Source organism: Nicotiana sylvestris, chromosome 3 (assembly GCF_000393655.2).
Source record: "Nicotiana sylvestris chromosome 3, ASM39365v2, whole genome shotgun sequence".
Taxonomy (NCBI): Eukaryota; Viridiplantae; Streptophyta; class Magnoliopsida; order Solanales; family Solanaceae; genus Nicotiana; species Nicotiana sylvestris.
This window is the reverse complement of record NC_091059.1, coordinates 187312651-187384739: the sequence shown is the minus strand read 5'-3', so window position 1 is coordinate 187384739 and position 72089 is coordinate 187312651. Positions and strand designations below refer to the sequence as shown.

Sequence of the window (72089 nt, the reverse complement as noted above, 5' to 3'; positions counted from 1 at the left end):
AACTACGATTTTCTACCAATCAAATCATCCGAGGTTAAACAAAAAAAACAACGATTCTAACAGGTAATAATGTCCAGGGTAAAAATGAAAAAATAGAATAACCTCGTTCATATGCTAACATTTACTTTAAGCATGCAGTAACTAAACATAGAATAAACATTTTTAACACAACAACAAAAATTGCATTGTTGACATTCATATATATCGAATATTCTCATTTATTGTCTTGAACCATAATATGCAAAAATGAATGAAATGAAACAAAGGACGAAGAACACCAACCTTCGAACCTCGACAATCCTAGAACGACAAATAGTGCTTCCTACGGAACCCGAACCGGACTTCACTGAACAAGGCACAACAACGAAAACCCCAGAACAAACTCGACGAACCGGACCTCGACTCAGCTTTTGGACTTTGGACTGGAACTCGACTTCAACTCGACCTCACTGACGGACTGTTTGGTCGACAACTGTGGGGTCAACGGGCAGTGTTTGACGAAGGGGGTGGTTGGACGACGCAGCAGCGATGGCTGCTGCTTGACGGGTGGTCGATGGGCGTTGCTGGGTTTTTGGTTGAGGTCGACGGGACTGGGGCTGCGACGAGGGGTGGGACTGACTTGTTGGTTACGACAGTGGGTGATGGGGAAGGTGACGGTGATGGTGAACGAACTGGGTCGTTACTTGTGGTCGACGGGCAGTGGACGATAGACCATAACGACGAAGGCTAAGACGCGCAGCGGCAAACTGCTCGGAAACGCAGCCACAGCTGCTTGGCATGCAGCAACAGTTGCTTCGTTGGACTGAAAATGGTGAATCAACTAAGGTCGGGGTTGTCCGGTGGTGTTCGCCGGTGAATGACAGTAGGGTTTTGCTTAGGTTTTTTCGGTCTTGAGGAAGGGAGGAAGACGATGGTGATCTTTTGTTTTCTGTTTCGGACGTGAGGGAGTGAAGGTTCTTGGCGACGAGGGTGGTTTCAGACGTTGGTGAAGGTCGTTGGGACAGTAGGGTTTTCTTGCTTCTTCTTTCAAAGAGAAAGAAGAAGATGAACAGTAACCTCCTCTCCAAAAAATTCCCAAAAAAGTCTCCCCTTCCTTTGGCCTTTTGTCCGTGTTTTGTAACACAATGCCCATAAAAATGAGCCCCACGCGTGGTGGGGTTCAAGGCATATGTCCCCCACGCGTGGTGGGGTTCCCCACGTGTCCTGGACACGGTTTATTATGGGCTAGGTCCGAAATTAGGCCTAAAACCGGGTAGTTTGAACCCGAATAGTATTCTTTTGCCCGGACCCGAGAAATAGGAAAACGTTGCTTAACTAGTCCTATGTAAGCAAAATAACTACCAAAAATAAGACTAGTATTCAAACAAAACTATATATATTTTTTAAATATTTTTTCAAGATTTAAAATAGCTACAAAATATTGATAAAACTATTTTTGTAATTTTCGTTTTTTTAAATATTAAGATAAAATATGAAGTAATGTTTTTTTTTGTATTTTTCAAAGTTAAAAATGACTATAAAACCTTAATAGAACTATATTTTTTTTAATTTTCGAAATTATATAAAGTACAAAAATAAAGTGTAATTTTTGTATTTTTCAAGTTTATGAGAGATACATAAACTAAAATTTATATATATATTTTTTTGAAATTTTTCTTTTTGTAACGAAATAAAGTAAAAATAGTTAAAATAGCTATACTAGACCCAGTTTCACATATTCACGCTAAAAATGTGAAAATTCTCGGGGAGGGTCAAAAATCACGTGCTTACACTTGCCATAGGTGCTCTCTCCGTGCTGCTGTAACTTTGGCCCACCTGACCCGCATTCTTGTTATACAAGCCTTGTATCTCTCCAAGTCTTCGCGGCTTTTGTTGACCTGACTCCTCAACTCTGCTATCAACCTTTCACTGGACCGAATTTTCTGTTGGTCGCCGGCATTTCTTCTGTTTTGGCGGATTCGGGCTCTCAAGGCCTTGTTCTCTTGAATCAACTTGATTTTCTCTCCTGTATCAGCATCAATTTGCAAGCTGCTTTGGTATTTTAGCCCCTCAATTTGCTGTTTTAACTTGCCAATCTCCACCCGATATTCCTTCTCTTTTGCTAGCCAACCCCATTGTGCTTGCGATGATTCTGCAAAGTCTTGAACGTGAGCTCTCTTAGTTGGTCTCTGGTGCTCAAGCTCTCTTCTGTACCATGTGAGGTATTTTGGCGATACTTCGCCTTTTGCCCGGTCTTGTACACGAGTATCTACTTTCAGAGTTTGACATTCATTCTAGATTCTCCGAACGAGTGCTTCAGGGAACTGCCCACCAGGCCCGATTTCGATTACCTGGCCACTGAGGTCCTCTTCCTTTGGGACTATTTGGTATCGCCCCAATTGTCTCAACACTCTGTATGGTGCGTAAGGCTGGATACTTTGGAGGTCCATCAACAACAAATGAGATTTGGTGGCTGACATGTGTACGACTTCATCTATGGGTAGCCACCCAAATGCCCATTCTATCTGGTTTGCTGAGACTGAACGCAACAAAGTGACCCATTCGGCGACCCCTTCTGGCAGGCTAAACCCATTGACCCTTGTGGAAAACTCTTCTATACAAGTCTTTTGTGACGACTCATATTTTAGGAACTGAGGGCGATGCCATATGTGTTCTATCATCCACATTTGCAGTAATACATTGCAACCCTCAAAGAAACCTCCTCCGATTTTGCAAATAGTGAGAGCGCGGAAGATGTCTGCTATAATCATTGTCGCCAGAGTGCTGTTGTCCTGCTTGAGCAAAGTGCTGACGACCCCAGCGACTTGTATGTTGATTTTCGCATCTTTTCTAGGGAATACCAGAAGGCCCAGAAAGGCTACCATGAAAGCAATACACTTATGTTCTTCCCATTTCAACTGATTTTCCCCGCTGCAGATCTTTCCCTCAGGATTGTTGAACCCTCCAAAATGACTGCATCTGTCGTACAAGAATGCAAAACTACAAAAACCTTCAGATAATTCTGGGATGTGTATAACTCTGCGGATCTTTACGGTGTCTAAAAATTTGTGTATGGTCACGGTCCTTGGTGCAATAAGATATTGCTCTCTCATAGGGACTTTGGGACTCCCGATGTACCCTGCCAGTTCTTCCAGTGTTGGTGTGAGCTCAAAGTCTGAGAAATGAAATACATTGTGTGCTGGGTCCCAGAATGAGATTAATGCCCTTATAATGTCCCCTCTCGGAACAATGTCCAGTAGCCCAACTAAGTTTCCTAAGTACATCTTGACTGTATCTCGCCCTGATTCTTCTAAGTCGTTCCACCACATGCGTAAGCCTACAGGGATCCCATTTACCATGGCCTCAGATGAATTCCTACTCGTGCTCATTCTGCACATTTATTAAGGGATTTAGACAAAGCAAAATCTTTATTTGACTCATAACTAATTTTCCTATTTTTCCTAATTTTGAGGAAAAGAAAAATTGATTCTTTAAATACGACCTTTTTATTTATTTTTGGCATTTTTGTAGATAAATAAACAAATAAAAAAATCATTTTAAAAACAAAACTTTTTTTCATGGTAATACAAACTATTGTTTTTTTTTTTCTAAAATAGGCAATTAATTCTCTACACTGTTACTTCGTCCAGGTAATACCAACTATTTTTTTTCTAAAATAGGCAATTAATTCTCTATACTGTTACTTCGTCCAGGTAATACAAACTATTTTTTTTTTCTTTCTAAAATAGGTAATTAATTTTCTACACTGTTACTTCGTCCCTTTTTTTTCAATTTTCAATATCTCTGATTTTCCAAAGCCGGTCAGCATGCAAGTCTAAAGCAAATAAATGCATAAAGCAAACAGGATGCAGCAGGATGGTCTTTACATTTCAGGTTGCTAGTCCTAGACGGACCCAACCCCTGTGTTGAGTCCCCTAAGTCAGATGCAACGTGATGCAAATAAGCGTTTTCCTACTAGGGATCCGGCATGAAGTCATGTTTTACTAAGTTTCAAACTGGGCTTTGTTCTAGACCTGGCTTACCCGAGCGGACAACTCGAGTCGAGGAGGGGGCTATGTACCGGGGACCCGTGGGGTCATCCGGCTTTGTAACTTATCCGATCCTCTTTCTTATTTCGGGTATTGACACTAACAGAATAGGGAGTCTCGACCAGCGAGCTTCTCCCCGGAGGTAAGAAGAGAAGGGTTTCGGCACAGTTTATATACAGTTCACATAATATCAAAGCGGTAAAGGCAATTAATTAGCACATTTAATCCAAAACATGTAATAAAATCAGATAATAAATAAAGCCAAATAATAACAATTATTCTAAGCTCGAACTTCTAAACCTGAACCAGTGGTTCTGGATTTTGAATCCCCAGCAGAGTCGCCAGAGCTGTCACACCTCCTTTTTCCGCCCCCGCGAGGGTACAAGGAGTTTTTTCCAATTAAAGGACAATCGAAACGGGATTTGTTTATTTATTTCAGAGTCGCCACTTGGGAGATTTTAGGGTGTCCCAAGTCACCAATTTAATCCCGAATCGAGGAAAAGAATGACTCCATATTACAGTCTGCGTACCAGAAATCCGGATAAGGAATTCTGTTAACCCGGGAGAAGGTGTTAGGCATTCCCGAGTTCCGTGGTTCTAGCACGGTCGCTCAACTGTCATATTCGGCTTGATTATCTTATTTTATACAAATATGAACTTATGCGCAAAATTTTAACTCTTTATCGCTTTATTATTATATTTTTAAAAAGAATGTGAACATCGTTTAAAAACATGTCTTGGAATTGCGTCACATGAAATGCATCCGCAATCCGAAACACAATTTTATTCAATATTTTGGGATTTGGATTTGGATCGCATGAAATGCGCACCCGAGTTTAAGAAGGTAAGATTATTAAAATGCGCGCCTAAAGCAATTAGCGTATTTATTATTTTGGATAAGGCCGTGGAGTTTGCTAAGCGGCCGATCCCGAATTCTAAGTAATTAACTCATGCATTTGTGAGGGCCCCGCAATCTGTGTGTTTTATTTGGCGATGCTCGTCTCATTTATTTTAAATGGAAAAATTTTAAAGCGACTACATTTTTCCTATTAAACTTAGTCTCTAAAATAAAGAAAGAAAATCCTAATTAATTACGAGTTTTTATTTTATTTATTTAAGAAAGCATGACATAGTAATTGCTAGATTAATACAAATATTGATGAAAAGGAATTTTACTAAAAAATTTCGAAATTATAAATAAAATAAAAATTCGACATCTAATATTCAAAAGAATCAAATACAGCTAGATTAAAACCCAGCATTGTTAAAAAAACTATTGAGATTAATTGTTCACAACCATTTGAAACTAGATTTAACCATAATTACTAAATCTTATTAGAAAGTTTATTAGACTTAAACGTTCTTCTAATCTTGCATGAACTCAAATCATGCCTTAATGCCTAATTTACAAAATTTAATTTAAATTCATACCTTAGCTAAATTTAGCTACTTGTTCATGATTAACCTACTGTTGATAATCTTGAAACTTTCATAACTAGTGAATTAACCTGTTTTGCCAAACCGATTCATTAAAGACTAACTTATGTTATTTTTTCTTGTTCAAATTATTATTCAGTAATACATGAAATAGCTTAAATACAATCAATAAAAAGAACACACAAAAAAAACGAAATTAAAACTTAAAATTTCATTCTTTATATGTATTCATGCTTCCACATTATTAGCTTGCAATAGCTAGTATTACAGTCGTGTACCTGGTATTGGAAACAAAAGAAGATGAAGATGAGAATCAGCAACAGTAATAACAATACAACACAGCAACAACAGCCCAGCAACAGTAACAACCCAGGAATAGAGCTTGCAAACCGGTGGAGTAGTAATCCCAAAAAAGAAACTTCAAGCTTCGATGAAACAACAATAATTAATGATGATTTCAAACAATGAAGGAAAGTAAAAGATTCTTTTTTTTCAGTTTTTGTTCTCTCCTTTAGTTTTAAAATTTCTCCAATTTTTATCTTTTTTCCCTTCTGTTCTGTTTTCTCTGTTCTCTCTTTTCTTTTTCTGTTTTCCCAGATAATCTCCTCTTTCTTTTTCCCCCACTCTATGTATATATAATAACCAAACAGATCCGCCCTCCTTTGAAAAAACTTCACTTACCTGACCAAAATCCCAAAAAATCTGCCAATTTTCAACAAAATCCCACTAAGGAATACTTTTCCTTATTTTATTCCGTAAATTAAGGCATGATATAAGGGTCTGTCCTCCACTAACATTAAACTAATATATAAGCTTTTGTCTCATTAGTGCTTGACTAACGGACCATTAATTTAGTCAATTCTGCCCATTTTCCATTCCCAAAATACTCCTTTTAATCTCACTACCTAATGTTTTGTCCTCCACTACATTAAATAAATATATCAAACCCCAACCCATTACCTCTTGTCCCCCATGCCTAACATAAACAATTATATCACTCACACCCCATTACATTTTGTCCCCCATGCTTAACATAAAATTATTCAAAATGTTCAATTCCCAAACTACCCCTCCGACCTTATTGCAATTACCAATTTACCCCTGAATGTACTGCAAATTACCAAACTACCCCATCAGCTATAACCAATTCACCTAATCAATCTTAACCAAAATATAGCCAATATGATCAATTTCTAACAATGTTCAACAACAAATTCAAACTAAATGATGAACAACAAAGAAACAACTAAAATTATCTTGATTGAACAACATCTTTAACAACAAACAAACCTACTTTCAGATTCAACAACAACAACAACAAACAAATATATTCAGATTTCTAAATTCAATAATCATTTGAACTTAAAATCTAACAACTTTACAACCAACAATTCCTATATTAAAACTAAACAAAATCATGAAGCAAACTGAAGAAATAATCAAAAATGATAATCAACAAACAAGAAGATCAAACTATACTAATTTCGGATTCAAGATCAATCAAACAAAGTATGAACATAAATGAAAAGATTCAACAACAATAACAAACAAGCTTTATTCAAACTTCGAATTAAACTTAAACAAAACAAATAAACATATTCAAATCACTAATCTTCAAATAATCAATTAATCTTTTTAAATTAAATCCAACAAAATTATAACAAAGATACATGATCCAAAAATTAAAACCAAAACATAACTTCACATTAAATCACTTAATTAAAAACGAACTTCAAAAAAAATGAATACGAATTAAATCTATTAACAACAAACAACGGATTCAAACGATTTAAGCTAACACTTTTCTATATTAAAACTAAATCCTCTTAAAATTAATAAAACAAATTGAAAAATAATTTAATTGAATCTTCAACTTAAATCTATCAACAATATAATTAATCAAACTAACAATTTTCTACAAAAGTAAACAAGAAAAATAAAACAAATTAAGAACAAGAATCAAGCATTTAATGATTTCATATCCGAAAAATATCAAACAAATTACGGATGGGAACGAAACTTAAACCAACTAACCGGATCGGAACGATGATGAACTCGAATGCAAACAAATCTGCCCGGAAACAAATATCGCACCAAAACCATTTGACGCCGAAGACGATCACGAGCGGACAAACGAAGAACTTGAAGGAGAAGTAACGGACAGCAGCAGCGAGCTGCAGTGGCGCAGGCAGCAGCGGCAGGCAGCAGCGCAGGCAGCAGCGGAATCCATGGGTGTCGAGCTCAAACTCGACGATGACGAAGCTGGAAGAAGCGGAAGCAGTGGTTGCAGCGAGCAGCTGCAGCTCGTCCATGGTTGGACGTAGCAAAAGCGAGCAGCAGCAATGAACGGAGAAGAAGAAGGAGACGCACAGCAGGGGCAGCCATGGGAGATCGTTTGAGGTGAGGAAGAAGACAAAGTGTGTGTGTGTGTGTGTGTGTATGTTGTTGTGTACGTGTGTGTATGTGTTGATGCGTGTGTGTGTGAAGGGGGGTGGTTGTGAGGGGGTGGTCGTGGGGATGAGGGGGTAGGACAACAGCAAGGTAGGGAAGCCATGGGAGGGGAGCTTGGGGTGTTTTTTGGAGAAGAAGAAGATAAGAAAGGGGGGCGGATGGTTAGTGTTAGGGTTTTTGGGGTTTTTTTGTTTTGTTTTGTGTAAGATAGGGGGGTGTTGGGTATTTGGGTTATGTACTGGGTCGATCTGGTTTAAAATGGACCGGGTCATAGGGAAGGTTGGGTATTTTTTGGGCTTGGGGTTGAAATTTGAAGAAGTGGCTCAATCCGATTTTCCTTTGTATTTTTTGCTCTCTTTTCTTTTACTTCCTAATTAATAAAACTAAAATTCTAAATTAAATTACAAAATAAATTATCTTATAAAAAAAACTAATTGACTCTAAAAATAATTATCGCACATTTAAATAACAATTAACGACAAAAATCGCACAATTTAGACATTTAAATGCTAAACATGCAACGTACATTTATTTTTATGATTTTTCTCATTTTTGTAAACAAACTTAAATAAATACTAAAATGGAAATGCGACATATTTTAATATTTTTTATTAATTTAAGCAAATAAACATGTGCGGATAAATACAAATAATTATACAAAAATACGAAAATTGCACACAAAAGAAAATTGTTTTATTTTAAATTTTTTTGGAAGTAATTCTCATATAGGGCAAAAATCATGTGCTCACACTCACTATGGGCTCAAACCGTCCAGCCCCCTTATGAACACAATATGGGCTGTCTTGAACGAGTTGCTAAAATGATATATTTTTATTTATTTAGTTATTGGGCCTAGCTGATCTGAAATGGATTTATAGGGATTTGGCCCTTTAAAATAGGCTAAATAATTAGGGTTTCTTCTTTTATTATTAGAGACAAATTAAATAGAAAATCGTAGTTTTCTTTAGGTTGGCCTTCAAATAAAAAAAATGATGAGACGAGTCTCGCCAAATAAAAATGCAAATTACGGGGCCCTCAATAATTGGTCATAATAAAATACTTAGAATTCGGAATGGCCGTTTAGAGAATTTCACGGCCTTCCCCAAAATAATAATACGCTAGCCTCTTTAGGCGCGTTCTTAATAATATTACCTCCTTAAAATCGGGTGCACATTTATGTGACCCAAATCCAAATCTCAACGGAGTCGAAATGTGTCAACAACCACGGGTGCATTGATTGCGACGTGGTTCGAGACGCGTTTTCACAACGTTGCAATTCTATTAAAAATAATAATAATAGCGGTTTAAAGTTAATAAAAGCACATAAGTTATAACATGTATTAAAATCAGATATTTAGCCATTACAACAATTTAAGCGACCGTGCTAGAACCACGGGATCCGGGGGTGCCTAACACCTTCCCTCGGGTCAACAGAATTCTTTACTTAGAATTTCTGGTTCGCAGACTTCATTTGGAAAGTTGAATATTTTCCTCGAATTGGGATTCAAGATAAACCGGTAACTTGGGACACCAAAAGCCAAATCTATCCCAAGTGGCGACTCTGAAATAAATAAATAATCTCATTTCGAATAATGTCACTTAAATTGGAAAAAACTCTTTTGTGCATTATCCTTCGGGGTAGGTGCGCAAAAAAGAGGTGTGACAATGCATTTTATCTAAATTATTGCAAAACAAAAAATAGATATTCAATACATTCCCATCCGTAGTATTGAATTAAATGTTTTTTGTTAGCATTAGTATTGATTTGATTTTGGTTTGGGCTTTTGTTAGCATTATTTAATTTAGGAATTTTTACCTCCTCTAGCAAAGGTTAACACTTTATTTATTTTAAATAAATATCATTTAAAAAATTATATTCTATTGGTACATTTTAAGGTTTATAGCAAAATATTTAATTTTGGTTACCTCCTAGACCTAAGCCACTAAATACGCTAATCAGTTACACTATTTTCTTTCTCTCTCTACTTTGATACATCTCATTCTCTTCCCCCATCCCATTAAAATTTCTGATCACCTCCTCCTTCCACCGAATTCCGATTTTGATAAACTCCAAAGCTATGATTTCTGATGTTTCTAGCGACAAGGACTCTAAAGCAGGAACACATGGGGCTAGTGTCATATCAAAAGAAGTGGAGAATAAACAAGATATAGAAGGCACTTTTAGACTCCATAGACCATTTTTCAGAACATCAAAGAAGCGAAAATAGAGTAGACTTTCATCATGATCAAGCCTGATGGTGTCCAACGTGGCCTGGTTGGTGAGATTATAGGAAAATATGAGATGAAAGGATTCTCTTTGAAAGGCTTGAAGTTCATCACTGTGGATCGTGCCTTTGCTGAAAAGCATTACCAGTGTTTGAAGTTTGGGGTTGAGCAATTTGAAGATTCTATTACCTTTTTTAAGAGCATTTCAATGTATCTCATTGTATTTCTATGTATTTCATTGTAATTCAATGTATCTCGTTGTATTTCATTGTATTCAGTGTCCTTTTTTCTCATTGTATTTCAATGTATCCCTCTGTATTCTATCTATTTCATTGTATTCATTGTCTCGCTATATGCCATAAATGTATTCATATGTTTTTTTTAATTAATATAATTTATGTATTCAAGTGTATTATATAGTTTCTCTGAAAATTGCTATGTTTTTGAGGTATTTTGCGGTTGAGAATCTTTTTTATAACTGAAAAATACAAAATTTGTGTGTTATAATTGAGTTTGTTGAGTTATATTAGGAGTCTATTATGTTAATTGACTCACTTTTCATTTTAAAAACAGTGTAATCCCCTATTTCACGCCGTGAATACAGTCGAATAGAATAATCTGTCCAATTGTAATCTCATGTTTCACTCCATGAATACAGTCGAATACACTCGAATACAACAATTGATTAGCTTGACTTCTCTGATTCACGTCTATTTTTGCTACTGTATTCATGAATACAATAGCTTAAATACATCAAATACATCTTATAACCACATAAATGTATCTATATTCCGTAATATGGCAAATCGTATATATAGATGACTAATTACTACTAAAAGATAGTGCTTTATGAAAATTTCTCTTTAATTTACTAGTGTTAATGGCTATAAAACTTATTGGAACATTCAAAAGTTCTAAGTTCAACCTTGAAATAATACCTCAAAAAATAAAATTATGAAATCTTTTAAGAAATATTTATAAATTACATCACAATAAGTATATTTATATAGTAAATATATCTAAAATTTCTATATATGTAATGTTGGTTTAGTTTGGTTTCGGTTTGACTTTCTTTAGTTAAAACCAAACCAAACCAATTATGGTCGGGTTTTTTTTCCAACACCAAACCAAATCAAACCAACCCATAGTCGGGTTATTTTTCTCGGTTTGACTCGGATTATCGGGTTGGTGTACACCCCTAACAAGTAGTATCACTTCGCGCCTATTGCCAAACTGTTATCCTCACTTCGCACCTCCCCAAGTTCTTTTTTTTGGGGGGGGGGGGCACGTTCTAGTAACTAATTTAAGTTAAGGTGTTTAATTGTAAATTGTTAAGAAATTGTAGGATTATTTTAAAATATAAATGTTAGTAGTATCTAGAATTCTTATAGCCCGTAGCTTCTTTTTGGCCAAAATGATTTTTTTTCCAAAGTTAAGGTGTTTGGCCAAGCTTTTAGAAATGAAAAATATGTTTTTGAGTAGAAGCAAAATCAGTTTTTAAGAAACAGAAAAAGTAGTTTCTCCTAAAAGAACTTTTTTGAAAAGCATTTTTGAAATAAATACACTTATAGCCTATTTGGCCAAGCTTCTCCAAGGGCCAAAAATATTTTTTCCCAAAAGTACTTTTTTTCTCAACTTAAGTTGTTTGGCCAAGCTTTTTGAGGGGAAAAAAGTACTTTTGAAAAAAAGCAGAAGCAGTTTCTGAGAAGTAGAAAAAAATAGTTTCTCGCCATAAATATAAGCAGTTTTGACTTTCTTCTTATTAAATATACTCTTAACAAAATATAGTATATACCAAAATAACTCTACTTATTTTAAACCTAATACTTGCATTATTTATGTATAAGTATTTCTTCTAATTATTATGATAACTTTCTAATATATAGTGACTTCAGGGATGAATGTTTCTATATTTGTTCAATAATTTTTTAATATATTTGAATCATCTTAAAGAATTAAAGTATTTTTAAATTTATTTTCATATTTTACTTAAATAAAATAAAATATTTATTTATTGTCTTCAATAAAAAAAATTGAGATTATTTATTTACTTATAATATTAACTAGTATGTAAATCTATTAATGTCCTTATTTGTACTTTGATACTTAAAAGCACTTTTAGAAAAGTTTGGCCAAACACAAATTATTGCTCAAAAGTGCTTTTCAGATTGATTAGCCAAGCACAAACTGCTTAGCTCCAAATGTACTTTTTGGAAAAAACACTTTTCAAAATAAGCTAATTTTTTCTGCTCGGCCAAATAGGCTATTAGAAGCACTTTTAAAAATTTTGATCAGACACTAATTGATGCTCAAAAGTACTTTGCAAATTAATTAGTTACACACAAATTGATTATCACCAAAAATATTTTTCAAAAAGCACATTTCATAAAAATACTTTTCAAAATAAGTTAATTTTCGAAGTTTAGCCAAACATAAGCAAATACTTGTAGGCCCCTAAAGTTCAATAGGAAAACGCGTTTGGAGTGATTTTAAGGATGACCAAGAATTTTTGGGATATTCATGTTTTTAAAAAAAAAAAAAAAAAAAATACTTACATAAATCTCATTATAGAAGTATGGAACAACAAATAAGGTTTGAAATTAGTAAAAGAAAAGGGTTGGGAAGAATTAGAAGTGGAGATGAATTGCCTACTTGCTATCAAGCTTATTAAAGAGTAGAATATACAATTAAAATTTCACCCCCTTAGGACCATTATTGAGATTGTAAAATGAGCAAAGCTACTCCGGTACACGTCTGAAGAGAGGCAAATCAATGTGCAGATTTTCTAGTAAATGAAGGCCCCAAACATGAAGAAGATTTGTTATTGCACAAAATTATTATTTTTTGCAACTTTCTGGATGGAGAAGAACATGAAGCCTGCAATGAGAAACCCCAAGAAATAATCTTTGAAATATTCTCATTGCTTCCTGTCAAATCTTTAATGCGTTTCAAGTGTGTTAATGAGTGTTCAAGAAGCGTGTCCACAAGAAACTGAATTGTTACTTTAGATATTTTTTTTAGCATTAGTACACGATCGGAGTTACCTATATTGTTGACTTTTGTGGGAAGGAATACATTCATATGGAAATTTTAGAATTATCACATTGTGAAATACAACATATATATATATATATATATATATATCACAATGTATTCTTATAATAACCTGACAAAAATGACGGGCAAACTAGCAATCCTGGATTACAGGAATTGTTACTTATATGAAGAGTAGATTTTAGGGAAGATTTTATTCTTTGTGGTGATAAATTCATCTGTTTGTGTTAGGAAAAAGACTTGGAGAGAGATTTTGAAATCCAAGGGCTTCCAGAAACTATTGTGATCCATGGCATTTATAGTTATGCTGAAACCCTCTTCCTAAGTAGAAAAACTTTGCAATATTTGTCACCAAGTTTAAACATTCTTCTTTTTTCTTTTTTCTTTTTTAATTTTTACCCCCATTCATAAGAATTATATGTTGGTTTCTTTCTGAAGTATGATGTTTCCGTATACGGTATAACTTAAAACATTTCAAGACTATACATCTAGAGTAATTTATATGCTTCTCTCATGAAATTTATGTGTTGTATATTACTTGAGGTCTCCTTATTAATGCCTTAATTAGCTAGAGATATATACTTTGTACAGGCATAAAATTCGAAAAACCAAATTCCGAGCCGAATTAATTTGGTATTTCGGTTTCGATTTTTTCGGTATTTCGGTATATTATGATACAAAAATTATATTACAATTTTTAAGTTCAAGCCTAATTATATTTTTATTTTCCAACCCAATAACTAGCCTAAGCCCAACACCCCTTTTATGTGAAGAATACAAGTTTTGTAAGTTATGACGGGATGATAAAGCTTCAGATGGGGTAAGCTTCAGTAAAAGCATGGTTTTGAGTTTTTCTGTTGCACTAGTGAACTTCATGCTCGCTTTATTATGATACTTATTTCAATTTGAGGCTTTTCTAGCGAATTGGCCAAAGAAAGTGGCTCCTAAAATATTTTAACACTGTATGTTCTGATGCCTTCACGATAAATATATGAGAAATTTTCATAAACACTATCTTTTAGTAATAATTAGCCATCTATAGATACCGTTTGTTATATTACGGATTATAGATACATTTTCTGTGGTTATAAGATGTATTTGATGTATTTAAGCTATTGTATTCATGAATACAGTAGCAAAAATAGGCGTGAATCAGGGAAGTCCAACTAATCAGTTGTTGTATTCGACTGTATTCATGAAGTGAAACATGGGATTACAGCTGGACAGATTATTGTATTCGACTGTATTCACAGCGTGAAATAGAGGATTACACTGTTTTTAAAACGGAAAGTGAATCAATTAACATAATAGACTCCTAATATAACTCAACAAACTCAATTATAACACACAAATTTTGTATTTTTCAGTTATAAAAAAGATTCTCAACCGCAAAATACCCAAAAACATAGCAATCTTCAGAGAAATTATATAATACATCTGAATACATAAAATATATTAATTAAAAAAAACATATGAATACATTCATGGCATATAGCGAGACAATGGATACAATGAAATAGATAGAATACGGAGGGATACATTGAAATGCTCTTAAAAAAAGGTAACAGAATCTTCAAATTGCTCAACCCCAAACTTCAGACGACCTGTTTTAGTCAACAATTTTCCGACGACCCATCGGATTCCGACCATGATTCCATAAGCAGCGATGAGAGAAAGAAGAAGAAAACGAGAAATTACAGAAATCAGAGATTCCGATTTTGATATTCGTGGACATGAATAATACGCCAACTCCAGTATGTTTCTTCTTCTTCTTCCTTTCTGATTTTGATTATTTTTGTAAAATTCCGATTTTGATAAACTCCAAGGCTGTGATTTCTCCTTAATTAAATAGCACGCGGTTACGCTAAAATTTAGGCTTTTGTCTTCTTCATCTTCAGTTGCTTTGTTTGTGCATATTTGCAAGCACAAACAAAGCAATAATGTTGTTCGTCTTCTTCGTCTTCAAACTTATTAAGGTTTTGATGGATTTTTGTTTCGTACTAAAATGTTGTTCCAATAATCAATATCAGTATTGCCTTTATTGGAGTTATTTTGGTTAAGAGGAAGAGGTCCACGAAATTTTGGGAGAATGAGATGTATCAAAGTAGAGAGAGAAAGAAAAAGTGTAACTGATTAGCGTATTTAGTGGCTTAGGGCTAGGAGGAAACCAAAATTAAATATTTTGCTATAAACCTTAAAAGGTATCTATAGAATATAATTTTTTTAAATGGTATTTATTTAAAATAAATAAGGTGTTAAACCTTTGCTATAGGAGGTAAAAATTCCTAAATATATTTACCAAAGTAATAAGTGGGATATTATCTATATAACTAGCACATCGAAACCGTTATCCAGTCCACTGTCCACTCTATTTATATTGTCTATTTCGATAACGTACCAAAACCGTACCGAACCAAAATAAGAAATATTGAACCGTCCCGAACTACTTTGTTACGGTATTTGGTATACACAATTGATAAACCGAATACCGAAATACTAAACCAAAGTACCGAATACCCACCCTACTTTGTACTCTACTCTTCTTTGTAAATAGATAGGCCATTTCGTCAAGTTCGATGACATATTTGAGCCTTTACAACAATAATAGATATACTCAGAGGCGGATCTAAGATTTCTAGTACATGGGTGCACTACTAAAAAAAGGAGAGAAATATATGTCTAGTGGGAATTGATCCCTATGCTTGGTAAATAATTAAACCTTCAACCAAGCGCAACATTCAACATTCTTGAAATATGGGTACCAACAATTAATATTATACCCATTTTAAAAAATATGTACATAAAATATTTAATTTTACAAAGAGACAATGAGTTCACTTGCCCCGTACAGCAACTTCCAGTGCTAATGTCATTGCAAGGACAATGGAATTCAGGTTGCTTAGCAGGCCAGGAAAGTAGAACTAATAAATCGATTGAATTGCCCATACATTGGACCTCCCCAAGAGTAGGCCACTACAAACTAAATGCTAATGGAGCTGCTACGGAAAATTTTAGCATCGAAGGAATAAGAGGAGTCATCAGAAATTACAGAGATGACATGCATACTGTTCTTAGTCAGATCCGAAAATAAACCAAATCGGAATATCATAAAAGCTCTATGAAGTCCCCTGTTGATTACACAAACACCTGACAGAATTATTTTGACCCCTGTCGATTACACAATTATTTTGACTACAATAAGCTGCTATTTGAAGTCCCCACAAAAGAAATTAAAACGCCAAGCTCGTTAAACAGGCAGGAGTTTGAGCAAAAAATGATCTTTAATCCAGAATCGCACAGGATGTACAAAGCAAGCAAGCGGACAAACAAAAAGCTCCAACTAGCTTTTCAAACAATCTCAACTCTAACTAAGAGTGTCTAAGGCCCTATGTTTTCCCTACTTTTGAACCAAAAAAAGGGAAGAAAGAAATGATCTATTGGAGTAGCTAAAACACAATTAAAATGCACTACTTCATGCAAATGCTGGCAGCACCCAAATAGAAACTTACTGCCATCGAATGAATCTAAAGCTCGGTTAAGCTAAATCGAAGATACTAATATGACAGCATTCATAACCCCCCATGCCCCCCCCCCCCAAAAGCCCCAAAACCTGCAGCTTTAATAACATACACGGCAACATTCTGAAAATCCTTCAAATGTTAAGCAGCAGCAGGAAAAGAAAAGCAACTCAAAGGCACTGCAAAAAAAATCCCTCAAGGCGCTGTAAAAATAAATACATTTACACAAAAATGCCTTCGGCAGCCTTCACCGTCGTGAGCAGCAAAATTGTGTGATAAATTAACATTTTCATATCAAGAAACTGCTTCCGCAAATTTACACCTACCACATCAGACAATAAACAGATTAAAAATAAAATAGGAATAGGATTCTATTTGCAATGAAAGCATTCTATTTGCCCATACCTCGCTGTCTATGAAGACTTAAACGAATAATATTTACAGAAAAGAACCCTGTAAAATCAAAAATAACAAATATTATAATAAAGTATTGTGCAGAACAAGAATCTGACTCTATATAATATGCTTGGCATGTACATTGGCACACATACCTGTTGACAAAATTATTTAACCAGGACAGCTGGTTATAACAAGAAGCATATAGGCAACAATAAAGTGATTGATCTCATCGTTTACTGAAATGCTATCTAAACACCAAGCTTCCATTTTGTTGACGTCTCAAATTTTCAATAAGCGACTGGTAAAATGATTTCAGCGCTTTGATATCGTTACCCTGGCAATAAAAGCACAGAACAATAGAAAGAAAAGTCAGTAAAAGTGGATTATCCAATTATAATTCTTGCAGTTTGCATGTAGATACTTCAACAGAGATTTTATTGTGAAACTGGAGGAAGGAAATATGTTTTCTACTTCCTCCAGTTCCTTAAACAAAGTTTTTCGAAAAGACAGTCCTATGCAGGAAAAATCAATTCTAAAACTTAATTCAAAATGTCAAACAAAAAGTAGAATACCTGCAATTTCTGACAATACTGCTCAGCCAAATCTTGGGGGCAATGAGCACTTGGGAAGCCTTTTGATACAAAATGAACAAGAAAATCATTGCCAAATTTCTCATACATGACCTTCTGAGCCATTACAATCTCGCCAAAAAGAACAAGCTGCCATGGTAGTCCAAAAGAAAAAGGAGATTAGCTATGCAACAGGAAAATCAGACTCTTGCAATCATATAACAATAGCAAACAGCAAGTAGGATTTTGCAATTTTACATAGTGCGGCAATGCCAAAAGAGCAACTAAATTGCTACAGCAGGAAGAAACAGAAGGATATATTCAATTTGCTACCAAATGCCAGTTCCAGAAGGAAAAAGCTACAAAATGCCGAAATTATATCAGCCCACATGAAAGCAAACTGATTCACAATAAAAGCAGAATATTCATATCAAAGCACCACGCGGTAACATTATTGAGCCACAACTGATAATAGGAAACTTTTTAGACTAGTCAATACACCAACTTACCGTATTTGCATCACGGAATTCAAAGGATTTGTCGAGGACGCTGTACAGACAACAGTTTGTTGCAAAGGCCTCAATCACAAAACTTCGGAAACCAGGCACCTGGAACAGAGAAGACATTTTACATATCAGTCGGCACAAGTTATCTTTATTGTTGCAGTAGAGCTCAAAGACAGTTCACCTTTTCTTCGCCATAAGGTCTTGCGCACCAGTCTTTGATTAGTTTTATAAATATCTGTACACATGCCTGAATAAGAAAATGGTAAAGAATCAAGTTCCAACAAGTGGGATATAACATGTTTTAGTGAAGTTCCTGAACACTACTAAATAGCATAAGTAAATCAATGCTAAACTAACCTTACGAACAACGATATCCTTGTGATTACAGGATGCTCGTAATACCAGCTGCATCATCGGATCCAAGTAGACCCTACTTTTGGAGGAAAGAAAAGCTGATGACAGATCATGTGTAGCAATCACGTGAAGAAAAGTGTAAAACGTCCTCTGGAGCTCCTGTAGCTCTCGGATTTCCTGAGAGGAAGTACAGCTATCATGAAATGACAGTAAACAAGACTACAAAAAGAAGCATCCTCAGTTCGAAAAGCAAATATAAAATCCATGATATACATTTAGATGGTAATAACCCAACCAGGATTATGGTCCGCACAATTTTGAGCTTTCAGATATTTCCTATACAATGGTCTTACCGTTCAAACAAAATGAAGGTGGATGCATACCAATCTAGTCTGAATGAAGGAAAGATAACAATGGCATGAAATCATGGACAAAGAATGCCAACGAATCTGATAGAGCTCATTCGCACGAACAGTCATCAGTGGTAATCCAAATCGAAGCAGGACAGATAAGGAACCTTACAGAGGTTAACCATGAACTTAAGCAAGGGATTAGTAGGACTTGAAGATAGATGAGAACTAAAAACAGGGACATAACAAGGGCAAAACAATTGGTACAATAGGAAATAGGGGCATAACAAGGGAAGAACAATTGGTACCAGTTCTTAAAAGTAAATTGGTACTAGTTCTGAAAAGTGATGGGCGAACACGCTTGAAAATCTGCGTGAAGCATGAAATTTGTAAATAGTAAATGAGCTGGGAACTGACCGGCCATGCATGTTAAAGTTGTCTTTTGACTGCCGATAACTCTGGTCTTGGACATGGTCGTGAAATGTTTGAGAAAATCCGCACTTAAGGTGTGTCTGCTAGAAAGTAACTGCACTTTGGGGTTCTCACGGGGTCGGTAGCAATGGATTAGCCTTTGAGTTTCTTGATAAAAAACTTACTGATGGTCATCTTCCCCACCCCCCTCCACACAAAAAAATATTCCCAGGACGAGAAGTGAATAGCTATGTGCAAGTATAGAAAAGATACAGTCCATGCACAACTGGGCAAGGATGGCATGAGCTATTAACAATTGAGCATTTTAAAGAAATTGGAAACATGAAGCAGCAGCATCTGAATGAATTAAAACAGAAGATTTCAGAAAGAGTTACCACATCTTATTCTCTGGGTATTTATGCTGGTAATTTTCTAAATGCAAAGGATGGGTTCATAACCCCAACCGAAAATAAAGATAGGAAGGAAGAAGGTCTTGACTTGGAGAATGCATGGGCCCTCAACAAAAGGGAAGCTCTCACATGATGATGCAGGAAAGCAAGAAATGTTACACTAAAGAAACTTCACATACTTCTGTATTGCTACCAGGACCTGTAGGGAAAGCATCTCTTGGGAGGACATTAAATACTCTACTAGCAATAGCAGGGTAAACCTCCTCCAAAATGTCTCGAACTCCAGTGTTGAATTTGCAGATAAGCTGATTAAGCAACACCAAAAGGCCTGCCAGTTCTTTTGGCTGCATTGAGACACAAATGAAAGTTATTCTCATGATAATGAGAACATGAACACTTCAAATGCTGCTCAGAACAAAGTTACTTTAGCCATTTTACAGTCTGTTACACTCTTAAATACCTCGATATTAAACATGTTAACATGGTTTAGTTTTACTTCAATATATCAAAATCATTTATATGACATTTGTAGCAATACAATTGTTTGACGTTTTAGCCAACTCAGTTTTTAAGTTTTTCCAAAATACTTCTGTTAATTTTTATCAATTTAACTTTATGCATCTCAATAATATTGTACTCGGTGATTATATGCCATGCTAACCATCTATGAGATTTTGTACTTCCCAACATTTCCTAAGCTTGCCTCTGATTTAGGTTGAGAAATTCCGTAAAGTGTAGTTGACCATAACCAAGCAATTATGCAAGTCTACCAATTTAAACCTTGCACTATCTTAAAATGCTGGAAAAATGTTATCTTGCAAAGAAAATTAATAAAATGTTATCCATAAAAAAAACTGATAAGGTAAAATGTTACCCATAAATTAAAGAAGGATCTACACATGCTACTCATTAAACTAGAAAAACTGTTTATTAAAGTGCCACAAAAAGTCGTCCTCCGTGTGTGCCGGAGAAGAATGGAGACCTTAATAAATATTAAAATGCCATAAACGATAAGTACAAATTAGCCGTCACAATGCGAGGAAAGTGTTAGGAGATACAAAGAGTTCACCATAATAGTGGGTTTACACCGTTTATCTATCTTAGTCATACTTGTTTACCCTAATCATGAATAAGTTTACATGGTGTATGCTGCTATGTGTAGATGTATTGCATACATCAATGAAACTAGCGAGGGAGCCAAAAGCTTGAACTATGGAGATGAACTTTAGAGAATAACGATTTCAGGATACATGGAAGTAAGAACATATGCACTGCAAATTTAGCTAGCATAAGAATGAAGTTCAGCTGAAATTGAATGGGACTGTCATGTCCAAATGAAAAAAATTTAATCTACTCCAGTGTTCCAGGAAGATGGTATAATAGACGAAGACGTAACAAACAGATTTAAAATAAGATAGTTAAAATGGATGCAATGTTAAGAAAGAGTTATGTAATAGAGCGACACCCACTGAAGTGAAAGGTGGACAATAGTTTTAAGACCAGTAATGTTATATGGGAGTGACTATTGAGCCTTATATCCACAAGATGACAATTGTAGAAATCTAAATGTTAAGCTGGATGTGATAATACAAGATTAGACAATATTAGAAATGAAATAGAACGTTTATTTGGTAAGAGTCAATTCATGTTATATTTTAGATGTTACTCCATCTCTTTTCATTTGTCTCTTGTATCCCTAAATTTTTCAGGAAGTAGAATTCAGCTCAATTACGATATAATTAGGATATCCAGCATCCGAAAAAAATTAACTTTGACCTGCATTGGTAACATCCTAATGTTTCAAACTTTTATTGCATTGTTTGTGCACTCAAGCTAGAGTTCATAACATTTTCAAATGAAACAAATTCTGTTACCTATAGTTTTCTTGCTGCAAATTCCATTTTACACAAGTTTAATAGTAATTGGAATTACAAATAATATTTTAATAAGGTTTTGAATAGTTAACTCTGCCTGAGTGAGCTTGCTCACATTGCCGGTTCCGATCCCAGATAAAGAAAGAGGGTTGTGGTAGGCTGGCAAGCAACGTAAATTAGCCAATTTCATGATGAATCTTCACAATAACTTTTCTAGGAGTTGTTTAGCATTTCAGAGATTTATACATCAGTACAAAATATAAAGAACTTCTAGTACTTTTTATGTTAACTATTACTATTAATTTATTTTTTTATATAATATTGGCCAGAGATGATTTTAAATGGACTAACATCGCCGACGAGGATTCATATAGCCGACCCTAACTTGCTTGGAACTGAAGCATAGTTGTTGTCGTTGAAAGTCTTTGCATAGAAAAGGATTTTAGGAAGAGATTATCCTTTTCCTATGTTTAACTAACATATAGGTCAAGGTCAGACAAAGCACAGTGAAATTAGTCAAAGTTTAGTCAAAATGACAAAAAGAATGAGCGGGATAAGATGAAAATACTTCGATAGAGTTCAGAACATTCTAAACTTTAGTCTAAAATATATACATCAGAAGCATAATGCATTTGCATTATTTTTTTTTTGGAAATAATGCATTGTATTCAACCTTACCTTTTCTCAAAGAAAAATGCACAGCATTGGTCAATAGGTTTTTTTTATTGGTAGCATTGGTCAATAGTTTCCTCAATCAATGAGCCAGAAGGACTCAAAATTAATTTGTTTATGGGAGAAATGAAAGGTAACCTTACAACAACACATAGGTCCAATTCGTGACACACAATATATTAAAATAGTAATAAAGTTTTGAAAATATGCTTGGACATTGGTTTAAATTTATAATAATGACTTTACCTCACTTTCGGCTAACAATTGCTCCAGTGCCTTTGGTAGATATGGAAATACAGATGATCCTAGTATGTCCACCATACGGTGAATGAATGAAGTGACCTAGAGGAGTTACCACCATCCAAAAAAAGGAGTTAACATTTACATCACCAAAGGTGCATCGGATTGAGCAAGAATAATAAGAAACTAAATACATACCTTGCACCGCAGAGGTTCTATCTTTGGAAATATGATAAGAATACGTAGGAGGACATCCAATGTCTGGACGAAAAAGAAATAAACATGATAAGTATTGACAGAGAAAGGTAGTACTTGGATTAGGGCTTTATTTGACCACAAAAACAGATATCTGTCTACTACAAAAGGTGCACCAGAAAAATTAACAACGCAAAATCGAAAGGGGAACCAAAAATCCGATATTAGTCAAACTTATTTCTGAGAACCAAGTCAACAACCAAAATCCATTAAGACAGACACCTGAACCAGATATCAGCCTCCTTAAATAGTGACACTAAAAAGGAGAATATTCAGGATTACAAAATGCACAATAGTTGACATGCCTATAGTCAAGTGCGCCACAATGTATTGTCGCCAGTAGTAAGCTCAAATAGACTAAAACAGAAAATGGAGTTTGGAATCAATGTAGAAGAGTAAGACAAAAACTCAAGCACCAATCAACCAACCTGTTTGAACATGAGACCGATTGCAGGGCGACTGGCAGTTACAAGACGCTCGCTAAACCCCTGGCATGCAGAAACATTGTGGTGAGGGTAGGTAAAACAGGCTACAAATGCTGAATCACCAGTGCTAGAAACATAACATGGCAGTAAGCTGAGAAAGAAGGTAGAAATCCCAAGGGAAAAATTGTTCAAAGTCAGGTATTGTATTGTTGAAAATATATTGAGATCTTCTAGAACTTTTTATTCTTATTCTGTACAATGTTGAGGATTCATATTAAACCTCAACTTGTTAGAGACAGAGGCGTAGTAGTAGTTGTTGTTCTGCATAATGTTGGCTAAGATGAATTTAAATGGAGAAATATGGTTAGTGGGATTCATATAGCGAACCCCAACTTGTTTGGGACTGAGGCGTAGTTATTGTTGTCCGGTGAAGCACTTTCAAATAGCATGTCATATAAGATTAGCGTAGAAAGGAACACAGCTTGAAGCGCACCAATATGTCATCTGTGGCTTATTTGGAACAAAAGAAATTACGTAACCAGTAATTAGAAGATCTTTTTTTTTTGTTTCCTTCATACTTTTGGTGCAAAAAGAGAATCCCAAACAACTTTGTACATACTTTTGACACCACCTTGTTGTACTATTAATGAAATAATTTGATTTACCAGAAAGGAAATTATAAGAAGCCGTAGTGATTTCGATAGTACAAGTAAAAACCTTGCTCAGAGCATTAATGGCCATAATTATCTGCTGGATATTTGCGATCTTTGCCGGAGACTCTTCAGGATTCTGAGCTTTGGCATTTAAGAGCAAAGCCTCAACCTGCTAAAAGTATTTACTGTCAATTCATCTAATTAATGTAAGCATGTGTCAAGAAATACTCGCATTCCGCATTATACATGCAACCATACAATATGAACACCAAACCCTCCATTTGAGTGCATACACATCCAGCTAATCAAACATCAAAAGAATATTCAATTTAGAGTTTTCTAGCTAATGAAATGACCTGCTGACAAAGAGGAGTAAGCAAGGCGGAGAGGAACTCGGATTGTTTTTCAAGTGGTACATCTTCCATTCCAATTAATAAGCCAATCGCCTACAAAACATTCCCATTAAGGTGAGTTAAAGAAGTCAGGCAGCAAGTTGGAAAAAAAAATCTGAAGCACATATGCTCAAACCATGTATGCACCTCAAAAATGTGACTACCATCTTCACAACCAGAAAGCTCCTTGGAGGAAGCATATATTGTTGTGAATTGAGCAACTGTATCTTGCAGACTCTGAATGAACATATAAAGTGAGGGTTTCAGAAACAGAATCCAAAGAAAAGAAAATGAAATATTCCCCATTCAGTGGAACTTGGGAGATGAAGCAGAGGAAGGGGATGGGAAATCAATACCTGTAGAATAGTCTCTAAGTAGGGTACAAGTTTTGCTTTGAGCAGTTTCACAACCCTCATGAAAAGATAACTTGCTCTTCGACTCACATTGCTATTCGGGTGATGTATGCCTCTTTCATCAAGAAAGGCGCTCAAAACCAAGGGAATGTATTGTGTATTCTCCTGGAAAAATTTCATATACCTCGTTACTGTTTCCAAGTAGATAAGTGCAACAAGCCTGTTGTTGTGGCAAGGAAATTTTGTTGACAAAAGCATTGGTATTAGTTCTCCCAAGAGACCATTTCCTGTTTTCATGGTTTCATCAGTAAGTGATTCCCCAAAGGCATATAGAAGAGAGAGTGCAGCTTCTATCTCCTCAACATCCACATCCCCATTAGATGCAACAGCACTAGCTAAGGAGTTCCTGATGAAAATCTGAGTTGCATCAGGTGCTACACGGCCCACACTCCGAAGTAGAACAAATAAATCTTTCCTAAACTCAGCCATCCGATCTTCCTCTTCCCTCCCAATTTTGTCCAACACATCGAGGTTATTACGATAAGCAGGATCAAATCGGATCTGAGAACGGATCACTTCCAGTATCTGACCGACATGATGTGATTGTGTCTCAGTCAATGGAACCAGACTCTTCAATGTGCCAACATACCCAGAGAGGAACTGCACAATACTGAAGGTTTCATCAATTTCACAATTTTGCATTACATAGAAAACAGAGGGCAAAACCTCATTCAATAGTTCAGTCGAGAGAGCTTTCCCATCCTCAGAGTTCAAACGCTTCAAACACTCCAAAACCTCAGTTGAATATCCAGTAAGCAAAGAAGCAACACTTGATACCAACTCGGAGTCATTATCCTCAGCTACCAAACTGAAAACCCTTCTTATCTGAAGGCTCTGCAAAAGAGTGAGTTTTGCTTTCGGATCCATACGCTTAGCAGCAACAGCATGGATGCAACCAGCAGCTGCACCACTGAGTTGATCATGAAAACCACTCGCCAATGTCAACTCGAATAACAACCCAACAAACGTATCATTTGCTATCAAACCTATGTCGATCCACGAAACATACCTCCTCATAGAATCTAAAACACTACAACACAAATCCGGATCAGAATTCCTGTACATCAACAGGATGTCATACCAAGCCCTAACAACCTGAGAAATACACTGCTGCCTCATTGCGTCCTTAATTCGCCCCGAGACAGATACCTCCTCTTGGCTTCTCGGATAGTCCATGCTAATTACTTCATCATCCAAGGCATTAAGAACTCGACAAAACATATCAATAACCACAACACCTTTACTAAGATTCGACAAAAAATCAACAAACACCGAGGGCCATATCATGGGATACTCGAAATAAATTAATGTAACTATAACCTGAGCAAGCTTATTTTTAATAAAAGCCGGACCATCCAAAACCCTAACCAAGTTCTTATCATCAATACTCTCATAACAACCCAGCGAAAAAACAGATTTTCGAATAAAGGATTTCTCCTCTGGACCCATTGACGAATACCGGACCCGAAGGACCTCGTGTAAGCATTGTAAACACCAGAACTGAACTTGAACCAATTTAGAAAAACACAAACGCTCAATACATATACTACAAATTGATGGAGTTTCTTTAAATTGTTGGCAATAAGCAACAGCTTGTACTTTAAGAGCAGAATCAACTGCTCCAGATTCATCAAAACTTATAAGTATTGCCTTTTCGAGATCATCCATTATTGTTTTTAAACCCTATAAACCCTAAATAAAATCTCAACGTTGATCAAGGATTATGAATGAAAATATCCAACTCTTCCTTTGAATCTGAGTAATAACTTAATAATGAATTTGATTAGATTCTATTAGAGCTTATAAAACGATAATTTATTGAGGAAAAAAAAGAAGATATTTCAGGCCTTACCTCATATGATATGATTAGAATGAGAATGTAGAGCTAGGGTTTTAGAATGAGCAATGGAGGAAAAAAATTCAGCCCAAAACTAGGGTTTCTAATCAATCACTGAAAGCGAATTTTTTTTCTAATTTTTAAATTATATTAAAAAAAAAAAAAAAAAGATTGCGTAGGAGCAGAGACTGTAGTCTTTGAGACGGTAAAGAGATTGAAGGAGAAGAGGACGGAGGCTTTTGTGAGAGCTTCCTTTATATAGTTCCCTTTCACTTGGCTATCAACTCTCGTTTCTCTTACCTTTTCTTTCGGATTTTAATTTTTGGTTTTCTAAATTATACTTTTCGATTATATTATGGTTTAAACGTTAGGAAATTTACTTTTTACCTCTCCAATAAGATTTATTCTATTCTATTGTCCTTGAATTAAAAGGAAAGCATGTAGTGACTTAGCTAGCGTTTGGTCATAGATTCTTAAATTTGTTTTGAAAAAATTAATTTGGGTGAAGTTTAATTTGAAGATGAAAATGTGTTTGGACATCATTTTTCAAAACATATTTCTCAAATTTATTTTGGAAAAAACATAAAATATGACTTATACCCACAAGTTTTAAAAACTATCACAAATACCCAATAGTACATTCATCAATAACATTCATTATATTATCGCAAATCATAGTCCTGAACATAAATAAATTTGGTACAAAATTATCATTTTTATAACGAACTACATGATACACTGTGAGATGACCGAGAAGACGAAGTTATATTGTTACAAAATAATAAATGGTGGGATCTTTATAAAATACAAAAGTTTGAGATAATTTTTAAAAATGTAATAGTGATATTTTGGCCCAAAACCAACTGGCTTTGGGATTTGGAATTTGTCAAAATGTAGGCAAAATCTATAGCAAATATGTGTTTGTCAAATAAAACTCAAATTTATTTTGGCAAAATTTATGGCCAAACGGGTCCTAAATGTATGGTACGTGTACTCCAAACAAATCTTTTAGCAAACATGAATGATTTTTCTAAAAATTAATTGACTGGATTTTCTAGAAAACGGAAGATAGTGTAAGATGTTAAACCATTAGTTATTATGTTTAGATTTTAACATTAATGATTAATCACATAGTTAAACATTGTTTAGATTTCAGCATGTTCGGAATATCTTGTTATATGCGTACAATTAATTTCCAATCATGCGAATCGCTATAAGAAAAGAAGTTTATGAATTAAAAAATATATTATTCATTTATGCTACCATAACAATAGAATAAAAAAATACATATATGATAAACAAAAAAATAAAGAGATCCTATCGTTTCAAAAAAAAATATATGCACACTAGAACATTGCCATAATGCACCGAGGATGGACAGGAAGAATTTTCTTATAAAGCTGACATCATATAATGAGTTATGTAGGTAAATTTTCAATCTTATAAAGAGAATTAATTATTCATATTATTATGGCTATATTAATAGGAAAGTATATGCTCTATGGGTGTGTTTGGTATAAAGGAAAATGTTTTCTTTGAAAACAAGTAGTAATCTTATTCATTTTTTGATGTTTGGTATGCAAATCAAAGAAAATATTTTCTCAAGAGTATTCATAAATAATTTTGATACAATAAACATGAAGTCATAAACTTTCGAACCAACAACCTTCTGAACCCACAAATTTCATAAACTTCTGAACCGCAAAACTTTCGAAATCGCAAAATTTCGAACCCGTAAACTTTATAATTTCTAAACCCGTAAGCTTCGAAACACATAAACCTCCGAACTCATAACTTTGGAACTTGTAAACTGAAAAATGAAAAAAGTAAAACTGAAAATATATATAAAAAAATCCCGGGGGTAGGGGGTGGGGGTGCAGAAAAAAAAACAGGAATTTGAAAATTACAAAAAGAAAATATTTTTGCGGGGTGGAGGGTGGAGGGTGGGGTGTGGGGGTGGTGACGAAAAAAAAACTTTTTGAAGAGAGGGAATGGGGTGGGGTTAGGTGGGTGGGTGTGGGGTGAGTGGTGAAGGTAAAGAATAGGGTGGAGAAGCTTGAGAAGGAGTTTTGGAAAATATTTTCCCTTCTCCTGATAGGGCAAACATTTTCCTCCAATTCAAGGAAAATAAGTTGATAAGAAAAATCAACCAAACTTCAGAAAATTGGAAAATATTTTCCTTCGTACCAAACACACCCTATATCTTAACATTATAAGGCGTTTCTCTCTACTAAAATCCAACTTAGTAAATCTTCTCTAACAAACATAAAGAAACTTAAGATGTAAGTATACAAACTTAAGATGATTATGAATTGTGATGAATTAACTTACAGCTTGTTTGGATGGTTGTTACCTATTTTATTGTATCGTATTATTACTTTAAATATAATGTTTGTTTTGATTGTTACTTAAATTTTACTGTATTGTATCGTTAAATTCATCGTTACGTAACGATGAAATGTGTCACTTTATGTAACGACTGATTTAATGTGGGTGCGTCGTTTCCTTGTGTTTTTCTCTCCATCTCACCTTTCATTATTGTTAAATAATTTTATTTTATCATTTACCCTATCTTTTTATATACGTATCATAATTTTTCTTTCTGATATTGCAAGTTTATTCATCATATTTCTGCTGTGTGATACTATGAAACGACGGTAAAACAACACAATCTATCCAAATATTGTATTCATTAAACGATACAGTATAATACAATACGATACAATACGGTAATAGCAATAAGTAAAATACATGACCATGCATCTGAAATATTGAATCGCACTTGTTTTAATATATTTTCTCACACTAGCAATTAACAGTCACCCTAGTAGGAGGGATGTCAATTGTGACGATAAGAGTTTTGACCAAAATAAAGTAACTGATAAACACAAGGGAATATACACCTATAATATCATGAATAAAGAAATATTAAGTGAGATACCATCTAATAGCTTTTTTCAATACCGCATAAACATAAATAACGTAGTTATAATTTATAAGTATTATACTAATATTAAAATATGTGTCTTTTATATTAATAATACAAAAAAAATCTTAGGAATTTTAATTTTCGGAGTGCTAAAAATCAAACAACCCCTAAATTTTCATTGATCTAATAGAGGATCTATATGCAATAAACTTCTATTTTAACTATATTCATTATTTGCTGGTCAATTGCCAAAGAAATGACACCAGGTAGACATTTCAGAATTCAGAGGACTGCTATTTAGAAAAGTGTGTCTTGAATTTTAATTTTCAGTTTAATTTTTTAGGACACAAAATCCTAAAGTTAAAATTTAATTTAATTTTTCAAAACAAAATAAGTATTAGCTAATTCCATGGCAGCCCCAAAAATGGCTATTTGTATACTTCCCCTCATTTGCATGTGGAAACTTTAGAAAATGGCCTATCTTACTGGGAAATTAATAGAAGTCCCGACCCAATAGAGAAATCATTATGGGCCGAATTTTGGGTTTAAACTTTAAGGGAGAAATTTAAAAATAACTAGATTTGCAACTGGTCGTTCAAAAATAGCCCAGTTTCAAAAGTAATTAAAATTTAGCTACTTTTCATATAAAGATAAATCTGAGCGAAAATGCTGTTCAAAACCCGGAAAATACGTCAGTATATTATACTGGAGTTCCAGCATAAGTATGCTTGAACTCCAGCATATTATACTGGAGTTCCAGGATAAGTATGCTGGAACTCCAGCATAATATGATGGAGTTCAAGCATAAGTACACTAGAACTCCAGCATAATATACTGGAGTTCCAGCAAGTATAATTGTTCAGTATAATATACTGGAGTTTGGAGCACCGCTGCTCCAGTCTCCAGTATATTATACTGGAGTCAGCAAAGTATATCGGTCAGCATAATATGCTGGAGTTCATACACAGGTGCACCAAACTCCAGTATATTATGCTGGACCGGTCTCTGTTGCAGCAAAATAGTGGTTATTTTTCATTGACTTCGTAAACGCTGGCTATTTTTGAATGACTAGTCCGAAAATTGGCTATACCGTTCTATTTTTACAAACTTTAAAGCAACGGAAAAAGGGTGAAGTGCATAGTTAGCCACTAATTAGAGATGCCTTTACTCCTTAGCCACTGTTTAAATGTATTTACTCTTTAGCCAGTGCTTAATAAATTTTTACTCGCCCAGACTAAAATACCCATATGCTAGACATAGGTGTTGTGTCAATATTACGGACATGGTGTCCTTAACTTCATGAATATTGTGTAAATATTAAGGACAAAGTGTCTTGTATTTGCACCTTCCATTATTAAACTTTAGGACATCATTTCCTCAACGTCATATGTGTAGTGTAAATATTAAGAACATGACGTCCTTAATTTCACGTGTGCAGTATAAATGTTAATGATATAATATCCTTAACTTGTATTTGCACCTCCTGTTGTTAAACTTTAGGACCTCATGTCCTTAACTTCATATGTGTAGTGTAAATATTAAAGACATGGTATCCTTAACTTCATGTGTGCAGTGTAAATGTTAAGGACATAATGTCCTTAACTTTATGAGTGTTGTGTAAATATTAAGGACATGGTGTCCTTAACTTCATGAATGTTATGTAAATATTAAGGACAAAGTGTCATGTATTTGCACCTTCCATTATTAAACTTTAGGACATCATGTCCTTAACTTTATATGTGCAGTGTAAATATTAAGGACATGGCGTCCTTAACTTTACGTGTGCAGTGTAAATGTTAATGATATAATGTCCTTAACTTGTATTTGCACCTTATGTTGTTAAACTTTAGGACCTCATGTCCTTAACTTCATATGTGTAGTGTAAATATTAAGGACATGGTATCATTAACTTCATGTGTACAGTTAAGGACATAGCGTCCTTGACTTTATGAGTGTTGTATAAATATTAAGGACATGGTGTCCTTAACTTCATGAATGTTGTGTAAATGTTAAGGACAAAGTGTCATGTATTTGCACCTTCCATTATTAAACTTTAGGACACCATGTCCTTAACTTAATATGTGTAGTGTAAATATTAAGGACACGACGTCCTTAGCTTCATGTGTGCAGGGTAAATGTTAAGGACACTGTAAGCACGTGATTTTTGCCCAATATGAGAATTACTCCCAAAAAATTCAAAAATAAAATGATTTTTCTTTGATGTGCAATTTTGTGATATTTTGTGATATTTTGAATAATTATTTGTATTTGTCTGTGCATGTTTATTTGCTAAATTAATAAAAAATACAAAAATATGTCGCATTTTGCATGTAGGATTTAATTCTACAATTGTTAGTGATTAAATTTGTTTTACAAAAATTAAAAATTACAAAAATAGGCATCGTTTGCATTTTTAGCATTTAATGTCCAAATATATAATTTTATGCTTAATTAATACTTAATTGTGCGTTAATTGTTATTGAGAGTTAATTTGCGCTTTTATAACTTAATTTAGTTCTTAATAATAGTTTAAGTATTTTTATAATTTAGTTTTAGAGAAATAAAAGAAGAAAAGAGAGCGAAAATATAAAGAAAGTCGGAATTGAGCCTCTTCTTCGATTTCAAGCCATAGGCCCAAAAAATGGCCCAATCTTCCCTACGACCCAGTCCATTTCGAACTGGGTCGACCCAGTCCATAACCCAACATCCTATTATCTTACAAACAACACAAAACAAAAAAAAAGAGAAAAAAACCCTAAAAAGACCTAACCAATCCGCCCCCCCCCCCTTTTCTTCTCTTTCTCTCTTTTCATCATCTTCCCCAAGCTAAAAAAAACACAACCATGGCTGCCCCCCTTACACCCCAACCATGGCTTCCCCTCCATCTTCACGTCTTCATCTTTTCCGTCGACGTCGTCCATGGTTTCTCTGTTGCTTCATCTTCTTCGTCAAACCTCCGTTGTGCGCACTGCTGCCCGTTTCTGCTCCCCGCTGCTTCTGTCGGTGCGTCGTCTTCCCGTCATCCTCCTCGACGGACTACCGCTGCCATGGTCGACCAGCTGCTGCTGCTTCTGTCTCAACCAAACAACCAAACGAACACAGCCATGGACGAGCTTCGACGTCGACCATGTCGTCGTCCATGGCTGTCCGCGCTGTGCTGCTGCCTGTCGCCGCCGTTGCTGCTGTCTTGACGTCGTGCTGCTGCTGCTCGTCGCAACAGGTGTTGGACGGACTGCTGCTGCTGCTCGTCGCGGCAGTAGCTACGGGCTGCTTCATCTTCTCTTCGTCTTCGTCGTCATTTGTTCGAGCTTTGGTCGAGGCTCGGACAGATTTGTTTACAATCAAAGTTCTTCGTTGATTCATCTCCGGTTAGTTGTTTTTGAGTTTTATTTTGTCCATATTTCGTTTTTATATTTCTAAAAGTTAAAATCGTTAAATATTTGATTCTTGTTTTGTTCGTTGTTTATCGTTGAAATCATTTTTTCTAGTTTGTTCATGTTCATGTGCTTTGTTAAAATTAATTTTCAGATTTCAAAATAGAAGTTTAATTAGTTGTTTTCATATTCATTTCATGTTTGTATTATTGTTTAAGTGAATATTTGTTAGTTTGTTGTTTGTTAGATTCAAATTGAAATTTAATTAACTATTTCTTCAATTTGTTTCATGTGTTTATGTATTGTTAGAAATTGTTAGTATTGTTAAGTTCAAGTTTAAGTTCATAATTGTTTCTTCGTCGATCTTGTTATTTGTTTAAAGAATTTAGTTGTGTTAAAGGAATATATTGATTTAATCGTTTAATCCGTCATGTTTGTTGTGTTAAAATAGATTCATTCATGTTCATGTTTGGATGATCTTGAATCCGAATTTTGTATAGTTTGATTTCTTGTTTACCATTTATGATTATTTCTTGAATTGTTCTCATAATCTTGTTTAAAGTTTAATATAAGAATTGTTTGTTGTAATGTTGTTAGAGTTGATTTTAAGTTCAATATTATTGAATTTAGGAATCTAAATATACTTGTTTGATTGTTGTTGTTGTTTAAATCCGAAAAATAGGTTTGTTGTTGCCAAAAATATTGTTCAATCAAATTTTAGTTGTTCTTGGTTGTTCAATTTGTGTTCATGTGATTTGTTGTTGAAATGTTGTTAAAATCATGTTCATGTGATATTGTTGTTATGATGTTCATCCGTGTTCATATTGTTGTTTGAACATTGTTAGAAATTGATCATATTGTCTATATTTTGGTTAAGTTTGATTAATTGATGTGTTATAGCTGATGGGTAGTTTGGTAAATTTGTAATACGTTCAGGGGTAGTTTGGTAATTTCAGTAAGGTCGGAAGGGGTAGTTTAGGAATTGTACATTTTGTAATTGTTTATTTGAAGCATGGGGGACAAAATGAAATGGGGTGGGTTGTGATATGATTATTTAATATAAAGGGGGGACAAGATTTAATTTAAAGGGGAATCTTGCATTATTTTAAATGAAGCATGGGGGACAAAATGAAATGGGGTGGTGTGATATGTTTATTTAATGTAATGGGGATGAGTGGAAAGATAATGGGTTGGGTAGAGAAAAAGTATGGATTTTAATTAATTGAAAGGTTTATGGGGTGGGTTATAAAAGAGAAGTCTTGAAATCAGATAGAGGGGACACAGACAGAGAAAAAAAGAGAAATTTGAAAAAAAAAAAGAGCTTAACATTCATTCCGAAAAAAACATTGAAACTCTCAAGAAAAGAAAAACATACAAAGAAAAAATAAAAATAAAAAAGTTGAAAATTAGAAGAGAAAGAAGTACACACCTGATAAATATTCTGGTATACAGGTGTAGAAATTAAGGGTTGAAGATTAACTAGCATTTCAAAAATCTGGAAATTTCCCTTGGTTTCTGTCCGTTATTTTCGGCATTCCTGGATTTTATTTTGAATTTTTCAAATCTGTCACTGGGATTTTCGTTGACTGGTTATTGCTGGTTATTGTTGTTGTTGCTGTGTTACGTATTACGTTGCTGACTTTCTTCTTCTTATATTGACAATATCAGGTACACAACTGTAATTTTGGCATTTTGTAAGCTGAAATGAAGAATGGAGTGTTAAATTTTTAATTTAGTTTAATTTAATTTTTTGTATTGTATTTAGGTTATTCATGTATTATTATTCTGTAAATCACTGTCATTTGGCATAACTAGGCATATTATAGCGACATATTAAATAACGCCTTAACCAGATTATTAGGAAATATATTTAAGCCTGATTATTAATTAAAACTGTTTAATAATAAAAATAGAAGAAATAACGTAAAAAATGGCGTTATTGCATCAGTTTGGCAAAAATTGACTAAGTTCCTTATTCATAAGATTTTTCGTCAATGGTAAGTTAATCAGAATCATGTAGTTAATTTCAGTTAAAACATGAATTAGTTTGCGAATCAAGTATTAGGACATGATGTGAATTAAAACAAAGTTAGTTAAGGTTAAATTGTTTAAATTTTTTAGAAATATGGTTTAGTAATCAAGTTTATTTTTTCTTTCAATTTTCAGTATTTGTAAATAATTAGTTTCAATAAGCTTAAGTCTTACTAACAATTTGAATTTTAATCCAACTATGGGATAATTAGTTTTTTTTATTATTTTATTTTATTCCATGTTGTATTTATGATTATAATTTTTATTACTTTCTGTTAATATTTGTTTTTCTCTTCTATTTAATATGTTATTTTCAAGAATGTAGATATTGATTTTATATTTATAGACAAACTTAGTAATAATAAAAAGGTAGTCATTAATGGATATTCTTAAAATAAGGAAGGATTTCGCTAAAAATAAATAGATGTAAATAATACAAAAATTTACAGGATTCTCCAATCTCATTTATTTATTTATTTTAAAAAAAAATTACTTAGAATTTGGGATGGATTGTTTAGTGAATTTCACTTCCTTCCCCAAAGATAATGACACGCTAGACTCTTTAGGCGCGATTTGATTAATTTTACCTTCTTAAACTCGGATGCGCATTTCATGCGACCCAAATCTAAATCCTAAAACATTGAATAATAATGTGTTCCGGATTGCGGGTGCATTTCATGTGACGTAATCCAAAGACATGTTTTAAACGATGTTCACAATTTTATTTTTATTTTTATTTTTTTTAAAATAATAATAATAATAATAATAAAGTGTTAAAAAGTTAAGATTGGCACATCGGTTCATAATTGTATTAAAATCAGATAAATAAGTTAAATATGACAATTAAGCGACCGTGCTAGAACCACGGAACTCGGGAATGCCTAACACCTTCCCCCGGGTTAACAGAATTCCTTATCCGGATTTCTGGTACGCAGACTGTAATATGGAGTCATTCTTTTCCTCGATTCGGGATTAAAATTGGTGACTTGGGACACCCTAAATCTCCCAAGTGGCGACTCTGAAATAAATAAACCAATTCCGTTTCGATTGTCCTTTAATTGGAAAAACTCCCTTGCACCCTCGCGGGTGCGGAAAAAGGAGGTGTGACAGACACCATGTCCTTAATATTTACACAGCACACATGAAGAAAGGGTAAAACGTCTTTTCGTATTAATTTTAATAGAATAATGGCTACTTTTGCTCAGCATTAAAAATATTGGATAAAAAGTAAATACCATGTTAAAAATGGCTATCCCACGCCATTTCTGCACGAAAAAAGGTATACGAGTACGTGCTATATGAATGGACTACTCAGCTAATGGTTTTTGAATTTTTTACATTCCTATGCAATATAGGAAACTATATTACCCTCAATGTTTAAGGTCTGATATAATTACATTTAGTATACTCAATTACTAATTTTATACCATAAGGTGTTTTAACTGTACACTTATTGTACCTTATATCACTCCTAAATTTATGGTACCGTATATTCCTCCAAATCCCCATCCTCCCACGTTTCTCTCTCCCAACTCCACATCATCACCCACGTATCACCACACACCCACGTTTCAAACCATTATTCCCTCTGCTAAAACCAGAAAAACAATTGAAACCCTTTACCACTAACGTCCAAAATCAAGATTTTTTCTTCTACAACCAATCAAAATTGAAGACAAATCTTCAAAGTTCATACACAACAATAACTTTTGATGGTTATGATTTCGGATTCTTTTAGTAATATAAGAGGGAAGGAAAAGAGAGCAACAATTTCACTGTTGACAGTCATTAAAAAGTTTTGAATTCAAATTTGGGTTTTAAAAAATCATTATTTATTTGGATTGGTGGTGATGTAAATAATTGGGAATATAGTTTGGAGTTTATATCTCAATTTTGAGGGGTTTTGGTGAAGATTAGACTTGGTTTTGGCTGAATTTCAGATTGAAACTCGAAGAAGAAGAAGAAGAAGAAGAAGAAGAAGAAGAAGAAGAAGAAGAAGAAGAAGAATTGTAGACCGTTGTTTATTTATTTTTGAGCTTTTGTGTTTTTATGTTAAAAGTTTTGATGGGAGTTTGTTATTCCACTTCGTCTGTCTTGAAGCTAACTTGTGCAGAGGAGAAGATGTTTTTGAAGTTATATATATTGTTATACCTTTAAATTCAAGAAAGTATGGTTGTATTGTATTAAAGAGGCGTGAATTTGTAGAATATGTTGAATGTGAGGAATGAGTCAAATAAGACTCACAATGGCTTGTTTTTTACATTTAATCTACAACAAAACTACATATCATTTGAAAAATTAATATGAAAATACAGAATTTCAATGTTTCTACAAATTATCTACAAAATATCTACAAACTGTTCATAACTGAATTTATCTATATTTCATGCATGTTCGTCCGGAACACTAAAGTTACTTGATATGCCAACATCTCCCGTTATAGAGGAATACAACTTTCTACAACTTTCACACATTATTTCCATTCAGTGAAATACAACTACAATAACATAAAACTAACATACAAATTTTATACAATATGTCTTTTGTATATTTTGTATCTGATTTATACATACTAAAAATAATTTTCATACAACTAATTATATATTATACAACTTATCTATAATTTTCGTACATTATTTCTACTAAGTTATATACAACTACAATATAATACCACTTAAATATAATTTTTATACGATGTTGTTCAACTTTCATACAATAGTTAAATAAATAAACAACAAAATACAATTTTTCTACAATTTATCTATAATTTTTCTACAATTTCTACAATATAATGTATGTCATGTCTTCTTCTTCTTCTTCTTCTTCTTCTTCTTCTTCTTCTTCTTCTTCTTCTTCTTCTTCTTCTTCTTCTTCTTCTTCTTCTTCTTCTTCTTCGAGTTTCAATCCGAAATTCAGCCAAAATCAAGTCTAATCTTCACCAAACCCCCTCAAAATTGAGATATAAATTCCAAACCATATTTCCAATTATTTGCAACAACACCCAATCCAAACAAATAATGATTTTTGAAAATCCAATTTTGAATTCAAAGCTTTTTAATGGCTGTCAATGGTGGAATTGTTGCTCTTTTTTCCTTTGCTTTGTATTACTGAAATTTGGACATAATTGCTTTTGATGTAGAAGAATTGTAGAAGATTTAGTCGTTTTTGATTTGTGAATTGTAGAAGAATAATCAATTCGTTTTTGAATTGTAAAAGAATAATCAATTCATTTTTGAAATTGTAGAAGAACAATTGCGTTTGATGTAGAGACGCTAAATTTGAAACGAAACTGACGAAGAAGATTAATGTGCGTGATTTGCGTTTGGAAGATCTGGAAGAATATTTAATCCCCCAATTTTAGCGCGCCTAAATAAGGAAACCTACAACTACAATAATTCCTTATTTAATGCATGATCTATATTTTATAAAAATACTATTAGCATGAAGGATAATATGCAAACTATAATTTTCTATATGGTATAGGAACGAAAATTTCCCATGGTTTTTCTTGCAACAAGTCCATAGATGTGGACACCCGAACACTTTGCAGCTGTAGCACTATCTTTTAGAATAGGGATAAATTTAAACACTAGCCTAAAACAGAAACATCTGCGTAAATCAGCCAAAATAATCTATCTAACAATGGACAATAAAAATTCCGTTCCTATTTCAAGTGACAACCTCCACCTCTTTGTAAGTTTTTAAAATCATGAAACCCCCCCCCCTAATCTAATGGACTCACCTGTAAAGCAGGTCATATGTGATACAAGGCGGTAAAGAAGTTAGTAAATAGTAGGAGTAATCAAATAAATTAATTCACAAATTTGAATAATGAAGAAACTTACAGCTTGTTTAGATGGTTGTTAATTATTGTACTCTAAGGTATTGTTACTTTAAATATAATATTTGTTTTGATTGTTATTTATTATATTATATCGTTAAATATGCCGTTGTGTAATGACAAAAGATGTCATTTTATCTAACGACCGATTTAGTGTGATCGCGTCGTTACCTTGTTTATTTTTCTCTTATCTTGCCCTTTCTTGTTATTAAATAATCCTATTTTATCCCTTATCCTTCATTTTTATATAATAGTTTTACCTCATACCTTACTTTTTTTTGGTAATGTTGCAAGTTTATTCTTCATATTGTTGGTTCGTGACATCATGAAACGACGACAAACAATACAATCTATACAAATATTGTATACATTAAAATGATACAGTACAATATATATATAATATGATACAATACATTATAAAATGATACACAACAGATAGCGAGTAATATCATTTAATGGCAACCTAAACTCATATCTCTATCTCAAAAATTGGAAGTAAACAGAAGGGGGAAGGGAATTCAAATACTTAATTCAAGTTATATTAAATCATCAATTATTTATATAATAACGATATATACTTTATAGCAATTTCATAAAGGATTTGATATTGTGGTTCATTACTTGTTAATTTAGTCATACATTGGAGATTTAGCAGGTTCTAGAAATTCCATGTTTATCAAACTTCGATTGATGTGGTTGACTCATAAATGAATTAGGAGTTATTAAAAGATTCTGGATATTTCGTGAGCCAGAACATCAATTAAGAAAAAAGAAATTAGCGAGTCACTTGTTATGTTTTCTGTATTATTTTATGAGTTTGCTCTTATGGTTTTTAAAATTTCTAAAACCTTGCCTGAAAACGTTACACCATCCAAACTCCTAACACCTGGACTTATACAGTAAGAACTTAATTAAGCTCTTTTAATTTTGACCGGAAAATAAGAGAAGCATAAATTAATGATGGAGTATTTAATGTTGTCAGTTAATATACATCATGTCTTGCAAAGAATTTTTTATACCATCAAATTACATTTATATATATACTTTGGATGATCTAATATCATAAATAATTATTTATATCGTCGGTCAATATAAATCATAACTTGCCTTTCCATTTTTGGCCACTATTATTGGGTCATGAAAATGACTTCTTCCTCATCACCAGTGCCACCTTCTGTACAATTAGAATTGGTTTTCTAAAAATATGGTAAAGTTAATTACTAATATATAGTATAAAATGGCAATACGGTCAATTTTCTAATTAAGGATAGATTTACAAAGTCAATAACACATTGCTTTAATTTGGATTCGAATTATATGCATTACCTAATAATAATATTATGCAATGATGCAATAATAATTTCAAATTCACCTTTATTTCTACCGTGGAATGGTTTAATTTTGGGATAATTCAAGTATTTTTTAGGGAATCATCTGTGTAATTTCATCCGTTGAGTAAATCAGGCAAATATAGCTTGCACGTTTAGCCAAAAGCAAGTTCCTACGCCATTATTGTTGACACAAATTTGTTTTCCACACGCATTCCCGTGCCAAGTGTACTATTCCATGCACATGCCTAACACTTTCCTTGTGTGAATTTGTTTCCCCTTCTTGCCTTTTTCATACGTCTACAATAAATTGATGGATACACCAATTTGTTGCTTTATTTTTTTTTTCCTCCGTTCGAACATGTAATAAACACTAAATAAATTAAAGCATGTGATATTTTAATTTCTCTGCAACACGATGAATGGTCCAGTCCAATAAGTTCTTCTAATTGTTCCTTTCTTCAACACTTAGCAGATCTATTCCAATCACGGCGCTGATCCCTATGTCCTAGTTGAGCTGTTACGAGAATCAAGATTCGAAACCCGAGCTTTTTTATAGCCTGTTTGGTCAAGTTTCTCCGAGCTGATAAATGATTTTCTGTCAAAGTTGAGGTGTTTGCCCAAACTTTTAGAAGAAGAAAAAAAATATTTTTGAGAAGAAACAGAAAAGAAGTACTTTTGAGAAAAATATACTTAGAAGCACTTTTTAAAAGCTTGGTCAAATACTAATTGCTGCTTAGAAATATTTTTCAAATTAATTAGCCAAACACAAACTGTTTTTCACTAAAACTACTTTTGGAAAAAACACTTTTAGAAATAAGCTGATTTTTCCAGCTTGGACACTTGAAAATCGAGTTGCTAATAATTTCGGAGCGAAAATTATGAGCATTCAGCGTTTATATTAAATTGATAAATAAGAGCACATATGCCTTTCATAGACACATTAATGATCAAGTGACATGTATTCTTACTTTAAATATAGACAAAATACATACTTTACCTATCGACCTTGTACTCAAATTCCTCTTAAACACTTGTTAAACACGGGAATAATATTACACACCAAAACTTTTAAAAGTGTGTCAATTACACACTTCTTTTGTCATGTGTCACACGCGTGTATTACACATAAAAAAGGCGCGTAAAAACTAAAAAATACACCTGAAATTAAGTTTTTATTTTTTTATTTTTTCCCCTTTTAACTATTTCCTTTAAATTAAAGGAAACAAATATAACTCATGTCTTCTTCTCCAACCCCAAAACCCAATCATTTCCCCCCCCCCCCTCCAGTTCGTCTTCGTCCCCAATCCCTATCCTAGTTTTATCTACCACATCATATTTCGTTTATCCAACCACATGACTAAGAAGAGGAAAAAAAAAAAGAAGAACATAGGAGTTATTAAGTATTGTAAAAATCACCATTATTGACTTTTTGAAAAAGCTTGAAATTTAATTGGGTCTTGTTGATTTTGGTGTTCCATGACCTAAAAAATTAGTTTGACTTCGTGATTATTGTCGAGTAAAACTTTACTTAGGTAATTAATTTTGATAAAATTCAAAAAACACAATTAACAAGTTTGAAGCTTTGGTTTGAGCTTGAAATATAAGGATTTGTGATGGATGTTGTTAAAAATCGGTAAAGAATTGAATCTATAGTTATGGAAGAAAGTTTTTGTGGTGAAAGGGTTGGTGGTAGTATGGTTGATGGAGATGATGATAGGGTTAGGAAGATGAAAGGGGGGGGGGGGTTTCTTTTCTGTAATTTTTTTTTCTTTGAGAAAATGAGAAGAGAGGGTTTGGGGGGGGGGTTGCAGAGGTTTTTTTCCCTCAATTTGACACGTGTCAGATGCTGATTGGCGCGTGTAAGAGCAATCTTTGAGTTGATGTGGTCAAATACCGAAGTGGTGTGTAATTGACATACCTTTAAAAGTTTTGGTATATAATATTATTCTCGTATTTAAGAGGTGTGTAAGAGGGATTTGGGGACAAGGTCGATGAGTAAAATATGTATTTTGGCTTAAATATAGCATGTAAAGTCTTATTATATGATCTTTTAGAAAATTATGTCAAATTAAAAATAAAAAAGAGATATCCAATTTAAAACGGAGAGAAAAACTGGTTTGACAAGCTTTTAAGCCATTTTTAGATATTGGGAGTGTTTGCCAAAAAAGAAAACAACTTAAAAAAAGTCAAAAGCCACAAGTTGGCTGATCCCAATTTTTTTTTAGCGTAAAAACCAACTATCTTTGACCAAGTATTTTACCCTCTTATCCCTAATAATATTTATTATCCCAAAAATGTCCTTCACAACAAAATCCCAATTTAACTCCATTCTTTCCCGTTCTCTATTCCTACGACTTCCTCCTTTGTATTTCTTCATTTTGCTCTTTTTCTTTTTGGTTCTTCTCCCGTTGGTAACACTTGATTTGATTCACATTTTGAGTTTTTACTTCATTTTTTTTGTCCACCATCGCACATCTAGCCGGGATTATCTAAAGTATTTTCCAATTGTTTTCTTTCTATTTCATACAATTTTTTTATATCAATAATCATACTTCAGATTGAATCTTATTTTAGGTGATCGGTTCAAATATTAATTATTTCGTATTTATATTAATAAGTTTAAAATAAATATTATAGTAATAAGCTTCTTTATAGTGTTAACAACTTTAAGGATATTTCAGTCATTTTAATAGAAAAAATGCTTACCAGCACTTGTTTACCAAATATTTTAACAGCTTTTTTTCAGGTCCAGTACTTTTATCCAAACACATAACCGTTTATTTATAAAATCAGCTACAACACTTAAAAAATACTTTTAATCACTTGTGCTTAAAAGCTACTTTTTTAAAATCAATTCAAACGGGCTCTATGTCTAATCATTGAGCTTAATTAGGTACTGTCTGATTTTTGACAAGTGCCTTGCGAACCTTCTATTAACAGTCACTGCATGCTTGATTAATCGGTGAATTAACCCAAATATTTGGCCATTTCACATGCTACCACTTTGTGCTCACATGGAAATTCACGTGATGACAACAATAATAATATATTCAGTAAAATTTTATTAGTGAAGTCTGGGGAGGATAAAATGTACGCAAACCTTACCTCTACCCCGGAAGGGTAGAGAGACTGTTTCCGGGAGACCCTCGGCTTAACAGAAGAGATAATAATTTCAGAAAAGAAACGAAAGAAGAGATAGGTAACAACAAAAGAAGCAAGAGAAGTGATAATAATATCTTAAAATAGACCAAATAAGTGAAAGGGAGTGCAATAATATTATCATATGCAAAATAACAAAATAGTGTGAACATAACATATACCGCTACCAGATATAGGCAAAACTTTATCAGACTATCGGGTACAAAGAGGGAAAAACTATGAACTACCCCCTAGCCTACAACCCTAATGTTCAACCTCCACGCTTTCCTATCAAGAGTCATGTCCTCGGAAATCTCGAGTCGCGCCATGTCTTGCCTGATCACCTCGCCCCAATGCATATAATAATTAAGAAAATATTTTTAAAGCGCTTACAGAACTTTGTTGATGAATACATCAACTATTTGATCAACTTAGTAACGGTTGTGGAAGGAGAATAGGGGTACTGTCATACCTCTCTATAACAACATCTCTATATAACACTTCATTATAAAAGTTAAGTTTTTTGGAACCAATTTTCATGTTATTTTATAATATATGTTCTCTATAACATCATTTCGCTATAACATTCAAAAATATTCAGAACAAATGAGACTGCTATATACAGGTGTACTGTAATTAACTAACCTGTTGGGCCGTCCGCACGAAGGGGAAAGTCAAATAACAGATTTGACTTGTCGATCATATTGACTCTTCAACCTTAGTATTTAACACATGTAGAAAACTAATGAGTAATTCCCTGGAAATTGGAACTAAGTCCAAAAAAAGACCTAACCGGCCACCTTCTTAACTTCTTCGTTCTACAGCTGAACAACTTGGTTAATTGGTTGCCTTTCCTTTTCGAGATTTTGCCCTCTCTGTCATGTTTCTCCAAGTGCATGTATATGTTGTGCTTCCTTCTTTGTCTGGTTTCGCTAACATGAATGAATGCACATTTTTACACCGTTAGCTATCAGTATCTGCGTAAGTCATTACTTACCCGGCCGACCACATAATTGGAATATTTATGAGGAGTTTTATTCATAAAACATGTTTTCCTAACATATATAATAGCGACGGGCAGGGCGAACCTTCGCCGAAAAATTACACTATATATATAAGATAAAATATATTTTTTACTTTTATATATTATGTTTTGAATATTTTGATGCAACCCAAAAACATGGCTTATTAGTCAAAAAGGTTCAAAATCTTTGTTAGATCACTCATTTAATTCTCATTAGCAATAATCTCTTTGAATTTTTTAGTTTTTTTTTTTGAGCTCCGAAAATATTGCCTCCGCCACAGGTGACAGGAAACGTCACTTCATATTAATGACATGTCAAACCCCTTTTGATCTCTGACTTTTCACCTGCTGTTCATGCTCCGTTAATTTTGAGAATTAAAATTCATATGCAAGTTAAGGTGTATATGTGTTTTCTTTCCTGTACGGAAAAAAATGTTGATCGTGCAAAATTTTTTAATGTATAATTAAGAAGTGTGATTTTTTAAAGTTTTCCACAAAATTAATTCTTGATAAAAAAGAATCTTAGAACACATATTTTAAGAAGTTATTTTCCGAAATGACTTGATATTTCTTGGGCATAACACTCGTCTTACTTTCTAGCTCATAAGATAAGAATTTTTTAAGACACTATTGCTTGAGCAAAAAAGCGTTGAACCCTTTTGTTAAACTAACTATCAGAGATACAGAAGGTAAATCTTAGCCAAACATAATTAACTCTAGATCCAAGTATATTGAGTACAAACATCGAAGAAGAACAATAATGTCACGACCCAAACCGATGGGCCGCAACGGGCAATCGGTACCTTACTTAACCGAGTACATACGTAACGTATCTTTCATATTATACTATCACAGGTAAATGAGCCAGAGAGGCTATCGTAAGATAAATAGAATAAAACATGAGGAAATACTCGACATTGGATGACCTAACATGTAATCCAAACTTATACATATAGCGTACGACCTATAAGTCCGGCATGATCCTTTATATACTCGAAATATAGGCCGACAAGGCCATACAAGAATCCGTATACATGACATCTGTCTACAAGCCTCTAAGAGTACATACTTATCATAAGGTCGGGACAGGGTCCCGCCATACGAAACAAAACGTGTCTAAATCATAATGACCAAACAAGCCACTCCGAAGCAAATGGAGCGCACCAACATCTTCCGCCGAGCTGATAGCCTACTTGGAGGACTCTCGACCTGTCTATCGGGACCTGCAGGCATGAAACGCAACGTCACTAGGCAAAAGGGACGCCGATACGAATAATGTACCTAGTATGTAAGGCACATAAATAAGTGCATAAAAGACATGAAAGAAATATAGAGTACATGACTCAACCTGTAAGTCTGGACAACTCTGTAAATCATGAAATACTTATAGTGTCATGCATATGCATATGAATGTCATGTCGTGCATAAGTACATATGTTCATAACATCATCAAGCCTTTGAGGGCATCCCATCATATCATCTCGGTCACTGTGGGCAAAATCATCAACGTATACTAGCTGATCATGTGGTGGTGCGTATATAATACCGTAACATTTTTCCATATCACATATACATATAATATACATATATACGCATATATAACGTCATACGGTCATGGGTCAATGTAAATAAATGCAATGCATGAGAAGTACGTCAATAAAATCTTTCAGAATGTCATAAGATCATTATGCCTTGAGTAGTATCATGAAGTAAACTTTTTTTCAACTTACGTATTTTTCTGAGATCCATGAACAGATGATAGAATAATATGACACATGGGGAATCAAGAACATAAGCATCTCTAATATTTCTATAAATAAAGTAATGAATGGAAATTGTGCATCTGCATGTTTCGTTTGTATCATATGGATCATGCCAAAAGAAAGAAGGGATAGCCTTAACATATCTAAGTCGATCTCTTGGCAATCCCTGTAACACACGTTAGTTTCGACAAAACACGTGACGACAAGATCGGGGTAGGGAAAAATCCGTTGCTTAAAATACTATGAATTCTCGTTTGATCCCTTGAAGATGCTATGAAATCTTGTATGATCCGTACTTAGCATTTGCTATACGACTTATGTTTTGAGATTTAGGTTTGTAACATACAACATTTATGCTTTTGAATGCATATGAAGATGGAATTGTGACTTATGTTCCTTAATAAAGGATAAGACTCACGTTAGGTGTCTATCCATTATTAAATGGAAATGACTCACTTTCTTTTGAGAATTGCCACATAATATAGTGACTAATGGGTCATAATATCATGATTCTTTTGCTGCCACGTTTTGATTTAATACTTATCCAAATATTTAGTTTAATTAGGTAATATCCTGGTACCCGGTAATTAATCAATTACCTGTATAATTAAGAATTATCTCAACTTACTTAAAATACTACTCGCTTTTAATATACCTTGTACACCTTACTTTCATGGTCATGTAGTACCTTGTGTGGCATTAGTCCATAAATATCGGGTATTAACGCTCGACCCATATTTTATCCCAATATGCCAAACTTGGACGAAAAATTCATTTTTTTTGACTTGCTTTCCCCTCTCACCATCACGAATTTACTTATCATTTGTTTAAAAATAGCATAATCCTTATAATCTCCAAATAGTCTTTTTCCTTGGACTAATGTCAATTGCCTTATGACAAATTCAATGTACAATATTTCAAGACGCAACATCACTGTAATTTAATACTGCGAAGCGTAGCATCATCGTAATATAATACTGCAGGACGTAATATCGACGTAATATTGCAGGCGTAACTAATAATGTATAATATTTCTTAAGATAATTATCGTACATCAAATATGGATGATAGGCTTACATCTATGATAGGAATGCATCATAATCGTGGAAGCAAAGAAGAAGAAGAGAAGGAACTGTTGATGACTAAGAGATTTCTCTTGTTGATTCCATAGTGATGACTAACGAGAAAAATCCCCCTGTTATCTGGGCTCAACTCCCTATATATATATATATATTGACAATTTTCCTTTTTATCCAATGGTCTTTGACCAGCATACTATCTTATGATTGCATCCTTCACCACTCGCCCAAACACTACGCTTGTTTTGCAATATGAGTTTTCCGACGGTTTGACCCCGGCAATGGCCGAGGTGTTCTTTGCTATCACGCCCCGTAGGCGTGATTACGGCTTGGTCGACCCCTTGTCGTTCCCTTTAAGAACAACCATCCTATGGTCAGATTTTGACCCATACAGTTAGTCCCTCCGTCCGTCGGGCTCGTCTCTTGGAGATCTCAACGGGCGGATTCTGCCGATTCAAAAGTTAAGAGAAATCTGAACGTTATGCGTTGAACGAGGTCCTTAAATCGAGGTGGCGACGCGACACTTCAGTGGTATCATCAGACCGTTACGTCAGTTTGGAGCTAAATCGTTGCGTCGATTCGAGATATCATAGATACCCCTTATGCATCATTATGGCGCACGTTTCCGAGGTACCGTATTATTTCCCGTGCCCTTTCAGTTTTTGGATTGGAAGCTCTTGGGTTTTTCGCTCAGGACATTCATGTTCCTATAAATAAGGGTAACCCATCATTCGATTGTTACACTTTTCGATTTACTTGAGGAATTTTGCAAACTTCCACCCTTTTTAGTATTTCATACTTCCTATTTTATACTTCTGCTTTTGTCAGAATTTGACGTTACCATCCTCTCTTTTCCTTCATCACACTTGTTTATTTCGATCAAATCAGACAAATGGCTGGTACTTCTTCCCAGACTGACAGGTTCGTCGAAGCTCTGGTGCTGGAAAATGATGCACCTCCTCTTGGAGAGGGAGTAGAGGCGACGAAAGATGAGGGAGTTCTAACAGTGGCTGAGATACTACCTCGTCCAGGGAAATTATGGACTAACTTCGATTGTCTTTCCAGAGTAGAACCGGAACCTGTAACCTCTACCATGGATGAAGCGGCGATTGCGGCAATCAAGACCAAGTGGGAATTCCAAACCATATCGAAATGGTGCCGGCGACGGGGACAAACATTGTACACTTGCACCGCCCAGGGTACTGCACATTTTATGTATATCCTTTTATTGTCGGTTATACTCTTCCTCTCCCCTCTCTAGTGATAGACTTCTACCACTTCTACGAAGTTTGCCCGACTTAGCTCTCACTGTACGTGTACAAACTCTTCCTCACGCTCCTCAAGTACGCGGAGCTCGCCGGTCGATGGATTACTTTGGGGCACATGCTTCGTGTTTTTGCCCCTCAATTTATTCGTGGCAAGATCATCCACATGCGCCATCGAGGAACCAAGAGTTTGGAAAAGCTATTTTTATGTGCGGACAGAGCACCTTGTGGTGGACTCGACAGGGTTCCCTGAGACGTGGAACTTCGCACGTAAGTTTTCCTTTGTATTTTGTGATCCTTCACGAGGCGGTCGCCGATCGTTCTTCTTTAGGTGACATTGCTAGTGACTTGTTTTCTCTTTTGCAGCCGAAAGGTTGCGTCCCCCGCCAGTTGACGACATCCGCTAGTGGGTAAACGCATTATTCCCCATACAGTAAGGGTTCGCGAGTGCACGTCCTTTTACGAGAGATATGGGTGTAAGCCTCTTACAGGTGAGAGCCCGTTGCAGTTCTTTTTTTCTTTTCCTTATGGTTTGATCTGGTCGTTGTATGAACGTCTTTCTTTGCTGACAAGGAGGGTGAGAAAGACAAGGGTGTAATGACCCGACTGGTCATTTTGAAAAATTGCATCCGGTTTGGCAGTTTGAGTTCAAGAGCAACTTCACATTATGTATATCGACTTGTGTGCAGGGTTGGATTCAGTTTTCAGATGAAACAGAGTCGAATTGGAAAGAAGGAATATAGTCCTGGAAGCTTAAGCGGAGATAATTTGACTGAAATTTGACTTTTGAGTATACGGCTCCGGAATGAGTTTTGGATGATGTTAGTAGCTTCATATAGTAATTTTGGACTTGGGCATGTGTTCAAATTTGGGTTTGGAGGCCCGTAGTGTAATTTGAGGCATTTTGGTGAAAGTTGGAAAAATTGAAGTTTGGAAAATGGAGATGTTTGACCCATAGTTGTCTTTTATGTTATCGAGGACGGAATGCGATTCCGAAAGTTGAAACAACTCCGTTATGTCATTTGGGACTTGCCTGCAAAATTTGGTGTTATTTGGAGTTGATTTGATATGGTTCGGACGCTTGGTTGCAATTCTAGAGGTTCTTGAAGTTCATAGTGATTTTCATGCGTTTGGGCATCTGATTCGTGGTCTTAGTGATGTTTGAAGTGATTTGAGAGTGGGGCTAAGTTCATATGATGTTATGGGATGTGTTGGTACATTTGGTTGAGGTTCCGGGGGCCTCGGATGAGTTTCGGGGTGAGTTTTGAGCGAGTTCGGACATTTCGGCACTCGGAAGTTGTTACGGATCATGGGGGGGGGGGGGGCACGGACAACGGTAAATCATCACCCCAGCAGCAAAAAGGACAGCTGTCAGCGGTGATATTTCGCTGTAACAGTGGAATTTTTGCTGTAGCGAAAAATGGTTCGCGGTCCGCAGTGAGGAAGAATCCGCAAGTTCAGTGGTTTGACTTCAGAAGCCTATATATTTTGATATACAAGAAATTTTGAGATGATTTAAAAACAAAAGTTGTAGCTCTTCGTGTCTAATTTCCAGAAAGGTAAAGAAATCACAATTTGAAAATCTGTAAAGAAAGTTATGTCCAAACTACTAAAGCATATCACCGCAGTCAATATTTTCCGTTGTAGCGGTGGATTTACCGCGGTCAGCGGTGATTGAATTTGGGAGGTACACTATAAATACGAGATTTAGAGTTTTATTTCATATTTTGACCTAGAGAGTTCGGATCTTGGCGATTGTTTTGAAGGGTTTTCAAGAAATTCATCGAGGTAAGTAATTCTAACTCGGGTTTGGCTAAAATACATGAATCTATCGTTGAATTCATCATTTGATTCGTGATTTGAGATGGAATTTGGAAAAAAATTGTAAAGTTCTTTAAAAATGTAAAATGATGATTTGAAGGACCAAATGGTATCAGAATTGGATAATTTTTGTATGGGTGAACTCGTATCAGAATGGGTATTCGATTTTTGTAAATTTTGTCAGGTTCGGAGGTGCGGGCCCGGGGAGTTGACTTTTGTTGACTTTTTGCAAATTGTATAAGAATCATAGTTTTGTTAATTGGAATTGTTAGATGTATTCAAGTCGTTTTTGGCTAGATTGAGCCGAGCGTTGATGAATTGGTAAAGGAAAAGCTAAATTGAGTATTGAATTGGCCGGATTGAGGTAATTATCTTACCTAACCTTGTGTGGGGGACTTCCCCTTAGGATTTGAGTCTTCTATGCTTATTGTAGTCCGTGCATGCGAAGTGACGAGTGTGTGCTCAAACTTATTTGTGGTAAATTTGCCTCTAGGGTTCTTAGGTCCTTATGTTCATTATGTGCAAAGTATTCAGCCATGCTTGAGTTTTCTAATTGCTTAAATTATCTCTATATGCTCCATATGATGTTGCTAGTTTTTCTCTAATTCTTACGTGTTACTTGGCCCCTAACTGCCTTAATTGAAGTGATGCCTTCCTTATTGTTTTGATACTTCTTGATTGTGAGTTCCCCTATGACTTCGTGCAAATATGTTACATGTCCATTTGTTGTGGTTACCAGTATAATTATTACGTGCTTATTATGTCTTGTTGCTTTGTTAATGTTAGTGTGCTTCTTGGTTTTCTTTTCGTGATCCTTATTTTGTACTATTCATGCTTGACTTGATGAGTATTCATGTTGGACCAAGCTTATGGTAATTCCTAGGTATTTGACCGTTGTTGAGTATTGACTCAAGTTGAGATTTATTTTGTGAAGTAAATTGTTAGGACGAGATTGGTTATTGTTTATTCCCTTGCCAGGATGTATTGTTTATGATATTGTTTCCCTTGCTGGGATGTTATTGCTTATGATATTATTTCCCTTGTCAGGATATTGTTATTATTCTATTGTTCCCTTGCCGGGATTCTATTGTGATTTTATTGATTCCCTTACCCAAATTGCTTTGTGATTATTGCTTGGATAAAGAAGAGTGTAAAAGCACAAAGGGTGATACCGTACGTGATATTTATGAGTGAGTGTAAAAGCACGAAGTGTGATTCCATGCCGATATTGTACATGTAAAAGCACGAAGGGTGATGTCGTGCCATGATATGGGTGATAATGCACGAAGGATAATGTCATTCCATGATTATGTGAGGTAAAATCACGAAGGGTGATGCCGTGCCATGATATGAGTGATAATGCACGAAGGATAATGCCATGCCATGATTATGTGAGGTAAAATCACTAAGGGTGATGCCGTGCCAAGTATATTAATTCTTATGGTGAAAACGAGAGTAAAAACACGAAGGGTGATGCCGTGCACTTTCTGTTTGCTATGCTTATTTGGTGTTACCAATTCAAATGTTTTAACTGTTCGGATTCCTTTACTGCTGAGATCCTTTGTGATGGAACCCCATAGTGTTTTCAATACTTTGCCGTATTTATATGTATATTTCAATACTTCAAATTTCAATAATTGTTTCATTTTTAAGTCAATTAGTTACTCAATTAAATTCCTTAAACCGTCGGAGGTTGTATTTTACTTAAAAAAGAATTTCTACTAAGTTAATTTATTAAATCCCATGTTAAAGGTAATAATTCATTCGATGTTGTATTTTAATTGAAAATGGTATTTTCTTTATTCAAATGATTTCTAAAAATAACTTCATCTTTTCTTGTTGAGTTCCTAATTGGTTTAGAAGTTGTACTCTACTTTATGTTATGTAAATGAGACTCCCTGAACATCTTAATTGCATTGGTTATGGACCCTATGTACTGAGTAACATGAGAACGTTGTTGTGCAAAGACAGATAGAAATATGTGGGTACAAGATGTCGGGTGTGCTAAATGTTTGGTAAATGAGGTTATGATATGAGACATCGAGTTTGAGATGGCTGGAATTGTGCACCAGAAATGATATGGTTTATTGAGCTGACATCGCCTTCCTTGTTTGAGTACATTTTTACTTGTTTGTGTTCTGGTTATGTTGGTGTTAATTTATTTGGTTATCTTTCTTTTCCATCCGTGTTTTCCTTTATTGTTTCTACTGATTGTAGTTTGTTCTTTCCCTGCTGTTGATATTACTTTGTCATCGTTAGGTTGATATTTATTATCATACCCTGTTCAATTTATTTGACCAGTAGGTGTATGGTCTGTTCCTCATCACTACCCTACCGATTTTAGTATTGATACTTACTGGGCACCGCTGTGGTGTGCTCATACTACAATTCTGTATATTTTTGTGTACAGATCCAGATATTTAATCGATAGTAGCTGTGCGGGTCGTTGCGGTGGAAACTTAAGGTAAACCTGCTACAGCGTTCACAGGCCTCAGAGTCACCTTCAATTGTACTTATTTCCATTTGTTCCCTTTGTTTCGGAACAGTGATATATTTAACTACTCTTAGAAAGGCTTGTGAATTGTACCACCGATTTTGGGAATTGTAATTTGTTCAAAGTAATATAATTTAAAGTTAGTAAATATCAATTTTATTTCAGTTAATATTAGGCTTACCTGGTATAGAGACTAGGTGCCATTGTGACTCATTCAGAGGGATTTTTGGGTCGTGATAGAGGGCTCCTCCGCTTGAGTTCCATCAACCGCGCCTTCTACTCATCATGTGCCGAGGGATGCTGCCTGTCCTATACCAAGAACTACTATTCAGCCTGCACCTGTGGCCGAAGCGGCGCGTTCGGAGATTACTCAGCCGGAGGTTCCAATCCTTGCACCCTGTTCTGTAGGCGAATCTTCCCGTGTAAGTAGCGAGGAGGCCCCATCAAAGAGATGGAGGGTGGTGTTGAAAGAGGTTTCTCCGGCCGACACTTCTTCGAGGGGCGCCCTTACCCCGGCGGTGATAGAAATCAGAGATGATGCCAGTCCTGATGCGGAGACGACGCCTGCTATGAGCAGTCAACAGGCTGGGGTAGTGGAGAGACTCCATTACTGTCTTGGGCGACCCTTCGACATCCCGACCGAGTCGCACTTCTTCTTCGGCCGAAGAGAGGGGAAAAGGCATCATGTACAAATCTGAATCCGACCTCGATCCTGACGATGATAGGATGTTCGAGGAGGGCCTTACTCGAACTGTGGTAAGTAAGAGCGGGAGGTCCTTCCTGAATACTTGAAATCCCGTTTGTAGACATGTAATTTTTGATCCTCCCCAAGATTTTACATATGTTAGCATTTAAATATTTAGTTTAGGCCTAATATTGCTATTCTAAATAGTTTTGACTCTTTTACTTTATTTTATCACAAAAATAAAAATTACAATTTTTTTTTATTTAGCTATTTATATTTTATGTAGTTACTTCTAGTTTATCTGCATTTCATAAAATTTAAAAAATACAAAAATCTTTTCACTTTTAGTATTTAGTTTTATATTAGTTTATTTTAATTAAGAGTGATTTTTACACTTTATTAATACATTGTATTATTTGGTCTTCTTAGCCTAAGTTCAAACCCAAAAGACATGGTCCGACCCAATTACCCTTAGCCCAAACAGCCTAAGCCCAATACCCAAACCCACTAACCTAACCCTAAGACCAAAAACATATACTACTTAAAACACCCATCATCGACAAACAATAAACGAACCCAGAATCCCTATCTAAAAAATCAGCCGCATCAGACAAAAAACAAGGACCCCCCCCCGATCGGCTCATCTTCTTCAGAGAGGCAAGCAGCCATTTTCCATGGCTTCTTCTTAACAAATCCACACAATAAGACAACCGTTTTCCCTAACATTTGAGCACTCTTCTCCTTTAGGTTGAGAATAAGAAAAACCCAAAAAAGATCAGATCTAACGCTAAACCAAAAGGAGACCCACCCCCGCCACCGCTGCACATCAAACCCACCGGAAAGCCGTTTCTGTCGCCGCCTTGTACCACCAGCGGCACTCATTCCTCTTTCACCTCTCATCAGTCACCTCAAGCATAAGAGAAGAAGAGTAGCCAACCACTATCATAACCCCTTCATCTCTTCATCTCTCGCTGCCGCCATCGCCGACGACTATCTTCAGTCAAAAACAAAAAAAATAGTGATAAAAGGGTAGAATCCTTAGATCTTCTGTTCCCATTTAAATTTCTACGTTATCGCCTATGTTTCCGTTTAAATTTTTAGGTCGTCGCCTCTGGTCAGCGATTTCGATCAGTGGTCTTCTGTTTCTTGGGGTGTATTTTCGTTCGAGGTTCGTCCGGTCCGCGTTTCAAATTTCAAAAGTCGGATATTTCGTTAATTGTCAAGGTTCTATTTGAGGTCCACTCTTAACCTCGTTCTTAGTTAATTTTCAGTGTTCTTCTTATGTGTTTGAGATATGAATGCAATTAATTATTTTATTTACCTCTTATTAATCTAAAATCTGTTTAAAGTGGTTTATTAGTTTATGTTTTCCGGCTCGATTAATTTGATTTGTATACAGTAGTATGAGCTTCAGCAATGAGTATAGTTTAGAACTTGAGATTAAGGTTGAAAACCAGGATTATAACTATTGAAAGCAAGTAAAGGAGACCTGACTTCTACATTCTTGAATTGCATGGAATTTTGCCTGTGGGCCTTGTTACTCAGAATTTACGTTTCGTTCATTGTGTTTCTGCTGTTCTAATTGATTGCTTTTAATTCGTTTGTTTGATAATGGTAGTTTGATTATTCTTGTTTCTGGTAGGTCAAAATGACTTTTTTAGGCGTAACTTAATTTATTATCATGATTATGTATACGTTTGCGTGACGCGATTACGATTTCTATAATGAATATTCGTAGAGATGCTTTTAGGCACGATTTTTGTTGTTGTTATCATGATTACATTCCTTTCAAATAAATTCAAAGTATGCGTTCGTGCAACTACAACCAAATTTTTTTAGTAATTAATAAAGCGTAATTAATTGTGTACACGTACACGTGACATGATTCTTGACGCACCGAACAAAATGAGTATACGTACGCGTGACTCGTTTTAGGATAGTTTCTTATTTAAAAAAAGTAAAATGCATATAGGTTTAAAAATAAGTAATCATACAATTTAATTAAGCCAAGTATGATTAAAGCGACTGTTCTAAAACCACGGAACCGGGGAATGCCTAACACCTTCTCTCGGGTTAACAGAATTCCTTACCCGGATTTCTGTGTTCACAGACCATAAATAAGAGTCAAACTTCTCGATTCGGGATTTTAATCTGATGACTTGGGACACCATAAATTGTCCCAAGTGGTGACTTTGAATTTGAATAAATAATCCCGTTTCGATTATTGTCACTTTAATTGAAAAAACTCCCTATCCCTTTCCGGGATAGAAAAAGGAGGTGTGATAGCTCTGGCGACTCTGCTGGGGAAAGAATCCAGAATCTCTGGTTCATGGTTCAAGAATTCGAGCTTGTTAATGTGATTTTTACTTGGCTTTATTTATTGTTGATATTACTGTATTTTGTGGGCCTAATGTGCTAATTGCCGTTTATTTATCGCTTTGATATTATTAAATTGTCTTCTTACGTTTCCCATCTGAGTCTTCTAAAAAATGGTGCACACGTCCGCGTGGCCCACTTTTCTATTAGAAGTTACACCAAATAGAGCGAGGCTGGGCCAACAACAAGGCCGGGTAGACTTTCGTGCTCCCGGTACGTTGCCCCCATCTTGGCTCGAGCTGTCCGCTCGGGTAAGCCAGGTCTAGAACACAACCCCAGGTTTAAACCTAGAACAACATAGCCTCATACCGGATCCCTAGTAGGAACGTTATTTGCATCATGTGCATTTGACTTTAGGGACTCAACACAGGTGTTGGGTTCGTCTAGGACAGGTATACCCAAAAATAAAAGACCATCTTGATGCATCCTATGTGCTACATGTTGCATTTCTTCAAGGGTAAAAGGGTCATTTGGCAGACCAATGATGGTTGAGGGTAAATGAGAAAGAAAAGAGGGTGAAGTGTGAAAATAAAGCAAGTAGGGTCCAGTTATGTTTTTCTTTCACATTTTCTTTAAGAAAAAGACAAAAAAAAAATTGAAAAATCCAAAAAAATTTTGCGCTTCCCCATTATTTTTTTTAAAAAAAGACAAAAAATATGTTTTCTTCAAATTAGTATTTTTTTTAATTCTCGACCGTATCTAATCTGCCTGAACTACGCATACCTGATTCTCGTCTTTCGGGGCGTGATACGTAGGCAACCCACATAGGGTCCGGTCTTTTTAGTAAATCTTAGGTTCATGGCTTCGAGGGCCGTAGCCAAATCTTGCATCTTTAGCCACTTTTGGCCGCATCGGTCATTTTGCAAAATATGGCTATTTTTGCAAAGTGGTTTGTTTAATTTTCTAAAGATTCTTGAATCCACAGGTGTCTCTTTACTTTAAGGCCCATCCTTATCGAATTTGCATGTCTATCCGCTTTTGACCATATTGGCCGTTCTTGCAAAATGGGGTCATTTTCGCAAAAATGGTTCAGTGACCCATGTCTTAAAGTCGTCCAGATAGGCCATTTCTACAAAATGGGTCATTTCTGCAAAGTAATTTTTCAATGTCTTAGAGGTCACTTTTTGTTGTGTTTGCACTTCTAGCCACCTTTTGGCCACATAAGCCATTTTGTAAAATAGCCTCAATCATATCTTGCATGTGTCTAATAAGAAGTCTTATTGTCTCACATAGTGTTCTAAGTCTTTAACTCTATTTGGTCTTATTTCTCTCATACAGGTGTGGATCTACTTATCAGAGCTTGGGCATGACAGATGCCCAAGGACCCTCTTAGTTAGGATCGTTGCATCCAGGAGTTGCTTAAGGATTTTTTTGTTGTTGTCTTGTACTTTATAATCATATTCAGTAGTACCAATTCTTTTAGTTGTTGTCAGAGTTTTTCGTAGTATAGTTGAGTTTATCTAGTCTCTCGTTATTGTATTTCCTGTTTTATGTTTGAAAACTGAAAAAAGAGATATAAATGAAAAATCCAAAAAGATTTTATTTTTTATTTTTCATTTAATTTATCCATTACTTTTCCGAACTACGCAAAGATCTGATTCATGCAGCGTCATGATACGTATGCAACCTACATAGGGTTCGATCGAATCATTTTTTTATTTTATTTTATTAAAAGAAAAAGGGAAAAAAGGAAAGAAAAAAACGGTGAAATTATGGGATGTGAGAAATGAGAGGAAAGAAAAGAGTGATAATTAGAAGAAAAATGAAGATGAGCAAGCCAAGAAGAGCTAGAAAAGAAAGAAAAGAGAAAATTGAAATGAACAAAATTGGGATGATGCCAAGTGACTTTGTGACCCTCGAAGTCATTCTAGAACCGTTAATTGTTGCTAGGTGCATTGCACACAATGTGATATTTTTAGCTGTTAAATGCCATAATGCTAACAGGATGACCCCATTTTGTTCCTTTTGTTATCTTCATTGAGCAGAAAGGTGGTTGGTTTGTGGTTCTTAAGTAACTCATCCATACAATACAAGGTTAAAGCGCAAGGTAGCCATGACTAGCAAAAACTTGAACACAGGTGTTATTGATCCGTCTAAGGAGATTGTTGAGTCAGAATCTGAGTTGAAAGAAGAGGTCTTAAGGTTGAAAGGACAGATGACCGAAATATACCAAGCCTGGATTAGTGGGCGTCCTTCACCATTGTTTCCCACTAACTACACTGAAAGCCTTATCACCATTCCGCCACTATTACAAGTCCAGATTCCTTGTGCTACTGATATCTCCCCACAACCTTTTCACACTCAACCCGCCAAAACTACTTCATATCCCACTTCTTTGACCACTCATCTTTTGGTACCTCCTCCACCAATTATTTTTCCTCGATCCTGTAGCGAGGTTGTGTTTAAAGTCACTGATGCCCAACATTATGCTCCAGAACCAACTTCTTACGCTCCTAATTTTGAGCCTCTCGGTGAAACTGAAAACAAGCTAAGACAGTGGAGCAAGATGAGATATCCAGGAAGGTGAAGATCTTAGAGCAGTCTTTAAGAAACATGCAAGGGATAGAGATCCATGTGAGCGTGCCTTACAAAGACTTGGGCTTGTTTCATGACATCCAACTACCTGCTGGGTTTAAGATGCCAAAGTTTGATTTGTATGATGGGCATGGAGATCCAGCAGCCCATCTGAGGGGTTATTGCAGTGAAATGAGAAGTGTTTGTAGGAAAGATGAATTGTTGATGGCATATTTCAGTGAGAGTTTGAGTGGGGAAACCTTGGAGTGGTATACTCATCAAGATATCAGTAAATGGCATGCATGGGGTGACATGGCTAAAGATTTTGTTCGGCACTATCAGTACAATGTAGACATTATCCCATACCGCTCCTCCCTATCTCAGACGAGAAAGAAACCCGAGGGAAGTTTGAGGGAGTTTTGACTCAGGTGGAATGAACAAGTTGCTCGATTCAGTCTTCCGATTGATAGAAAAGATGTTGATGAGTCCTGCCAACGACAGGATCAAGTGTGCATTCCTGCTAAATGCTTTCAGCTTCAATACCGATCCTATGAATATCCCCGAGCTCCACATAATCCACCCAAATATTATCCTCTGAACAATATTCGGTCATCTGTCCAACCACTGAGTCACTCCTTATGGCGAGCGCCAACACCACATAATGGAATTTTGCCTTCACAAAATTTTCGAGCATCCAACAACCCTAGAAAATTGGGCATAGAGGGGAACAAAGGACAAAAAATAGTTTCACGCCAATTGGAGAATCCTACACAAGCCTGTTTGAGAAGTTAAAACATTCTGGCTTGATTAAGCCACTCCTCGGCTATACTACTGACCCATATGCAAAAGGTTTTTATCCTACTATATGGTGCATGTACAACTCTAATGTCCAAGGGAATAGCATCGAAGATTGTCGTGCTTTGAAAAGGGAAATAGAAAGAATGATTCAAGAGGGGATAATTGTGATCAAGGACAGTGATATAGGGTATGCGAATCCCCTTGGGAACTTGCTGGCTGAAGTTAATGATATTGAAGTTGGTAATAGTCCTGATAATATTGATATGGAACTCAGTGGCTAAGATGCCGAGCTTGGTAATTGGAAAGACGCTCATTTCTTGGCTAGCCGGGGAGGAGTCTTGGTGGTCTATTTTGTTGTCATTTCTGTTGTCCGGTTTATTTCAGGGTTGTAATCCGGATATTGTCTTGTGACTTAAACCCTTCTATCCTTTGATTTTGTCTAGTTCGTTTAGTCGTATTAACTCGTTTAGTAACCCCAGTTTAGTTTGCTTGTGTCGTTGTTCAAAACCTTTCACCGTCTGTCTAATGCAATTTTCTGTTTTATGTTATTTCTAGTCATTTTGTTGTTAGTTCTTTTTTTCCTTTTCTTGTTAGCACTAGTGACATGACATGCACGCATAATTCTAGGCCTGATCTTAAAAGTTAGTTTAATCATGAAGCAATGAAACAATTCTGAAGATGATAGAGACATTTGAGGGAAATAAGTAAAGATTGGATATTTTGAGATCATTTAAAGCCCGAATTGTGTGAAACTGGGGAAGATGGTTTGGGAAGTTGAGAGGATGACAGAAATTTGTTACAAAAGAGTGCGTCCAAACAATGTGAAGAGAGCAACTTTGAGTTCAAGTGTATCTCAAGTTACGAGATAAAGCCAAGGGAGTTTGCTCCAAACAGACGGAAGGCATCTATTGTGAAGAAAAAATTACCCAACGAGAGTTTTGTACTTGACAAGGCACTAAAAAAAATGGAAGGCATATCAGTGATATCAATGTCGAAGGCACAAAAGAAATGTTGTGCATGATTTTCCTTTATCATTTTCAAGTTGCATGTGTTATACTTGGCAATTTCAGAGATTGGGAGACCCTCTTTTAGCTACCCAAAACTATATACCATTTGGTACCCCTTTTCAGCCTATGTTAATTTTCTTGACCACCCCTCTTTTGGAATCAAGTTAGAATCATAAAATAAAATAAAAAAAAATCATGTCCCCATATGTTTGTTTTAGAAAGTTCATTCTAAAAGAAAAGTCAAAAGAAAAAAACACAAAAGAGAAAATAGAAGAAAAAAAAAAAAGAAAAGAGAAAAAAAAGAAATAGAAAAAGAGCAACAAAAAACAAAATAAGAATTAGTTGTGAACTACGTTCGACCTGATTCTTGTCACCACAAGATACGTAGGCAGCCTTACAGTTCGGTCGCACGAAATAAAATATTTCATAATCCCACGAAGTCGAGAGTGAGGCAGTCTTTCTTAGAAATTTTATTTCAAAAAGAAAAATAAAAAAAGAATCAAATTCCATTATTTTAGAAATTGGGGTAAAGTTTTTAGAATGGATTCCAAAAGTTGTAAATAAATTACCCCCGTTGTCTTAATTATTTCGAGCCTTTATGATATCTTTTCTTTCTAACCCTGTCCAAAAGCCACATTACAGTTCAAAAGACCTCCTAGACAATCTTTGAGAGTGTCGAGTCAGACATGCCAGAAGCATATGATATTTCTATCATAGTTAATGCCTTGTCATCTGCAGAATAAGAGGAAAAAAGAAAAAAAAAATGAGAGGGTCTTATCGGTGAAAACCTTTACAGGCACCATAAGATGACAGTAAGTTGAGAGAAAGAACAAAATGAGAGAGGCTTGATGGTGAAACCCCTTCGGGCACTACAAGTCGAATAAAGACTGTGAATCAGATAGGATAGTCGGAGCATGGAAGCCCAGTTTCACTACTCAGAGGTACAACAAGAGTTGAACATTAGACTTGCTTGACAGATTAGGCTACTTAATCCAAAGATGCATGTCATGGTTATTAGAGTTGGTATCCACATATGATAAGTTTCTACTTTGTAGTTTTCTTTTTAGGAATCATCTCTTTCCATTGTCCTTTACTCTGTTCCTTTTGAGCTTGAGGTACTTGAGGCACCTCCTCTTTAGCATTATCATCTACCTCCTCCCCCGGGAGGACATTTTCGATAGGATCATTATTTTCCATTTTGTACCTGAATCGATTAACTCACACAAGTTAGTAAAACAGAAGGAAATAAAAATAAGACACACAACTAGTCAGATAGATATCCAAAACCGTTTAACTCCCCGGCAACGACGCCAAAAAGTGATTGGCTCCAACCGCATACCACTATATAATAGCGAGGAGTGGTCGATACGGCTTTTACCCGAAGGGTCGGGATCGATTTCCACATGGAGTTAATATTTGTTGGGAGTTGGGTTTCTATCTAATCTAGCTATGTGTGTTGCTTTTAATTACGCTTCTAACCATGTTTGGATTTGTTACTATTCTACTTTTAATGCTATTGATTGCTGAAAATAAACTAAGTACAATATTTTTGTAAAGTTTTCTCAAGTGATAAAAATCACTAGGGAAGTTACTTACACCTAGGTAAGTATCTAATGTAATCTAAAATTTAGGACAAGCTTGTTATACTTGGGGTCATGATATAACATTTACACAAAATTACTCACTCTATACCTCTCGGTAGTTTGAGTGACTTTGCCCTAATTGGCTTTCTCAAGCCCAATTAGGTGTTCAAACAATGCAAGTAAAATTAGCTCAAGTCGGGTGTTACAATCTCTAGGTTTAACCCTTTAATTGGGGCTATCAATCTATTGAATGCACCCCAATTCCTTGTTAGCCTGATTTTCCTTGACTTAGTCCCTCTTTCTCAAGAAGAGTATAAGTCATAAAAAGACATGAATTTTCAACCACCAATTCTACAATTAAAGCATGAATCAAGCTAAATGTCACTAACCTATAAATAATTAAGCCCTAAAATAAAAGATCCATTAAATACCCACACTAGGGTTGGGACACAACCCTAGATAATGGGTTTAGATACTCATAATCAAGGTAGAAATCAAAGATGGAGATGAAATATAAGCCATACAAGGTGATTACAAGAATAAAATCTAAGAAGATAAGCTAAAGCTACTCTAAAATTACTCAAAGTGGTAAAATATGACTGTTCACGAGCTCCTTAATACAAAAGATAACCTAAAAATGTGAAAAAGATCTATTTATACACAGCTGGAATTACTGGACAAAAATACCCCTATGGAGGTTCCGCTATCAGTGCAATACTTAGCGTATCAGCGCTTGGACTTTCGCAGCCGCGCAAAAGCAGGCGCGAACCACGTTTCTTCCATTTTGGACTGAGATTGGGCTTGATTTCGCTGGGAACATAAAAGAGTCCGCCTAAGCATTGTCCTCAACTGCGGCCACGTAAAATGTTCACGGACCGCACTCTTCATTAGAGCTTAAATTTCCAGGCATCTGAATTTCTATTTCGCCCTCAGCGGAATTTGCACTGCGGCTGCGTCAAGTATTCTGCTGCCACACTATTTCACCATGGTCAGTGGTATATGTTGTATCCCGAAAATGCCTTCTCTGAATCTTTATTCCGCTGATAGCGTAATTGTGACCACTTCAGCAGGGGACCTTCTGCGACCGCTCTTTTCCTTCACAGTCAGCGCTTTTATGTCAGCTTTGAACTTGTGCAATTTTATCTCATTTATGAGCTGGTTATGACTTTCTTTCCTAAGTCAGTTTTCGGGAATAATTTTACACATTTTTAATCCAAAGCCTAAGCAAAAGAGAGCATAAGATAGGCTAGAATTCATAGTTATCATGCAACCAAAATCAATCTCGCCTGAGCCAATGTACCAAACATGCTCAAGAACTGTGCTAAAGTCTCCTAAAATCCCGGGGTAGCAACAGGTGCCTCCGGTTGCTGTCCCCCAATCAGAGCTACTGGTGGCTCCTCAGCTGCTGCTCTGACAGGTGCTTTAGCGGTAACACGTACTCCTCCTCGGCCTCTTCCTCTACCTCTACCCTAACCCCTAGCAACACTGGCTCTAGGGACAGTGTCAAGAGTAACCACAGCTCGTGTTCTCACCATATGTGAGAAAATAAAATGACAAAGGCTCAAACTTTGAAATCAATAAACTCGCACGATAGGAATGAAATAAGTGAAGTTTTCCTAATAGTTTTGCAGCCTCTCGAAGATAGGTACATATGTCTCTATACCGATCCGCAAGACTCTACTAAACTCGCTTATGACTCGTAGCACCTATGAACCTTGAGATCTGATACCAACTTGTCACGACCCTAATTTCTATCGTTATGACACCTAGTCTCTAAGACTAGGTAAGCCTAACTCTTACTGAATTAAATGATAGAATTTAACCAAAACAACTATTGAACATGAACCATAATCTTCTATAATAAGTCAACAACCTCGGGTAAAATATAATATCCCAAATCGGTAGTACAAGTCACTAGCTCTATTGAGTTCACTAGGAAATTTTTAAGTACAACTGTTCCAGAATAGAAAATAACTGTACAAAATATACTTCAGAAGGTGACTCCAAAACCTGCAAACGCTACGATAGGTATACCTAAAAGTCTCTACAACAATACCTGATTAGCTATCTAATGATCAACGAACTCCTAAGTACTTGGATCTGCACAAAAATGTATAGAAAGCGTAGCATGAGTACACCACAACGGTACCCAGTAAGTATCAAGACTAACATTGGTGGAGTAGTGACGAGGAACAATCAAGATACCTACTAGATATAATAACCTATACAAGTATAAATTTGAAACTAACAAGGAACAATATCAATATAAAGTTAAGCATGGTAGAACGACAACAATACTTGCAATAGAATACTAGAAGCATTAAGTATCAACAAGGAACAACCAGGTAGTAACGCCGTAGAGTAAACTGAATACTGTCAAGGTTCGGTGAAACAAAGTAAGGAAAACAAGTAACAACTCAATAAGAACAACCGCTTTCACACAAGGTTTCTTCTAGAATTTCCCCGAGGTACCACACCTCCTATCCACTAATCATGGGTCCCAATTCGCAAAACCTAATTATTTACCGTGAAAATGATAATGACAATTAAATTTGATTTAGTGGTTCTACAAATATGTGATCTATTTTTATGCTAGTTTTTAGGCAGTTGATGCTACGTGAAAGACTTAAAAACGAGATAAGAGCTAAAAACGAGATGTTAATCAAATCGAATCACTATCAATCGGGGCCTCGAGCTTGCCTATTCGAGGGCCTCGGGGTCGAGTCTGAAGCTCCACTGGGAGCTATCAAAGGTGGTCGATGGAGACTAACAGTTACAAATAAATCAATGACGACTCTTTATGGTCAATAATAAGAAATAAATGATGAACTTTAAGTAGAAAATACGAGCAATAAATGAAGTAATGAGATCAAGAGAATAATGTTAGAGAGTAGAGAGAATGTTCTTGTATATTTGATATGGAGCAACAAATGTTTACAAAATGATAAGGATCCCTTTTATATATGAGGGGGAATCCCAATATAGTACAAACGTATTAATTACAAAGATATGGGGCTAGTACAACCATTTAATGCCTTGATTTACCTTTTGGGCTAGTCCACTAGACTTGACTTGCCATATGCACGTGCCTTGGGAACTTGATCCGCTGAGACCGGTAATTCATAATGTCTCGGGGCCAATCATCAATATACTGTCTTGAAGTCGAACTGTCTCAAAGTCGACCATTGAGAATTCTCGGAGTCGATCACTAGAAGCCTTCGAGATTGCCTTAATGTCCATGAAATCGAGCCGTCGATTTCCACCGTATACAGATAGTCCTCGCATTTCCTAGAACAAAGTGATTGGAAACGATTTTGAGCTCCTACTTCATAACATCATCGCTATGATGTCAACCCCTCAGAGCATTACATGCCATACTTCAAAAAGCCTCGCAAGGGTGATCGTCAAACACGACTATTGAGAATCCCATGACCCGCTATTGGTTTGTCCTTTACACTGCCCAATGATTCCTCTAAATGCATCAGTCGTTTGATAATTCATACTTTCACAATATTTTCAAATTTTCAAGGCTAAATCCATCCCCCTTCACATTCTTTTCTTCTTCCGTTCTTGATCCTTTGCCTACTTTCTCAGAAAAGCTTTTACTATCACCATGGCTAGAACTTCCAAGACAATTCCTCAAAAAGACGAGGCTGCATCTTCATCCCAAACATCCAAAGGAAAACCCAAAGTGATACCCACAATTGAGTAGTGCACTCCTATTTGGTTCGACACGACAAAGGATTTCACTGTCGACAAACCTTCGTCTACAACGACCCGCTGCAAACACGTATCCCGGTATATTAGCATAGTAACCGATATAAAGAAAGTGAAGAAAGACTACCGATGTGGGAAGACAGTGCTGGTTGAGATCCCCCACTCTAACGAGAGCGTAACAGATCACAAAGCTGGTTTCCTTTATGTATGTACTTACCCATTCACTCTGGGTTTGGTCGATTCTTCTAACCCTTCTTCCCCAGAGATAGGCCTGGTTATTCTCGATTTCTGCGACAAGTACCAAGTGACACTTGGTCAAATATATCCATTTTTCTAGAGGATAGTCTATATGCTCTGCCACTTCTCCAATAGGATCAAGGGCGAGACCTTTACCCTCGACCATTTGATTAGATTGTATAGCCCTTGATTTTTATCGAGGTTTGATTAAGCTTCATCACCGGTCCAAAAAATCATTTTCTCGAGCACTAATGAGGACAAGGATCGAGGGTGGATGAGCAGGTTCGTCCGAGTAAGGACCTCGGACATCATCCCGGCCGGGAGGATGCCATTCTCGGAGAAGTGGAATACACAGTATAAGTATTTTTCCTTTGAACATGCTTTGTGGTCTTCTTACCTATCTTCTGAAAAATGATCTCACCTTGGTTTTTGCAGCTACTGCTTGGTACCCTAAGGCGGTTCAGGATCTGCCAGGATGGATCAACCGGTTGGATGCCTCATTCCCGTATCTCGTCCGGTCTTGGCCTGACCTGGCCAAAATGCGGTGGGTGGCCAAGAACCATGGTAAAAATCCTTCTTGCGACTTTTACTATGTTTTTGCATTTCTTTCCCATATCCTCTATGCTGACAGATTCGATCACTATGTTTGTGTAGGCCTTGGCGATGTAGTGCAGATGAAACCGCCTTTTAATGGTGAGGAGGAGGCTCAGAAGCCTGACAAAGGCAAGAAGAGGAAGAAAAGTTCGGCCATCGAGTCTTTGGTGGCGAAGAAAGCTAAGCCCAACAGATCTTGAGCCGAAGCCGAGGTCTCATCTACAACTTCTGGAGTGGGTTCTGATGACGAGGACGATGATGAAAATGACGCCCCTTTGGTACAAAGGAGAAAGTCAGGCACGAAAGCCCCCTAAATGTCTGTAACGAAGGGCGTTGAGTTGGGGTCGGCTGAATCGGCTCGAGCCTATGCCTCGGAGGGCCTCAAAGAGGATACGGGCACAGCCCCTGAGCCTCCGTCTGGTCGTAGAACAGCCCCAGCCAAGGAGACTGTTGCTGAAGGTTTCTAAGGGTCTGGGCCTAAAGCTTTTCGTGGGTAGGATTTGGCCCTTGGTGACATCGAAGTCCTGGGTGGCCTCAAATTGGGCCCTCAATTCTCCTCTAGGGAGTTAAGGGACGCTCAGGACCTGAATGTTGCCAATGTTGGGGGTCATCTTAAGAGAGGAGGTGCGTTTGGCAAATTCCTTGATGACGTTGATGATGCCAATAAGGGCATCGATCTCAATGCTCCCAGTGCCATTAAGGAAACGGAGAAGTTCCAGCGACAGGTGATCGCTGTTCATGTATACTTTTTTAGTCTCAAGATTTTTTCCTAATTTTTCTGACTCTTCTATTTCGCCGTAGTCTAAGGAGATGTATGTTTACATCCTCTCTAGGCTATTAGAGGAGCTTTAGTACCATGGAAAGGAGCTCAAGAAACTTGCCTCGGGATTGCAGGAGTCGGAGGCTTCCTCTGCCTGAAAGAAGAAGGAGCTAGGCAAACTTCGGGCGAGTTTGGAGGGAGTGCTCAGAGAAAGGGCTGGCCTTGCTGAGCAGGTAACTCGTTATTCATAAATCCGTTCGTGGTTCCCATAATTTAATATTTGCTGACTTATCCTTTCTTTTGCAGATCGGGCAGAAGAATGGGGAGATCCTCGAGCTGAGGAAGCAAAATGAGGTAGTGACCTCAGAATTGGCATCGACCCAGGCTCTTCTCCAAAATGCTCGAAAAGAGATTGTCGTGCTATCTGCGGCCAAGTCTGAGGTCGAAGGAAAAGTTTCTACTTATCTGAAAGATGCCTCCACTGCAAATCAAATAGCTCAAAGTATATCGGTGGAGGCCGAGAAAAAACTGATTCGGGCTGTCGCTCACACTAGTGCAAAGGTGAGGAGGCAGACCTTAGAGGAAGCTAGTGCCAAAGGTGCTGATCTCTCAACTCAGATCAAGAAGGCCCGAGAATCGGTGGAAAACTGGGCGCTCTTAGTAGCTTTGGATGAAGGTCACGGAGATGGCTCAGAGGGTAGTGGTGATAAAGAGTAGGTTTATGTCGTCTTTGTTTTTTTTTTTCTTTCTTTTTATGTATGTACTCCCGGGGAAACAAGTCTTGTAAAAGATGCCCCAAGTAAATATATTTTTGGCAATGCAAGAGAATCTTTCTTCTTCAAGTCTTTCCATTCTTTATACTCCATCGTTCTTGCGGAGTTAGCCTTCGAATTTTGATGTTGGCTCTTGGAGCACATACTTGGAGTAATTGAGGCCCCCGAGATCGGGTTCTATCTCAAAATTAGGTCGATAGCTCCTTTTGGGCTGATGGTTATGATAGCAAGAAAACCTCGAGGTCTAGATACCTCCCGAACTTCGCGTGATAGCAACGTTTATGCTGCCTAATAATGGTACCCCCGGGGTGGTCCTGCCAGTAAATTTCCCAAGAAAGGTGACGCTGTCATAGCCAGAATTAATTGGTTTTCTGGGTAGGCGAGTGTCACGACCCAAACTAGAGGGTCATGACTAGCACCCGACCATACTTGCTGAGCACCAATGTACATTTTATCTAACCTTTTTTTATCTTTTAGGGTTGACGAGATCAATATAAATGGTAGACATGGATCATGGACAACCAACAATAAAATATGATGGCATGAACATACATAGCAGGGGATGACCAGATAATCAAGAAACTACATATAAGGTAAGAGCTACCACGCTACCATGAAAGACTATACAACAAAAACCAGCCGACAAGGCATATCAAACTATACATGACTCGACACTTGTCTATGAGCCTCTAAATGAACATAAGTGTTGCAACATAGGCGGAACAGGACCCCGACATACCCATAATGTCTATAACAAAAATGCATACCAAGACCACGGCAAGTCCGGAGAAGGGATCTCGCCAATCACTACTCAACTGGACAACCTACTGTGGTGGGAGAGCTGCATCTGCCTGTCTATTAGGGCCTGCAGCACGACATGCAGCTTCCACAAACAAAAGGACGTCAGTACGAATAAAGTACTGAGTATGTAAGGCAGGGAACCATAAATACGAACAGTAATGTAAGCAGGGATAGAGAATATACAACCTGGAACATCTGAGTACCTCTGAGGGCTACTGACATGAAATGCATGATACATATGTATGTATACATAAACTTTTAAAACATACGCCTCTGTGGGCATCATCATCATCATATCGTACCCAGCCATAATAGGCTCGGTAAAATGTACCCGACCGTCATAAGGCTCGGTAGAATCGTACCCGGCCACGTGGAGCTCGGTAAAACCCAACTAATCAGTGGTTGCAAAATATGTGCCGTACCCGGCCGGCTATAGCGTGGCTCGGTAGAGTAAAATAGATACATATATATAATGCATACTCGACTCATGGAATCACATTCTAAACCTTTCGGAGTGACGTAAGGTCGGTATCCTCTGTACACGTTATTAGGACCAACTCTTCATTACGAACCTTATAAAAATCAGGAAGTACCAACAACATTGATAGCATAAGAATAAGATAAGCAACATTAACATCAATCGTTCCATAAGAGGGAAATCAATGTAAGTACTGCTAGCTTCTAAGAGTAGAGTATCTTTGGAAGCTCGTTCATTACATTATGTACAATCGGAATTGTGCAAAAGAAGAAAAGGGATAGACTCACATACCTTGTATATACTGCCCCAATCACAAGCTATGCAATTGTCACAACTCCTTAGTCTACAATAAGAGAAACAATACTATCATTATCATTTAAGCGTCATAACTATTATGTATCGACCACAACCTATTTTACGTTGAAACGGACAACACCTCCCCTATATATATGACTTCACACCATTCAAAACAATCACCAAACAGCCCAAACAACATCAATAATAAACATATTGAGCCTCCCAAAATAGTCCACACACAACCTAATTACATCATACATACGACGACCACCGTAGTCGTATCAAACGACCCGGAAATGTTACGACTAACTATCAGCCCACAACCCTACATATATATGGTATTTCTCCACACCCTTCCACCTCAAAATCTCCACAAAATAGTAGTAAAACACGCAGCCCAATAGAAACACAAAACAATCCACAAAACAGTCCGCTACAAGTGAATAACTCGAACTCACGGCTTCCGATCACCGTCCCGTGAGTTCTTACATGTATAGAACGAATTACCATGAATTCACAGCAGAGAAAAATGTATGAAAGATGGCAGTAACTTACCTTACTTGTTGGATAACTCAGCCCTTCCCTTGGTTCTTCAAACTCTAGGTTTTACCTTCAAATAGAACTTGAAAGAGAGGGAAAATCGATTAGGGTTTGTGTGGGATTTTTGGGGAGGAGTTGCAGGGGTTAACTTTGGTTTTGAGGGTCTGAAATATGGATGAAATAACTGAGTTCATAACCCCTTAAAAGTCCTCTCTTGGCCGACTTAGGTCTTTTAATTTTGTCCTATCATTTTGGCAAGTAGGTGATGCACCTACTTGTCATCTACCAATCTGCGCAGGCTTGCGAAAATATGAATATATCTATACTCCGAGATCGTATTGACAAATGGTTTAATAACTAAACTCATAGATCTTTAATTTTGTGGGTAGATCACCCCGTAATTCCTTGTAAATTAGGATAAAAGCTTAGAAACATTTAACCTAATGTTTAAGTAAAATTATGAACCTAAGTTGCGACAACGTTTGTCGACTTTTGTTTCATAACTCGTTTGACTTCAAGACTTATGATACGGATATTATATGATTCAAATACCTTAATACATGACCTCTTGAGTGTATTAAGAACCTCTAGGTTTACCTGAAAATACGAGTTACAACATCCTTGATTCGTTTAACTTCTAATACTTGTTAATCACCCTTATACACCCTTGTATCACTTAAGACCAATAGGATTAACTTCTTATCATCTCAAAGGTAATTACTTCTTGGACTTATGTTAACTAATATATGGCATGAACTAACGCGTATGGATATAGGTTGTAACACCCTCCCCCCCTTAGGAACATTCGTCCTCGAATATAAGGGTTCATGGGGAGTTTAAATCATCGTGGATTCCGGCCAAGTTTCTCCCATTAATAGAGGACAAACTTGCAAGTGGTTAACTCAATGTATGGCCTTACAAGAGTATGCAAAGCATTATGGACATGTACATTATCTGCATATCGCCATTTTGTATTAAGGAAGAGTATTCTCAAGTTATTGCTTACCTCATAGAGCCATTTCACCTTCCAATGTATCATGTGTTCCACCAGCATCCTTGCTATCTTTATTCTGGAATAGGTACGGGTATTTAGACTTCATCTCCTCTTCTGCTTCCCATGTTATTTCTTTCATATTCTTGTTCCTCCACAATACTTTGATGGAAGCTACATCTTTTGTTCTAAACTTGCGGACTTGTCGATCTAATATAGCCACTGGCACTTCTTCATATGATAGGTCCTTTGTAACCTATACATCTTTGATAGGGACGACTCGAGAAGGGTCTCTAATACATTTCCTCAACATAGATACGTGGAATACCGGGTGGACAAATTCCAATTCGAATGGCAATTCTAACTCATAAGCAACATGTCTAATCCGTCGAAGAATTTTATACGGCCCGATATACCTTGGACTCAGCTTACCTTTTTTCTCAAAATGCATAATACCCTTCACTGGTGAGATCCTCAGGAAAACCCAATCTCCAACCTCAAACTCCAGATCACGACATTGGACATCGAAATAAGATTTTTGCCTGCTTTTTGCCGTCGTCAATCGCTCCTGTATCACTTTCACCTTCTCAATAGCTTGGTGAATCAAATCTGGCCCATATAATTCTGTTTCACCGACTTCGAACCATCCAACTAGTGATCTACATCTTCTCCCGTATAGTGCCTCGTATGAGGCCATTTTAATACTGGAATGGTAGTTATTATTGTAGGAAAATTCTATGAGTGAAAGATGGTCATCCCAATTTCCCTTAAAATCTAGAACACATGCTCGTAGCATATCTTCCAGTGTCTGAATGGTACGTTCAGCCTATCCGTCAGTCTGCGGATGAAATGCAGTACTGAGATTCACTTGTGTGCCTAAGCCCTTCTGAAAAGACCTCCAAAAGTTAGCTGTAAATTGAGCTCCTCGGTCTGATATAATAGATACCGGCACACCATGAAGCTTAACAATCTCCTTGATATACAACTTCGCATAATCTTTAGCCGTGTAAGTTGTCTTAACTGGCAGAAAATGGGCACATTTTGTAAGTCGATCAATTATCACCCAGATGGAGTCAAACTTATGATAAGAGCGAGGTAATCCAATAATGAAGTCCATATTAATCACCTCCCATTTCCAGGTCGGAATCTCTATATTCTGAAGCAATCCACCGGGTTTCTGATGTTCTATCTTTACTTGTTGACAATTGGGACACTGGGCTACAAATTCTGCAATAGACTTCTTCATGTTATCCCACCAATACTGCTCCTTGACATCATGATACATCTTTGTCGAGCCGGGATGGATGGAATATCGGGATTGATGAATCTCATTCATAATCTTCTCTCGCAACCCTGCCACATTAGGCACACATA

General features: G+C 36.0%; 1 protein-coding gene across 1 annotated transcript; it reads right to left on the bottom strand.

Annotated features, from left to right (window-relative positions):
* Positions 1 to 16280: 16280 nt before the first annotated feature.
* Positions 16281 to 26719, bottom strand: LOC104228813 (exportin-T). The gene is made up of 15 exons (XM_009781354.2): positions 24581 to 26719; positions 24372 to 24461; positions 24189 to 24278; positions 23897 to 24001; positions 23183 to 23242; positions 22698 to 22760; positions 22506 to 22601; positions 19893 to 20057; positions 18546 to 18719; positions 18370 to 18435; positions 18192 to 18290; positions 17686 to 17832; positions 17266 to 17447; positions 17120 to 17167; positions 16281 to 17036 (listed from the first exon to the last, which is right to left on the bottom strand). Exons 1-13 carry the CDS (start codon positions 26303 to 26305, stop codon positions 17358 to 17360), a joined length of 2970 nt encoding a protein of 989 aa, XP_009779656.1. The 5' UTR covers positions 26306 to 26719; the 3' UTR covers positions 16281 to 17036; positions 17120 to 17167; positions 17266 to 17357.
* Between the last annotated feature and the right edge of the window lie 45370 nt (positions 26720 to 72089).

Excerpts from the sequence above, each read along its gene's own strand:
- LOC104228813 (XM_009781354.2), bottom strand. The coding sequence starts at position 26,305 with ATGGATGATCTCGAAAAGGCAATACTTATAAGTTTTGATGAATCTGGA. Across the intron at positions 24,279-24,371 it reads ATGGTAGTCACATTTTTGAG|GCGATTGGCTTATTAATTGG; the intron begins GTGCATACATGG and ends AATGTTTTGTAG. Across the intron at positions 17,833-18,191 it reads AATTCCGTGATGCAAATACG|CTTGTTCTTTTTGGCGAGAT; the intron begins GTAAGTTGGTGT and ends CTACCATGGCAG.